The 60,948-nt window shown below is 41.8% G+C and overlaps 2 protein-coding genes across 2 annotated transcripts; one reads left to right on the forward strand and one right to left on the reverse strand.

Moving 5' to 3' along the window:
- The first annotated feature begins 2,313 nt into the window (after positions 1-2,313).
- LOC122785453 (primary amine oxidase, liver isozyme-like) lies at positions 2,314-13,977 on the forward strand. The gene is made up of 5 exons (XM_044051248.1): positions 2,314-4,127; positions 5,482-5,600; positions 10,526-10,692; positions 11,377-11,509; positions 12,782-13,977. Exons 1-5 carry the CDS (start codon positions 2,570-2,572, stop codon positions 13,064-13,066), a joined length of 2,262 nt encoding a protein of 753 aa, XP_043907183.1. The 5' UTR covers positions 2,314-2,569; the 3' UTR covers positions 13,067-13,977.
- Positions 13,978-24,196: 10,219 nt separating this feature from the next.
- On the reverse strand, positions 24,197-60,511 carry LOC122785486 (guanine nucleotide-binding protein subunit alpha-13). Its single transcript, XM_044051307.1, has 5 exons — positions 60,174-60,511; positions 44,427-44,656; positions 32,727-32,777; positions 25,664-25,864; positions 24,197-25,271 (listed from the first exon to the last, which is right to left on the reverse strand). The coding sequence occupies exons 1-5, from the start codon at positions 60,454-60,456 to the stop codon at positions 24,900-24,902; spliced, it is 1,137 nt and encodes a 378-aa protein (XP_043907242.1). The 5' UTR covers positions 60,457-60,511; the 3' UTR covers positions 24,197-24,899.
- Positions 60,512-60,948: the final 437 nt, after the last annotated feature.

The raw sequence follows: 60,948 nt of genomic DNA on the forward strand, positions 1-60,948 counted from the left end.
AATCTAGATGTAACAAAAGCATGAACTAGTTTTTCAGCATCCTGTAAAGACAGAATGTTTTTAATTTTCATAATGTTCCGCAGGTGGAAGAAGGCTGTTCTGGAAATTAGTTTTATGTGTGAATCAAAAGACATTTCCTGGTCAAAAGTAACTCCAAGGTTCCTCACAGTGGAACTGGAAGCCATGGTGATGTCATCTAAAGTGACAATGTGATCAGAAAGTTTTTCTCTGAGGTGTTTAGGGCCGAGTATAAAAGTTTAAAAGTAGAAAGTTACAGGTCATCCAGGACTTAATGTCTCTGAGACATTCCTGGAGTTAAACAACCTGATTTATTTCATCCGGCCTCATCGATAAATATAGCTGTGTGTCATCTGCATAACAATGAAAGTGTATGTTATGCTTTCTAATAATGTTCCCTAGAGGAAGCATATATAAGGTAAAAAGTATAGGCCCAAGCACTGAGCCTTGTGGAACTCCACAATTAACTGTTGTTTGTAGTGAGGCTTTATCATTGATATGAACAAACTGGAATCTATCAGATAAGTATGATTTAAACCAGCAGAGGGCAGCACCTTTGATACCAAGAGTCTCTTGTACATCGCACTTATGACTAGCACTTCATAGTTTGTTCTACTTGAAGCTCTTACTTACTTCTAGCTCTTATTTGTACCCAAATGTTTAAATGCACTTTTGTAAGTCACTTTGGATAAAAGCGTCTGCTAAATGACATGTAATGTAATGTAATGTAATGCTCCAATCTCTGCAGTAGAATATTATGATCAATGGTGTCAAATGCAGCACTAAGATCTAACAGGACAAATAAAGAAACTAGACCATTATCTGACGCCAAGAGAAGATCGTTACTAACTTTAACTAGTGCTGTTTCTGTGCTATGGTTTAATCTAAAACCTGACTGAAAATCTTCAAACAGGCCATTAATGTGCAAATATTCACATAATTGATTAGCAACTGCCTTTTCTAAGATTTTAGAAACAAAGGGAAGATTAGATATAGGTCGGAAATTGGCTAAAATATCTGGGTCAAGGGTCGCTTTTTTGAGAAGAGGTTTAATAACTGCTATTTTAAATGTTTGGGGCACATATCCAGTTAATAAGGATAGATTAATTTGAGTTAATATAGAGCTGTTAATTAAAGGAAACACATCTTTAAACAGTTTGGTGGGGATAGGATCTAACTGACAGGTTGATGGCTTAGATGATGAAACTAATGATGTTAACTCAGGGAGATCTATAGGGGAGAAACTGTCTAACTGTGCACCTGGTGCTTCTAAAGCTCTTGTGCTAGAAGATGAGTCAGTCCCAATATGAGGGAGGAGATGATCCATTTTTTCTCTAATTGATGTTATTTTATTCACAAAGACGTTGATAAAGTCATCACTGCTCAGTGTTAAAGGAATAGATGGTTCAGTGGAGCTGTGGCTCTGTGTCAGCCTGGCTACAGTGCTGAAAAGAAATCTATGATTATTCTTATTTTCTTCAATTAAAGAAGAATAATAGGCAACTCTAGCTTTGTGTAGGGCTTTTTTGTAAGCTACAAAACCATCTTTCCAGGCTATATGAAGTTCCTCTAGGTTACTGGAACGCCATTTTCTTTCTAATCTACGTAACGTCTGTTGAAGAGCACGAGTTTTGGAGTTAAACCATGGTCCTCGTCTCATCTGATTCACCACTTTCTTTTTCAGAGGGGCAACACAGTCTAATGTAGTACGCAGTGAGGCTGCTGTACTATCAACAAGGTTATCTATGAGGGCGGGAGTAAAATCACAAAAGGTACCTTCAGATGTACTGAAACAATTAGAATCTTGTCCTCAGCAAGCTACAGTAACATTTTCATCATAACATGTGTGTCTATGTGCAGCGGCCTCACATGCCCAGGGACCTTCTGCAAAGTGCTGAAAACACGACAAAAAAATCAATAGGTTCACTGCTCTTAACTGTAGTGTTACAGAAACCACCTCAGACAAAGATGGTCACACTACAGCTCTTATTTTGCAAAAATGCTTTAAAACAATTTTTTAATAATATAATAATTTGAAATAGAAATTCACCAAAATTGGATCTGGATCTCTGTGCCACACTGATCATAATCTTGCCATTCCACAGTTTTGGAATGCTGCAGTGTGTGTGTGTGTGTGGTATTTTGGTTTGTCAAATATTTTATGCATCCAAAAAATGACGTGAGTCACTCTTTATCTCTGCTGTGAATAAACAGTTTGTTGTGCAATCAGATTGATATATATTAAATGTTTAGGAGTGCGCACGCAAACGTTTCTTTATTGCAATCTTCATTTATTAAAGATTAGATGGCGTGCGTAAAATAGTCCAATAAAAGAGACTTTGGAGCTGAGCGGAATTTGGGAGGAAAAAACATCACTCCAGGGAAGATGAAGGGGCGGAGGATGCGGAGATCCGTGCACAGGAGGATGAAGGAGGGGTTTGTTGAGGGCGCAACTCTACTTTTCAGAATTGCCTGACTGCTCGCCTTTGCGCAGGACTCAGTCCTCTGCTCTCTGTCTCCAAGCTCGTGTGTGTGAAGGCAGAGCGGAAAAATGAACTCTGGTGTGAAATGGTTGCTTATCCTCTTCGCCCTCGTTTCCATCATTCTTAACATCATCCTGATTGGCATTTACTCCAACAGGGCGCCCAAATGTTCCGCACAGCGCCTGCACCCACTGCGAGGCAAGCACGAAGAGCGCAGCCTCATGTTCGCGGACCTCACTCAGGAGGAGTACGCGCAGGTCCAGCGGTACATGCTCCAGCAGAAGGACCTGGACATCTCCACCAACCGGATCACTGAGCCGAGGGCAAACTTCTTGTTCTTAATCGACCTCTCTCTGCCCAAAAAAGCGGACGCGCTGGCTTATTTGGACGGTAAAGGTGCTCAGCCGGTGAGGGAGGCGACGGTGGTGGTCTTCCACGGCGCACGGGGCTTCATCAAGGAGTACCTGGTGTGGCCTCTTCCCAACCCGAAACACCACCGAGATGTGACCACTGAGAGGTACAAGAGGGAGCTGCCCATCAATGCGCGCACGGTCACCGTCGGAGAATATGTCCTGCTTTTCCAATTTTTTGAGAAAAACTTGTTCTCCAAACTCAAGAAGCTCATGAAAGAGAGTTTCGACGTTGGTCAGGGCAAGACGCTGAACGCACTCGAGCAGATGCCGCGCGGACTCCGATCTGGAGACAGAAAGACGTGGATCAACTTCCTGAAGGACGTGAGCGGCATGTACGTCAACCCGGTGGGTTTGAACGTGCTCATCAACCACGAGAGCGTTAATGCATCGAACTGGAAAGTCGAGCGGTTGTTTTATAACGGCCAATACTTTGACAGTGTGGAAGAGCTGAAGCGGAAATATGACGCTGGGACTATAAAGAAAATTATCTACAAGGACTCTCCAAACCACGCCTCCCTGAAAACCAGGACCAAGCCGCTGCAAATTGGTCCGCAGCTCTTTTACGCAGAGGGGAAGCGCTTCAGCGTCAGCCACAACCACGTCCTCTACCTGGACTGGAGCTTCGCTTTCGGGCTCAGCTCTCTCACGGGCATGAGGGTGTTTGATGTGCGCTTCAGTGGAGAGAGAATAGCGTACGAGCTGAGCGTGCAGGAGGCCATATCTGTCTATGGCTCCGTGACACCAGGGATGATCCTCACCAAGTTTGTAGATTCCAGCATCGGAATAGGACGCTTTGCGCACGAGCTGGTTCGTGGCGTGGATTGCCCCTCGGAAGCCACGTATGTGGACACATATCGCTACATAGATGTCCCAGTCCCGGTCAGATTTAGGAACTCCATCTGCGTCTTTGAGCACAACATGGGTCAGCCCCTGCGGAGACACTTCTCGGATTTTTCGCACCACAGTTTTGGAGGAATGGTTAACAGCGCGCTGGTGATGAGAACCATCACAGCCATAGGAAACTATGACTACATGTGGGACTTTGTCTTCTACCAGAATGGAGCAGTGGAGGTCAAGGTGCATGCGACCGGCTACGTCTCCTCCTCTTATCTGGTGGACGGCAGTCTGAGATACGGACACCAGGTAGCAGAGAATGTCCAGGGGAACATCCACACACATTTCATCAACTTCAAAGTGGACCTGGATATCTCGGGTAAGTGGCAAAACGCAGGGGAGGCACAAGCCTTTTTAGGGCCCAAAGCACACATTCATATAAGGCCCCCACCACCTGCTGAGGCACTGATGCACAAATATATGAACCCACAATATAAGCTTATATTTCTGTTTAACAATACAATAGCAAGATAAACAAAGAGTGTATATTAATTTAAGGTCACATTAGATTTTTTTATTTTTTTTGGCTTGTGTGTTTTTTTTATTATTAAAATTGAAAATGGTGTACAGTCGACGGAAAGTGCAGAAATTAGATAAATGAATACACCATATATAATTATTTCACTATTTAATTATTTCCTGGTCCTTGTTGCAGCGCATCATCCATTTATTGTATCTGTCAAACTCGTCCATCAAAGTCAGTGGGCGGATTTCTATCACCTGATTGGTTACCCTGCATATCAAGTCAAGGGAAATCGATTCCAGATAATGGATTGATGCAGAGTTATTCTTTCTCAATACCCAAGTACTTGCATACTTGAGAAGTACTACTGGAGTACATACTCGCCAAGTACACAAGTACGATCAGCAGCTACTTCCTTTTGCTTGTTTAAAACTGCATTCGGGGACACAGAAAAATATTTATGTCAGGTTCATATTTGTATTCTCGGCTGCTATGTACAAGTGAAATGCATTCTGGGATACATGGCTTTCTCCACGCATGTTACTTCAGACCCTGTGCATTTTAAATAGGTCTCACACATTCATTAAATATATTGAACCGTGAGCCAACTGCCTGCTTCAATCATTGTGGAGCTCGGCTCACCACTCTCTCGTGTGTTTGAACAGGAAATGCGTAAATTCAACGATTTTGACCAAAGAAATGTTGAAATCATACAGAAAACTGATTTATAGAACTGTCAAGTGGACAAACAGATTTTCTTTTATCAATGTTAGTATTTTACTTCCTCGCCTGAGCACACGTCACTGCCCACCACCACCTGTGAGCTGCTAATGAAAGCCTGCTCTTTAAGGAGGTAAACTATGTACAGCAGTGACCCTGAGTGCTAATTTAGTGCTAATCCTTATTCAGAACCTTGTACAGGAGTTGGTTGCTGAATTGATGCATCACATTCATGCACACATCCAAACATGACTGATGTCTGTTTTGTCTTTTTTAATTTTAAAATAACTCTTGTAGATTGAAAAGACTCCTGTGTGAGCAGCCTGGATAAATAGACATGAAATGGCTTATGTTTTATTAGATGAGCCTTTTGTAGCTAAACTGTGTTTTTTACACTCAGTCTCTGGTTCCCAGTGACGTAGAATAAAAACAGGTCGAGTAACAAAAGTAAACTCCATGTGTTTTCATACATGTTGTGTTTCTGTTGCAGGATTAAAGAATGTATTCCAGACCAAAGACATGCAGTTTGTTAACGTGTCTCTGCCGTGGAGTCCAGATCGCTACGCCATGATCCCTGAGCTTGTGGAAAAACAAGTGAAAACCGAGAAGGTCTGCCTTTGTCTTCTTTTCTCTTCCTCTCATATTCCTGTCACTGCCAAACTAAAATGATTCTTTGTTTTATGGAGCAAAGAAACAAAGACAATATTCACATTTAAGAAGCCAAAACAATCAGGAATCTAGTTTTATCTAGTTTTAAAGAGGCCATAGCATGTTATGTGAGATGTACTTACAAACATGAAGTTTCAGACCAAAACCACACCCACAGAACACCGACTGTCTTGTGATTGGCCAGTTACCTGGTAGTGACGTCATTGGCAGGTCAGCTCACGGACCCGCAGTGCCCCCTCTTTCCTGCTCACTGCTTGAATTTTCATTGTGGTGCATGGATGCAAGGTACAGTATTATAAGAACTGGATGTAGCTCCGCCCCCTCTACCTTGAACACAATGTTGTCATGGTGGCCACGGTCACATATATGTTAGTTATGGAGGTCTACTTACATATATTAACTTGTTTTCATGGTCACATATATGTTAGTTATGGAGGTCTACTTACATATATTAACTTGTTTTCATGGTCACATATATGTTAGTTATGGAGGTCTACTTACATATATTAACTTGTTTTCATGGTCACATATATGTTAGTTATGGAGGTCTACTTACATATATTAACTTGTTTTCATGGTCACATATATATGTTAGTTATGGAGGTCTACTTACATATATTAACTTGTTTTCATGGTCACATATATGTTAGTTATGGAGGTCTACTTACATATATTAACTTGTTTTCATGGTCACATATATATGTTAGTTATGAGGTCTACTTACATATATTAACTTGTTTTCATGGTCGTTAGTTATGGAGGTCTACTTACATATATTAACTTGTTTTCATGGTCACATATATGTTAGTTATGGAGGTCTACTTACATATATTAACTTGTTTTCATGGTCACATATATGTTAGTTATGGAGGTCTACTTACATATATTAACTTGTTTTCATGGTCACATATATGTTAGTTATGGAGGTCTACTTACATATATTAACTTGTTTTCATGGTCACATATATGTTAGTTATGGAGGTCTACTTACATATATTAACTTGTTTTCATGGTCACACATATATGTTAGTTATGGAGGTCTACTTACATATATTAACTTGTTTTCATGGTCACACATATATGTTAGTTATGGAGGTCTACTTACATATATTAACTTGTTTTCATGGTTTAACTTGTTTTCATGGTCACACATATATGTTAGTTATGGAGGTCTACTTACATATATTAACTTGTTTTCATGGTCACATATATGTTAGTTATGGAGGTCTACTTACATATATTAACTTGTTTTCAGGTCACACATATATGTTAGTTATGGAGGTCTACTTACATATATTAACTTGTTTTCATGGTCACACATATATGTTAGTTATGGAGGTCTACTTACATATATTAACTGTTTTCATGGTCACATATATATGTTAGTTATGGAGGTCTACTACATATATTAACTTTTTTCATGGTCACATATATGTTAGTTATGGAGGTCTACTTACATATATTAACTTGTTTTCATGGTCACATATATATGTTAGTTATGGAGGTCTACTTACATATATTAACTTGTTTTCATGGTCACATATATGTTAGTTATGGAGGTCTACTTACATATATTAACTTGTTTTCATGGTCACATATATGTTAGTTATGGAGGTCTACTTACATATATTAACTTGTTTTCATGGTCACATATATGTTAGTTATGGAGGTCTACTTACATATATTAACTTGTTTTCACGTCACATATGAGGTCTACTTACATATATTAACTTGTTTTCATGGTCACATATATGTTAGTTATGGAGGTCTACTTACATATATTAACTTGTTTTCAGTCACATATGTTAGTTATGGAGGTCTACTTACATATATTAACTTGTTTTCATGGTCACATATATGTTAGTTATGGAGGTCTACTTACATATATTAACTTGTTTTCATGGTCGGTAACTTGTTTTCATGGTATATATGTTAGTTATGGAGGTCTACTTACATATATTAACTTTCATGGTCACATATATGTTAGTTATGGAGGTCTACTTACATATATTAACTTCATGGTCACGATGGTCACACATATATGTTAGTTATGGAGGTCTACTTACATATATTAACTTGTTTTCATCATATATGTTAGTTATGGAGGTCTACTTACATATATTAACTTGTTTTCATGGTCACATATATGTTAGTTATGGAGGTCTTCTTACATATATTAACTTGTTTTCACGGTCACATATATATGTTAGTTATGGAGGTCTACTTACATATATTAACTTGTTTTCATCTTTACGTATTTGTTAGTTATGGAGGTCTACTTACATATATTAACTTGTTTTCATGGTCACGTATATGTTAGGTATGGAAGTCCACTTACATATATTAACTTGTTTTCTTGGTCACATATATGTTAGTTATGGAGCTCTACTTACATATATTAACTTGTTTTCATGGTCACATATATGTGAGTTATGGAGGTCTACTAACATATATTAACTTGTTTTCATGGTCACGCATATGGAGTTATGGAGGTCTACTTACATATATTAACTTGTTTTCATGGTCATATATATGTTAGTTATGGAGGTCTACTTACATATATTAACTTGTTTTCATGGTCACATATATGTGAGTTATGGAGGTCTACTTACATATATTAACTTGTTTTCATGGTCACATATATGTTAGTTATGGAGGTCTACTTACATATATTAACTTGTTTTCATGGTCACATATATATGTTAGTTATGGAGGTCTACTTACATATATTAACTTGTTTTCATGGTCACATATATGTTAGTTATGGAGGTCTACTTACATATATTAACTTGTTTTCATGGTCACATATATGTTAGTTATGGAGGTCTACTTACATATATTAACTTGTTTTCATGGTCACGTATATGTGAGTTATGGAGGTCTACTTACATATATTAACTTGTTTTCATGGTCACGTATATGTTAGTTATGGAGGTTTACTTACATATATTAACTTATACTTTTCACGTTACTGTATTCACTATCGTTGGTTTGACATTCATTTACATCGGTCACATAGATGAAAGGCATTATGGGAGTAATACTACTGCACATGCTCTATGGGCCGCACGACCCAGAAATAAACCAGGAAGTTAGAGTGAACAATGGAGCCAAAGGGGCGGAGCTACATCCAGTTCTTATAATACATCCATGGGTACAATCTCTGTCAACGTAAAGACGCAGATCACTGAGATAGTGCTTTGTAAATTTAGTTACTTTGTCAAATACTGTTACAGAGTTGATTATTAGTTACATTACCTGCATAACATTCCGATTCCGGACTCTAGTGCCCGGACTAGGAGGTGCTGCTTTGTAGAGCTCAGGAAAAAAATAAAACTGCGCTCTCAGCAGTGGCTGAACTGATTGTTCTGGACATTTAGGGCTTCATAGACGAGATCATGGCGCTGATACACACACAAACACAGCATTCATTGGCACTTCCGGGCTATGGCCTCGTTAATCATGAAAAGAGCTTCAAACCGATTATCAAAATAGTTGAAGATTAATTTAGTAATCAAAAAAAAGTTGTTTCAGCTCTAGTTTAGTTTCATCCTGAATCTCCTCATATTTGCATGTTTTTGTATTGTTTATTCTGTACAACTCTTTCCATTGTTTCAGGGTTTTTTATGACCTCTCTCTCTGAACTGTTTAGTGATTAGTCAAAGTCTTATGGAGCCATTCCATTATACACTTCTACTCGGCGACACTCGTTTTTGTTATGGATAGAACCTGGTAGCTGGTGCCTTATTTAGAACTTGCTCCAGGTTTCAAGGGAGCTGGGCTGAAACTAAAATGTGACTTAAGTGCTGGCCACTGATTGGTCAGAGAGTGTCGTCACTAAAGAGTCATGAGCACGACATGCGACACAAGAATCAAGCTGAATAAGTTAAAACGACTTTAAAATCATCTCCAACATTTAGCAAAGGAAATGTGTCAAATGTGGAGTGTGGTGGATTTAGAGACTCACTGCTCTCACCGGTCATCTTGACCTCATTCACTGGGATTCAATTCAGTGATTGTGTCAGACGGAGTCTGGTTTTGATCAACTGATTCTAACGATCAATAGAATGTTCTGCTTTGACCGTCGCTAGTTTGTGTCACTTTCTGGAGCTGTGTTATGATGAAACGACAAACCTGATACCAGACCTGAGTAGAGGAGAGTAGAGCTACAACTCTATAATGGAAAAGTGCTATTAGAGTCTAAGAGAGATATTTACTTTAGAACAGTGATCAGTGACGTCACCACCGAGTTGATAACAACATTGTTATAGTATTTTTCGCACGCAGTGTAGCAACATTTCTACAGTTCTATGTGTATGAGATATTTACTGTGAAACCAATAAAAGCTAAGTGCTATGACCGCTAAAAGTAGCTCATCTTGGAATCCCATGTCAGGCGTGCTGAGGTTTCCAAGTCAAAAATCTTTTGACTACAGATGGAACACAGTAACAGAGGTGCATTCAGTGAACCTCGTAAATTTCAACACTTAAGTAAACACACAAACTTTTCCAAATACCTTCAAGTAACCTTGTGAATATAATCACTTCTATCCACCAAACAAACGCCTGCTCTGAGCCTTCTCAGAGGAATCTTTGTCATGTTTGTGTTCAAATGCACAGCCTCGACACTTACTGTTAGCGAGCTGTACTGGCTAACGGTGCTAAAGTGTCACCTTTGGTAAAGTATGTGTCCTTTTGTGTTAATCATTCTGGAGAATGACATCATCTGGGATCTGCTCACATGTGTTTGGGGAGTTACCATCACCACAAATGAAAGTAGAACAGTACAGCTCTCTAAATGGACGTGCATCATATTCTGCATCACTACCATCTGTGCACATGTGAAACGGCCTTCACTCTCCACAGGAGGCGGCCCTGCGTCACCACACTAAGACTCCGCGCTACCTCCACATCGCCAGCAACAAGACCAACCGCTGGGGTCACCAGCGCTCCTACAGGCTGCAGGTGTACACCTTTGCAGGGGAACACCTGCCGGAGAGCGAGGCTGAGGAGAGGGCCATGTCCTGGGCCAGGTGAGACAGTGGGTAGCATTGTTGCCTCACAGCAGGAAGGTGACAGGTTTGAATCCTACTGCACCTGCACCTACAAGTGTCTTTTGTGTCCTGGTGTTAGAGGCTCCACCCACAAATGCAACACAGGTTATTTGTTGTGGAAATATTGTTGAGAAAAGAAACAAGTCTTTCAGTCAGAGAATCAACAGACGATTGTTTACAAATTATTACCAGAGGACGAACAAAGACTACTAAGTCGACACATCCATCAACAGAGGTGGGTGTGGTCAGTGCAGCTGCTTCTGCGAGGCCTCGTTCTGGATGTGTGTCTTGAAACCAGTTAGCACAGCAAAGCTGCTTTACTCTGCACACAGTATTCAGGATGTGTTTCATCGTTGAGACCCTGGGAATAATCTACTGTTTACATATTTTCATTTGAATCTGCTGAATCTCTATAGACCGTTACTTGCTTACAGCTGTTAGCATCGTACATGAACACAGCAACATTCACAAATCTGACGTCATCAGTGTGTAGATTTTCACCAAACTTTATTGACAACATACTTCAAAGAAGGTTCAGATTGATGACAGGAAGTTGCTAACAGTTGGTCCCGCCCCACATGCAACAGAAAAACAAAGGTAACAATAATAAAAAAACAGAATAAAAATAAAGCCAACTCAAAAATGTCTGTCTGTCTTCTCCAGGTATAAAGTTGCTGTCACTAAGCACAAGGACTCAGAGCAGAGCAGCAGTAGTCTGTACAATCAGAACGACATGTGGAACCCTGCTGTCGACTTCAGCAAGTACATCGAAGACAACGAACGCATTGAAAATGAGGTGTGTGTGTGTGTGTGTGTGTGTGTGTGCAGATGGAATCTCCTGGGAGTTATTCCATCAACGTAGCTAAGAATTGCCAGACTTAGGTGTAAGCTTGAAGCTTGACTAAGCTCCACCTCCCAATCTAGCTCCAAGTCGTTCCATCAAGTGAAATCAGCTGGCTCCACCTGACGCTTAGTCAAGCCTCACCTGTTAAGCCTCAACTTGTGCACGCCCACAGGGAAAATAAAAAGCCCATTCTAGTCGAGCGTGGAAACTGTCAAAAATGCCGAAAAGCAAGGGAAACGAGTGTGCAGAGATGTTCTCCACAGCGGAGCAAACCCTCCTCATGGAGGTATATGATATATGCAGGTTACAGCAAATCAATCATCTATCTCCTGTCAATCGGAGGCCCTAACCCTTGTTACATCAAAATAATGATGATCTCTTTAAATTTCCTTTTATTATATTTTTTTGCTAATTAGTTTAATTTTGTATTTATTTGTGTCTTATATTTTATTTTGGTGATAATGTTCTTTAATGTACTTATAGATAATATATAATTATTAGTATAAATCATTTCTTGAATACATTTTATTATATAGTTTATGTTTTACATTTTCTTTTATCATTCCACAGTTGTGTGTCTCTGTTTCTGTCTATTGGACATTGTTTGATCATAGATGGTGCTAAGCTTCACTTTTAGCCTGCTACAGACCAGGTTTGCCCGGCAGCATAAGTTACCATGGTTACAGGACTGGCATTCACATTAGCCAGAGGCACTCGCAGAACTCAAGACTGTTCACTGTCCTCGCTCCCAAATGGTGGAACGAGCTCCCCATCGACATCCGTACAGCAGAAAGCCTCCACATCTTCCGCCGCCAACTAAAAACACATTTCTTCCGACTCTACCTCGACTAAGACGACAAAAAAAACAAAAAAAACAAACAAACTTGTACATCGCACTTATGACTAGCACTTCACAGTTTGGTTTACTTGAAGCTCTTACTTACTTCTAGCTCTTATTTGTACCCAAATGTTAAAATGCACTAATTGTAAGTCGCTTTGGATAAAAGCATCTGCTAAATGACATGTAATGTAATGTAATGTAATACAATGTAATGTAATGTAATGTAATGTAATGTAATGTAATGTAATGTAGCCACCTTGGTGGAACAGGGTTGAGGCTCAGATTGATGTACAGATGGAATCTCCTGCACGTGTGAACACAACAACAACAACACACATACTGTATGTATATGATGTATATGATGTGTGTGTGTGTGTGTGCAGGACCTGGTGGCCTGGGTGACTGCTGGGTTCCTCCACATCCCACATGCTGAGGACATCCCAAACACTGTAACCGTGGGTAACGGGGGCGGGGTCTTGCTGCGGCCCCACAACTACTTTGACGAGGATCCGTCAATTAATTCTCCCGATGCGGTTTACTTTGGTCCTGGGAGTGAAGAAAGCTGTGAGAACAACAGGATGGCCTGCCTTGCTCAAGACACCTGCAGCCCTGTGTTGGAGCCCTTCACTTACCATGGGTTTGAGGGAGTCATGAAGTTTGAGGATTAGCAATGATTCACTGATCACTGCTGGCTGAGCTCAATGTACACTGGTCGGTAAGGTTATCTTATTTTGGATTGATTGTAAATCGAGAAGATACCATTTTAATGGGGGCACCTCAGTCCAGGAAGTAGCAGATCCAGCTTTGGGGACCCGAAGCAGAAGATGCAGAATAATGACATCCTTTCTGTAGGAGCCTAAACAAAGGTGCTTGGTTAGTTAGATGTCACTCATTCTTTATTTAGATTTTTTTTAGATGTCACTCATTCTTACATAATGGACCTTTAAATGAAACATGGTCTTTTTTTCTTCTCAGGCTTTTTGACATAGAAACATAAAGTTACATCTTTATATTGTTGCTTTTATCAAGTTTTCCACAAACAGCATTTATTGAGTGAACCCTGTAGAACATATGCCAGGCCTATACATGTCAATGTAACACAAATACACACTCACACAAACATCTGTACATCAAAAGAAAAGGTGGCACTGGAGAGAGAATATCAGAGTATATTGTTCACAGAGGTCAGACATGACGTTTTTCTTTGTGTCTGTTTTTAAACACAACACGTGGAAACTGATGTTCTCTCTGCATGCGCAGGTTAGTCCTGGTGTGGTACAGTAGTATTGTCTTATTCTGACGTTCACCATGCTGTAAACTCACATTTTCCTCATTCACACGTCAAAGCTGAATCTGGAGTTTGTGGATCAAACAAACCTGTGTTTCGAAGTTGATAATAAAGTGAACTGAGCTGCCAAAGAGACTGAATACTTATGAATATAAATAACGTGATGTAATCCACGGTTTGTCCTGTCACTGATGATTCATGTGTTCATGTTTCTGCTGTTCTTATTCATGGTGACACACTGGTATTAGAAATGTTCCTGTTGTTCTGATGAAATAAATCCGATTTTAACGATGTTGTTTTTCTTTATACGTTAATCTAAGTTTGGTTCCTGCTTCTTTGACAGTTCCATGTGTACAGACTAATTACAACATTACTCAGGCTCAGGATTAGTCAATCTAATGTTTATGAATAGCACAAACACAACATTCAACTTTCACTTCTTTAACTGTCTGATCTGTATCATGATAATGATCACTATCATCAGATTTTAAAATAAAATGATGGTCATATGATTGAAATATAAATGGAATTTGATCCGTGTTTTCATGGTTTTTGCCTCTGAAATGTGGGTTTTTACGTCCACAGCATCCTTTGAGGACATTGTCACATCTCACTTTGGTGCTAATATAACATTGAAATGTTTCTTTATGATAACTTCCTTTGTTTGTTTGGTTTTACAATGTCTACAGTTCTAAATCTTTTCATTCCTTTGAATTCAAAACAGTGACTTACTGCTGTGGTCCTGAGACACAACAGAATAGTTATCTAGTTTCAAATGCTTGCAGGATTATACTTGATAACCGTGCATGTGTCTGACCGTCTGTCCGTCTGTCCTGTTACATCCAATACAAATGTAGTGATTGAACACTTTTTGCTGTCATCCTCACCTGGAGCTGCATGTAAACTGTCAGAGAATGTGGACACACACACACACACACACACACACACACACAGAGTTAAAGGACTGGCTGTCTCTCGCTGGTTCTAAGTGTGAGTGACTGAAGGTTGACGCTTATCACCTCGCAAACAGTTTGTTATGGGCTGTATTTTCGACTTCTCTGTTGTTAAATACAGTATGTATAAAATCCATGGTTCATCATATTTATGAATATTTTATCAACATATTTATGAACAGTAAACTTGTTCATGTTTACAAATCACACATTGGGTTCTAAAGACGTTTTAGTCTCTGTAAAATAATTGAAAGTAAGATTTGGGGAATCATATAATGATGATAGAGTATTCTAAGGTTACACAACACGTTATGTTTCAAACACACTCAATAATCAAAGCTCACATATGCTAATGTGACAGTTCACATTACATCAATGTTCTGAACTGTAAGGCAGCACACTCAGCTCCAGCCTCTGATCGTGGATCTCATTCAGTCCTGGACTGCAGTCTCTGATCATGTCAGCAAGTCCAATCGCTGGGACGGCATTCAGATTGTGTGAAAACAGAGCACAGTTCAAAAATGACTCCACTTTATTTAGAATCTTGGGAAAGGGGTGCATGAGGGCAGAAGTGGGTGTTCCCCACTCACAGGAGCGGAAAAACAAACAAAGGACAGGAAGCAGCCTGAGAGTCAGTGGACGTCACATTCAACCACAGCAGAAAAAAACACCAGAGTTATATTGTGCAAAAGTAATTATTCTGCAAATAAAGGAGACAGCACCTCATACAAGAGACAAAAACAAAGAAATAAATCAAATCCAGACTCCCCGAGGGCCCCATGAGGCCCCAGGCTTGTGCTCATCGTGGTCTACTTAACACATGATGTTTCATCCTGTTACACAGAAGTTACCTGGACTTTACTCACTGTTCCCATTATTCTGAGCAGTGATCTGCTGATGAGGAGCCGGCCTCGCAGGAAACACACAAGATCTGTGGATTTGCATAAAGCTCCACAAGAGTCCAGAGACTCTGTCCTGAGTTAGTTTGTAGAAACGACTGTAAATAGAAAGCATGCGTGTGTGTGTGTGAGTCTGCCATCTGGAAATCATTGAATAGGAATGGCTTCTATGGCAGGACATGACAGCAGCAGGACATGAATGAACTGCTGGTTCAATCCTGGTGTGGAGCTTTGCTGCCTCTACTGGCAAACCTCAGTTACTGCATATGAAGAGACATAGCTTCAAATATTCAATATTTTTAACTGAGATTACACTTGTTAATGTAAATCTCCTCATCCACATATTTCCATGGTGATATGTGCATCTGTGAGTTCACACAGACCATAATACACCAACTCACCAACCACATGTAACAAATGTTTCAAACAGAGATAATCCACTGAAATGACTGTTACTGGATGGAACGTGTGAAAGCACCCTCAATTTAGTCTGAAAGTACCAGGAACTAAAAATAGTACCTGGTCTGGCGAGGTTCCAAAAGCTTGCTGAGTAGGAACTGTGTGATGATGGGTCAGAGTGTCCTCACAGGAGGAGACGTCCACACACACACACACACACACTCATCAAGCCGTACTGTCGATCAGTTAAAACTACTGAATAATCCTAAAAATGTGGGTTAATCTCTGACAACTACAGGAGTCTGCTGTAAAGTCACTAGTCACTGTGTGTGTGTGTGTGTGTGTGTGTGTGTGTGTGTGTATGCATGTGCGGGTATTACTAATGTTGTGGGGACCTAAAACTGTTTACACAGTCACATTATCGGGACTTGTCTTCCTTGTGGGGACAAAAATCAAGTCCCCACAACATAAATGACTACATTTTAAGGTGAAAATATGTTTTAAGGTTAGATTGAGGTCAGAGTTAGGATTCGGATTATGCCAGTAGTGATTGTGGTTAAGGTTAGAGTAAGTCTCCAGGAAATGAATGTAAGTCAATGCAATGTCCACTCAAGTCACAAATGTCCAACATGTGTGTGTTTGTGTGCATGCGTGTGTGTATGAGGGGCATTTTATGGATACATCATCACTGTGTCACTACGTCTGGCCTGAAATGAGACTGTGGTTGCAGTGTACACTGATGTGCTACAATGTGTTCGAAAGCACAAAAGTGAATTGTTAATAAATGTGTTATTTGAGTATTTGTTTAGTTCTGTACTTTGTGGGCCATAGACTAGTTATTCCTAAGAAAGAAGAATATTTAGATTTAATTCATTGCATTGAATAAATTCTAATTAATGCATAGATAAATGTAGTTGATTATTGCTCAATTATATTTCATTGATATGTTTTTATTAGTACAATTTACACATTAGGGAGTTTTTTTTTCAAATCAACTCAATATTTTTGTTTAGGTTTTAATTAATTCTGTACTGTTTTCTATTTGGATCTACTCATATTAAATGGGTAACTATTACGGGTCTCATTTAATTAAAATTTACTCAATACCAAACATTATGAAATTTAATTAATAATATTGCTTGTAATCTGTTGCCTCATTTTTATTGAGTAGATATGGTGTATCTTTTCTTACAGTGTACATGACCACAGAATCATTTCTTACAGTGTACACAGATCAACTGAACCTGAGCATAGTCTCAGGTTCATATGGGATTGATAGAAGAAAGCAGAACTTATAGATGAATCCCAAATCCCATCAAGTAGCTGAAATTCTTTTAGTTATCCCTTTCACCCTTGCCTTTTTTACGTTTCGAACAACAGACCGTTTTTTCCGTTTTTTTGTTTTCTGAATCAGAATCGTAATCCACATAGCGTAAATGAGTACACCCTCTTTGAGAAGTACCATTTTAAACAATATCTCAATGAACACAAAAACTATTTTCAAAATGTTGAATATATATACGTTTATATAACATCTGTTAAACTTATAACATGAACGTATGGTCAATAACATAACTTAGATTACACATTTTTCAATTTTACTGAAATAAGGGCCATGCAAAAATGAGTACACCCCACAACAAAAACTACTAAATCTAGTACTTTGTATGGCCTCCATGATTTTTAATGACAGCACCAAGTCTTCTAGGCATGGAATGAACAAGTTGGAAACATTTTGCTACATCAATCTTTTTCCATTCAAGAATTAGCTCTTTCAGAGACTGGATGCTGGATTTATGTGCCTGGGCTTTAGGAGAGGCTTCCGTTGGGACAGCACCCATGCATGCCATTCCTCTGCAGTGTATGCCATATTGTGTCACGGGAAATAGTCACACCAGTTTGGCTTTCTACTTCTTTGGATAACTGCAGTGAACTTGAATGCCGATTTTCTTTGACCCGTCTCATCAGGAGACGCTCCTGTCCAGGTGTTAACTTCCGTGGACGACCTTGGACGTCTCTGTGAGATGGTTGCAGTTCCATCTTTTTTAAATTTTTGTACCACTTTTGCTACAGTATTCTGACTGATAAGTAAAGCTTTGCTGATCTTCTTGTAGCCTTCACCTTTGCAGCGTAAAGAAATTATTTTCTTTCTCAGGTCTTGAGACATTTCTCTTCCATGTGGTGCCATTGCTAACAACATGAAATGGAAAGGGGTTTATAGTCAACTTTATAGTCTGCTGGACACCTGTGTGATGAATAATGAGACTCACCTGTGGTTGATTATTGTTAAATTGGACATTTGTAGTCTAAGATTTAGCCTCGCTCCAGAGACTTTCAGTGGGGTGTACTCATTTTTGCATCCCCCCAATTTGAGTAAAACTATAAATTTTGTTCTCTAAGTTATATTATTAACCTTACTTTCATGTTATAAGTTAAACAGATGTTAAAAAAAACTTAGTCTTCTCAACATTTTGGAAATTGTTTTTGTTTTCATTGAGATTTTGTTTAAAATGGTACTTTTCGAAGGGGGTGTACTCATTTACGCTGAGCACTGTATATATACATTGATATATATGATATTAGTGCTAGCTGTGCCTCAAACAGCTGTGAGCATTATGACCCTGGTTATATTCAAACCTCTTTTCACCCCGTTCCCACACACACACACACACACAGTGTGATAAGATTCAGAATGTGTAAGAATGTGGGACAGTTGCCAACACATTGTACTAGTAAAGATGTGATGGACTGTGACCGAGTGATGTAATATGATTTATAATGTCTTCATCCTTGTTTGTACTAGGGCCACTCCTATGCTCTGCCTTCATCACATGATGATCTGAGGGCCAGACTCAGGGAAGCCCTGGTTAGGGTGCAGAGTCTGGAAAGAGAGAGGAGGAATGCGAAGGACAGAGAGAGGAGGGCAAAGAACACTGTGAGTGGTCTTCTGCAGGATCTCAGGGTGAAGAAACTAATAAATGAAGAGTTGCTGGATATATACTCGGGTAAGATTCAAATACAAATATGGAGAAAATGTGATCTTTAGTGTGTAATACTTTCTCTTCTTTGTTTAGACTTCCGAGTGATTTCAATGGTACTTACTAATTTGCCTGCGCTATTGAATTTCAGATCTTAACAAAACAGAGCCATGAATACACCAAAGACCAGAGGGAGTTTTCCATCACTCTCCACTTACATGGTCTGAAGGCATACAGCGATCTGAAGGAGACTCTTAATGTCAAATGGAAAATGTCTGGATTTGTGGATATGGGGGATGAGACAGAATGAGACAGATGTTGCCACTGAGGCTCTTGTTTTTATGGGAGGCCCCAATTGCCTACTATCTGACCAAGTGCCTGTCGCCAGAGACTCAGGAGGTTCTGCTTGTCCATGCGTTGGAGGAACTGCATAAGTGTGGCATAAGAGTGGTATGTGTCACAATGGATGAGCATGCCTCCAATGTCCGCATGTGCAACCTACTTGGGTGCCAGCTAAAGGGAAATCCTGTTCTTTCCACATCCAGTGACTGGTGAGAGGGCATTTGTGATGATGGATGCTTGCCAGATGTTGAAGTTGGCACGGAATATGCTGCAGGCTTACAGTCCATTAACCGGCACCAGTGGCCAGATCAACTAGAGATACATCGTTCATCTGAATGATGCTGCCAACAGGGTAACAGACAAGCATGTGAATTTTGATTCACAGAAGATGAAGGTGTCCCTTCATCTTCGGCTGGTCCAGATCCTGGTTCTGGAGGTGCTGCTGGTCGTGGTGATGCCATTAGAAGTTGATCGCCATCACCCCCTGGCTGACGTTCAGCATCGCCACGCCTTCGCTCTTCTTCCAGTTAGTCTTGGACATTGTTCAGCTGCACATGCACACTACACCACTATGTCACTCTTAGGGTTCCATTATAGTACCCAGTGTATCCAACTCTGTGACCATACAGACGCTTTGACGGGGTAGTACGTTGCAGTTTTCAGTATGGTATTGCAATTCACCATCAGAGCGCTAGTGGCTGCGGGAATGAGTCGTTAACTGACCAATGACAGCACCGCGGTCTCCATTGGTCTCTGTTGCCTCGATGGATGATAACATTTTTTGGAGGCACACGTCACGCTCATGGGTGTATTATAAGAACTGGATAGAGCACCGCCCCCTCTGCCTTGAAGACAATTTTGTCGTGGTGGCCACTCCCAGTACTGCAACAAAAAATACTCATGTGGCCCAAAGAGCAATTTTATTATTTTATTAACGAGCTGCTGTGTGGATTCATACTGACATGGTGAACAGGGGCAGATGACGGTGTGGACTGTGGTGCTGTGACCGTGTGATGCACTGAGACCTGCGCTCACATCACCACTGATGTCTTATCGTCACTATCTGTTCATAAAGTTACTGATAAATGTGATGAACACATGAGTTAGAGTGAAACAATCTGGAGTTATAAAATTAAGTTTAACACGTTGTTATTGTTCCTAATAATATGATCATCAGCATGTTTTCTGGCCTGACTTTATTTTAATATTTTATTTTATTATATTTACCATAATTGTAATAACAAAAAAGTTGCTTGAACAGACGTGTGTTGTGGTTGTTTGTAGCAGTTAGCTTACCCATACATGTTGTTCAAACGTGCTACTAAACTCGGCTTGGAAACGCCGCCGTGGCTACAGCTGCTATGTGTCGCACGCTCCGGGCTAAACGCTCGAGACCCTCGCTTTTCACAATAATGGTACCGATAACAATAATAAGAATTATAATGATACCGATAACAACAATAAAAATAATCATAATAATAATAATGATACCGATAACAACAACAACAATAATAATAATAATAGTAATAATAATAATTTGCAACAATGTATTCCATTTTAAGGATGTAAGCTGGAAATGTTCATGTGTGAATTTCAGTTCATTCTGTATGACAACTACGCCATCTGGTGTCAACACTAGGCAGCGTCCTCTGTGCACAATCTGTTTAGACTGATGATTAACATGAATGATTACACTTTGAGGTGAAGACATGTTATGTTTATGGTTAGATTAAGTCCCCAGAAATAAATGTATGTGTGTAACAAATAGGTTATTACAATTTATAATAAAAGAAAATGTAATGAGATTGAGGATGTGTATAATAATAAAATATTACACATTTCTGCAGATGTTTCATTTGTCTGATTTGTTAACTTTTCACTGCAGCTCTTATTTTTGCAAAGGTCACCTGTGCCCCCACTTATATTAATAAAGTCATTTCTTATTGATTAAAGCATTTAGCATCATAAGTGATCTGTTTTTCTTGTGAACTATTCATTATTCCATGTCTAAATAAAGACTTTTATTTTGAAATTCAATGAAATATGGCCACAAATTGTACGAGTGAGCAGTCTGGACACTCCGTGGCTCCAGGTCAGCTGTGCTTTTCAAAAAGACAGAGATTTTAAAAAACAGCTGGATTTATTTCAGAGAGCAGAAGGTCAGACAGTATAAGTTAGACTGGACATCTGAGTGAGTTACGTGTGTGTGTGTGTGTGTGGCACAAGTATACATTTATATAACAACACAGTATTAAACCTTTTGTTAACATTGACAGCAGAGGCACTAAGAACATCCAAAATCAGAATTCTACCAAACTCTGGCATCAGGCTGTGATGTCACGGGAGGAGCAGGACGCTGTGGAGAACGGGAGCGTTGCAGAAGTAAAGGTTCAAAGGTCACATGACTGCGCCACCTCAGGCTAGATCCACATTAATACTTTTATTATTTGGACTTTGTCTCAGTGTGTGTTCACACTAAAAAACAGCATGAAGTTTTCTAACTAAGAGAGAGACAGCAGCTGCTGTGGACACAGTGGACGTCACAGTGGACGGCAGTGACGTGGTTACGACTCCTGAGCACAAACATTTAAGACACACTGGTGTGTGTGTCAGATACAGAGGTCAGTGAAGGCAGCACAGTTGACTTTAAAGCTCACTTTGTGACACTCCAAGGTTTAGGGTTCAAAGCCGTGGTTCCACCATGTGGAACACTTCAGTTTGGTACGGTACAGTATGGTTTGTTTTGCCTTTCCATGAGAATAGTACCAAACCGCTCCATTCTGTGGCACCCTGGCCTCGGGCTACTGAGTATAATGGTACGGTCCAACAGTCCAACAGTCAGCAGACTGGAGAGAACGTCAGGTGTAAATATACCATCAGGCCACAGTCCATTCTCATCTGTTGACGCAGAGCTGCTGGACGTCCTCCGCTGCCGTGTCACGCTATGCGACTGTCAGTCAAAGGACACACCCACACTAACCCCGCCTACCACATAAAACTGATCTCAGTGGAAATGCGAGCCTGAACCAGGACGAAGTAACGAGATGCATTCAAAGGCCATGTTAAATTTCAACACTTCTAATGCAGTAGCAGGTGTTTGACCAGAGGGGCAGTAGATGGACCCATGTACTAACATTAACTAGATACACAGATACACAGGTTTATCCCTGAAAACCAGTGGTTTAGGTGCTTTTGACCTCCGGTCAGACCACTGGTCCTGGAGCTTCGTGGCAGAACCTAAGAAATGTTTCCACAATCAAACCTTTATTTTTTCCGTAAAAGAAAGCATTTGTTCAGAAGACAAGCAGAAAGAGAACTTGGCTTGTAAATGGAGGGTTGCTGGTTCGAGTCCCCACCAGGTGAAGAGCTTGGGTAGCCCTGAGCAAGGTACCAAATCCCCATTGCTCATTATTGAGACTTTAAGTGTGGAGGGAGCCACATCCAGTGTAAACCTAGTGCTGGTCCCTGGAGGGAGGGTTCAGATCATATGCTATGATCATCTGGCACAAATTAAGCAAAAAAATCTAATGTTAAAAGATTGAAATAAAAACTGTGTTTCAATCTGTCAAGAGGAGAAGTTTGTTAATGAATGAGAAAGTGTTTTAAATGAGTGCAGTGTCATGAAGGCATTTTTAAATATTATTTAAACATTGGAACGACAGCGCTTGTCATCCTTCTTCTGAGTGAAGGCTAAAGGCAGCTGTTGGTTAAAGGGCGGGACCTGGTGTGACAAAGAGAAGAACACATGAGCTGCAGTCACAGCGGACGCGGTGTGGTTTTCTGACGATGAGATTCACCAACTGACGTCACGTCTGTGATGTTACGCTCACGTCACCTACAGCTCTAAATTAGATTTAAGACAAATGACACCAAGCTTGGACTTCAGTCAGGCACAAAGGTGATGTGTTTGGTGTGAGTGCAACTGAGATACCTGTGTGAGATCCACGAGGCTTCGGCATCTGACCACATCTGACATCATCTATACTGTGCATGAATGGAAGCAGTGACCCTGTAATCTGTGAAAATCTCTATTCATAAGATAAGACGAAGACAATATGCAGATGTCCTGATTCTGATACTGTAACGTCTTCTAAAAAGGTTACAGATGAACTAATGACTGTTACTGACATCAAAGAAAACCAACAAAAAGCTACAAAATGTTCTTTTTTTCCGTGAAAAACAAGAATGCATATTGTTAATGTTTATGTCTTGTCCCTGCTGCCAACAAAAAATGAGAATATGTGCTTTTATTGCAATTAATGAACAAAATAATCATAAATGATAAATAATTGTCAATAGTTGTAAAAAAAATGCAGTCTAGGGGGGAGCCGGCATCTTTCCAGTCAGTCTGGGATTTACAGTCATCTTATTCTTGTTTTTCACTATCATAACAAAATCTATACTTTGTTTTAGAGCCATTATATGAGGGTATTTATTGAATTACTGCAACAATATAGCAATTATTTTAATCATTTGTATATTTATGTATATATGTATATGTGTATATATACATATGTATGTATGTGTATTTACATATATGTATATATATACACACACATATGTGTATATGTACATATATGTATGTATGTGTATATATATATATATATATATATACATATATATATACACATATACGTATATATGTATATGTATTTGTATATATATATATATATATATATATATATACATATATCATAAAACTCATATGAGATTTTGGTATGTTTGCCTTAAAAATGTTTTTATAATATAGACAGAAACAAAGGTGTGTGTGGTCAGACGTCATCAGCCAGGTACAAATCACAAGGTCAGAGGTCACACGCCCCTGAAAACATGCTCAACACACACGTGACAGGAGGAAGAGAAGAGGTTCACAGTGTGTGTGTGTGTGTGTGTGTGTGTAAACCCATGTAAGTGTAACAGAGTCATCAGCAGTCACACATCCACAGAGTGTAAACCCCTTTAAAATATAAGTTAAAGGAAAATGCATAGATACAAACAGTATATTCATAGACAAGAGAAGGACAATAAGGGATTAGAAAACTACAATCAAGGTCACAACAGGACTTCCTATGTATGTATGTATGTGTGTGTATGTGTGTGTGTGTGTGTGTGTGTGTGTGTGTGTGTGTGTGCTTCGTTCTTTCCTGTTCCACTGCTCTCAGAGGAAATCCACACCCCAGCCCTGTGATGTCATCAACAAGCGCCGGTGGAAACGGCAATGTCAAAACAGAAGGAGTTCCTGTGGAGGCAGGCGGAGCCTGGCAACACTCGCCAGGCCCCTCCCCCCCCTCTCGGTGAGAGCAGCAAAGAAACAAGGACAGTGAGGACATACTGTAGGGTGAGGGACACAGGGGTCATTTAGAGGTCATATACAGTGTTTTTTTTTAGGGGGGGCGGGGTCTCTGAGCCAAAGGCAGCTGTTTTAAGTCACAGTGAACAAGTTCAGTAAGGCAGAGTAAGCATTGGGGGGCAGGGCATAGTAGTGGTGGCTTTAATACACAGTCAAAGTTCACAAGTGACACCGCCTGCTGTTTACAGGCTGATGGTGGCAGGGAGCCAACAAGGGGGAGGCACCTCAACACCCGCACCCCCCTCTGCCCCCACTCCATCCATCCATCCATCCACCTACTGGTCAGTCCCGCTCATTGCAGCATGAGCTGCTTGAGGTTGTCGTGGAGGATGGTGTCCTTGACGTCGCGGAACACCAGCCGTATGTTCTCCGTGTTGATGGCGGTGGTGAAGTGGTGGTAAAGCGGCTTCTGCTGCTGCTCGCGACGCTTCTTACGGAAACATTCCACCAGGAAGCGCTGGACGTCGGCCAGGCTCGTGGGGTCGCCCGAGAACTCGGGGAAGTAGTCTTTAACGGACACCTGCTTCACCTTCTCCTCCAGCAGGTCCGTCTTGTTCAGGAACAGGATGATGGAGACGTTGCTGAAAACCCGGTTGTTGACGATGGTCTCGAAAATGTTGAGGGACTCGCTGAGCCGGTTGGTCTGTCGGTCCTCCATCAGCACCTGCAGCACAGTTGAGATGGTGACAGCATGATCCTGGTATGCTCAACCAACGACACATTCTCAAGGGTTTTTCTGTGAGTTTGTCCTTGTGTTAGAAACCTTTTAATCAATCTGAATGATCACAAATATGTTCCTTTTTATTTTGTATGAAATCATTAAAACAAATCAGACCAGGTTTAAACCTGTAACATGGTTCAGATGTGTTTATCTGAGCAACATCTGTGTTTCTGTAAGAGGTTACAGTTAGAAGCAGATCCACAACATCATCACAGTAATGATAAAGACAGGATTAACAAGCATTATTGTTATTATCTAACACTACTTTACTGGAACAACTAAATGCAACGGACATTTGTCTGAAGGACATGGATAAGATAAAAACACTCACTCACCTGGTCATATTCTGAGGAGGAGACGAGGAAGAGGATGGAAGTGACCGAGTCAAAGCACTCGAACCAGCGACGCCTCTCTGAACGCTGACCCCCCACGTCCACCATCTTGAAAGGCACGTTCTTGATCTCAAAGTCGTACTCATGGATGCCTTTAGTGGGTTTTCTGGCCAGGAGGATGTCCTGCTGGCTGGGGAGGTAGTCCTGCCAACACAACAGCATGTCCACTTATTTACACTCTTTAAACACATGGATACTGTTTCAGCACCACAACAACAACAACGACAACATCAAAAATGTTGATATGTGTTACGATGGCGCCGCGGATGGTTGCCTCGGTGTGTTGGTGCGCGTTGTTTTGTCTTGTTTTGTGTTTTAACTCAGTTTTTTGCGATTATACCCGGAGCTCTTTCACCAGAGAAGAGCTCATGAACATCGGGGTAACAACACCAGCGGACTTATTTCCTACTTTTCTTCTCCCCACACTGGAAATTTTGGACATTATGGTCAAAGGTGTGCTCACCTTTGTCCACGCAGTGAAACGCCGGAGGAGAGGGAAACGGGCCGGTGTGCTCGTGCGTCTTCGCCAGCACGAATTACGCACATCGCTACCGGGAATATTTCTCTCTAATGTGCATTCACTGGCAAATAAACTGGATGAATTACAACTGCGGCTGTTTTGTGCTTCACGGAGACGTGGCCGTGTGGATTAATACCGGACTCTGCGCTGCAGCTGGCAGGCTTCCAACTCTACAGAGCGGACAGAGACACGGAACTTTCCGGCAAAACCAAAGGTGGAGGAATCTGTTTTTACATCAACAGTGGCTGGTGCAACGACGTGACAGTGATTCAGCAGCACTGTTCTCCTGACCTGGAATCTTTCATCATAAACTGCAAGCCTTTTTATTCACCCCGTGAGTTTGCTTCATTCATTCTGGTCGGTGTTTACATCCCACCGCACGCCAGCGTGCAGGACGCACAGCGCATGCTCGCCGATCAGATACTGTGTGTGGAGTGGATCAACCCGGACTCTTTAGTTATTGTCCTAGGCGACTTTAACAAAGGAAACCTCACTCGCGAACTCCCCAAGTACAGACAGTTCATTAAATGCCCGACCAGAGAGGAGAACATTCTGGATCACTGTTACACCACAGTCAGGGATGCTTATCACGCCGTCCCCCGTGCTGCACTGGGACTCTCTGACCACGTCATGGTCCACCTGATTCCTGCTTACAGGCAGAAACTAAAGCTCTGCAAACTCGAGTGAGGACATCAAAGAAGTGGACCAGTGAGGCTGTGGAGGATCTACAGGCGTGTTTGGACTCTACTGACTGGGATGTATTCAGGACTGCTACCAACAGTCTGGATGAGTACACAGAGGCTGTGACGTCATACATCAGCTTCTGTGAGGACTGCTGTGTTCCATCATGCACCAGGGTGAGTTACAACAATGACAAACCCTGGTTCTCAGCCAAGCTCAGAAGGTTAAGGTTGGATAAGGAAGAGGCCTTCAGGAGTGGAGACAAAGACAGATTTAAAGAGGCAAAGTACAAGTTTAGCAAGGCGGTGAAAGAAGCTAAACGACTGTACTCTGAGAAGCTCCAACACCAATTCTCAGCCAACGACTCTGCGTCTGTCTGGAAAGGGCTTAGGCATATCACCAACTACAAGCCTAAAGCCCCCCACTCCTTTAACAACCAACGCCTAGCCAACGACCTGAACGAGTTCTACTGCCGCTTTGAAAGACAGAGGGACAGTCCTGAAACCATCCCCCACAACACCTCCCAACACCCCCAGCTCCAGTGTTTCACCTACACCTCCCCCACCTCAGCAGGGGCCTGGGCATCTCCACCAATGCCCACCTTAAAGGTCCCCCCCTCCACCTCCCCACCCACCTCAGTGTTGACTCTTTCCATCCACGAGAGGGACGTCAACAAACTCTTCAGGAAACAGAATCCCAGGAAAGCAGCTGGTCCGGATTCTGTCTCCCCATCCAGCTTGAAGCACTGCGCTGATCAGCTGTCTCCAGTGTTCACAGACATTTTCAACACCTCATTGGAGACATGTCACGTGCCAGCCTGCTTCAAGACCTCGACAATAATCCCTGTTCCCAAAAAGCCAAGGACCACAGGACTCAATGACTACAGACCCGTCGCCCTGACCTCTGTGGTTATGAAGTCCTTTGAGCGTCTTGTGCTTTCACAACTGAAAGCCATCACCAACCCCCTCCTGGACCCACTGCAGTTTGCCTACAGAGCCAACAGGTCTGTAGACGATGCAATTAATCTGGCCCTCCACCACATCCTCCAGCACCTGGACTCTGCAGGAACCTATGCCAGGATCCTGTTTGTGGATTTCAGCTCTGCCTTCAACACCATCATCCCGGCTCTGCTCCAGGAGAAGCTCTCCCAGCTGAGCGTGCCTGACTCCATCTGCAGGTGGATCACTGACTTCCTGTCTGACAGGAAGCAGCATGTGAAGCTGGGAAAACATGTCTCCGACTCACAGGTCATCAGCACCGGATCCCTCCAGGGCTGCGTTCTTTCTCCTCTGCTCTTCTCCCTGTACACAAACAGCTGCACCTCCAGTCACCAGTCCGTCAAGCTCCTGAAGTTCGCGGACGACACCACCCTCATCGGACTCATCTCTGATGGTGACGAGTCCGCCTACAGGTGGGAGGTTGACCAGCTGGTCACTTGGTGCAACCGAAACAACCTAGAGCTCAACGCTCTAAAGACAGTGGAGATGGTCGTGGACTTCAGGAAGAACTCAGCCTCACCTGCACCCATTAACCTCTGTGACTCCACAGTTGACACTGTGGATTCCTTTCGCTTCCTGGGAACTATCATCACCCAGGACCTCAAGTGGGAGCTGAACATCAGCTCTCTCATCAAAAAAGCCCAGCAGAGGATGTACTTCCTGCGGCAGCTGAAGAAATTCAACCTGCCAAAGACAATGATGGTGCACTTCTACTCCTCCATCATTGAGTCCATCCTCACCTCCTCCATCACCATTTGGTACGCTGCTGCCACGGCCAAGGACAAGGGCAGACTGCAGCGTGTCATTCGGTCTGCAGAGAAGGTGATCGGCTGGAATCTTCCATCTCTCCAGGACCTGTTCGCCTCCAGAACTCTGAGGCGTGCAGGAAAGATTATGGCTGATCCCTCCCACCCCGGACAGAAACTCTTTGAGTCACTCCCCTCTGGCAGGAGGCTGCTGTCCATCAGGACCAGAACCTCACGCCACAAGAACAGTTTTTTCCCGTCTGCTACTAGCCTTATCAACAAGGCCCGGAGACCCCCCCTGACACTCTGACTCCTCACACTCCTCCTCTGCCTCTACATGTCACATTATCATTACATCCTTTTTATGCGTTATATTAACGTCATTACTGTGAACTTTGCACCTGGTGAATATTTCACTGTTACTCACTTCTGCCCAGTTGTACTGCTCTTTACTGCTCTTTCTGTAGTGCTCTTTTTCATCTTTAAAAAAAAAAAAACATTTATATACTGTGTATATATACGTTTACTGTTCACTTAACCTTTTAAAATTTTGTATGCTTGTTATGCGCCAATGACACCAGAACAAATTCCTTGTATGTGCAAATCGTACTTGGCAATAAAGCTCTTCTGATTCTGAAAAACAACAGCAGCAACAACAATGACAACAACAGTGGGGGTCACGTGATGGTGGTGAGCTGAGCAGGCGCTTTTGGCTGAGCTCCGCGCCACTCAGTGCAAATTTTCCTATTATCCTGACAACATCCTGGCGTTACATGACATTTTTGTTGTGAACATAACAGGCTATGTCCTTAGAAACATTTGTGGGAAGACAACAAAATGGGAAGAACCAGAGGAAATAAAGACAAAAAAGATGCCTCTCCTGAGCCCGGCGACGACATACAAGATGGCGGCCAGACCGAATTGGATACCGCAGATGGGCTCGACCCTGCCCTTGCTAAAGCTCTGAACGTAATGACTTCCAACATTATTAAAGTTATCGATGACAAACTTAGCGCTCTGGCCGAGACTATCCGCAAGCATGCTACGGAGCTCCTGGCCGAAGCTGACGAAGCTGAGACTAGGCTACTGGTAGTTGAAAACTCCGCCAAAGTGCAAGAGCCAAGGTTGGTGGAGCTGGAGAAGAAGGTTCGCGCCCTAACGGAGAGTTTGGACATGGCTGAGAACTATAACAGGCGCCTAAACATTCGTGTCGTCAGCCTGGCGGAGGATACGGAGAAAGGGCAGCCGTTGGAGTTTTTCGAGTCATGGCTACCCCGCGTCCTTACGTAAACCACAAAGGCTGGCCGCATAAAGCTAGAGAGAGCCCACCACACCCTCGCGGCGAGCCAGGATGGTGGCATAATCTACAATGGATCCAGGATCTCCTTTTACAGCGATTTCTCCTCGACGGTGGTGAAGAAACGCAAGGCATACGATGCGATGAAACAGTGGCTGCGAGAGCGAGGAATGCCGTATGCAATGCTGTTTCCGGCCACTCTACAGGTAATGCACGGAGGCTCCAAGAAGAGGTTTTCCACTCCGGAGGAGGTTTGCGTTTTCATTCTCTCTGCCTGAGTGAGGACTTTGAGGACAGCCGTAGTTCTCCCGTTCAGGCTGGTAGGTCATGCTCCGTTGTCTAGGCGTTGCCTACTCCTGTTAATGCTGATCATTTTGTGCATATTAAACATTTATTAGCCTAGTGGCGTGGCTGCTCTTAACGTGAATATTTCTACCCTATTTCGTTCACTCCCACAGGGAGGTCTTTTTTGGTTTTTTTGGCACACTAATCATATGCTGTCTGTTCTCTCTTGGTGAGTCTGAAAGGTGCCTGTATGGTGATCAGTCCCCGTTTATTTGGGGAAAGACCCTCATTTTGTTTTTCTTTGTTGTGCATTTGTTTTACTTGTTCAGTGTAGTTCATGTGTTAAGCTCAGGACATGACATGTGTTTCAGATGTGTGTGGGGTAACAGTGTGTCATTTTCTATTCCTGCGAAATGTAACTGTCCTATGTGTTTGATAATGTGGGTCATAGGATGTTTGGGATGACTGTTGGTGTAACCGGCTCTGACTTCTTTATTCTGCCCTTGTGGCAAATAGTGTCTTATGGCCACGTCTGGTTTAAATAATATTAAAATATGTTCTTGGAACATCCGCGGCCTCCAAAAGCCTGCCAAGAGGACGGCAGTATTGTCATTTTTGAAAAAGGAAAATGTCTTCTCCAGGAGACTCATCTGGAGGATAATGTTAAATTACAAAGGGGCTGGGCTACTTCATATTCTTCTTTCAGTAGGGGCGTGGCCATTCTGATTGGTAAAAAGCTGGCATTCAGGTCTCTTGCTTGTGTTAAAGATAGCCAGGGCCAGTATATAGTTGTTAAAGGAATACTTGGAGGAAAAGAGGTAACTTTTATGAATCTATATTGTCCCCCAGCCTATTCCCCAGATTTTCTATCCAAGGCTTTTGCAGCTTTTATGGAGCGGGCTTCTGGGGACTCTTTTGTGGGAGGAGATTTCAATTGTCACCTTAATCCCGCTCTTGATAAACGTCCATCTGTCATTTCTCCCCCCTCTAAGCAGGCGAGGGTGCTTGCTAATATTTGTCATGATATTGAATATTCTGATGTGTGGAGGCAGCTTCACCCTTCTGATTTGGAGTTCACCTTTTTCTCCGCCCCACATAAAACTTTTACCAGGATTGATTATATTTTTATCCCCTCCTCAAAGGTGTCTCTTCATTGTCATGTTCTATAGGCAACATTGTGTTATCAGACTACGCTCCCCTTTATTTGGTATATTCTCTTGTTGGGGACAGGGCATTGTCACGGCGCAGGAGATTTCAACCATATCTTCTCAAAGACAACAAGTTTATCTCCTACTTTATTTCAGAATTTAAGATTTTTTATTCTATCAATTTGCCATCCACGGATAGTCCCTCTGTCCTCTGGTAGACATGTAAAGTATACTCTCGTGGACTGATTATGTCTTTTGTTGCATCCAAGAGACGTGGGAAAAATGAACAGCGTAAACCTCTTGAATCTCGACGAGCTGAATTGGCGAAAAATCACATATCTAGCCCAGGTCCTGATTTGCTTGAAGAACTGTCACACGCTCGTGCTGCATTGAATACTTTTCTGATTCAGGACTCTGAACAGTCCCTTCGATTTGCCAGGCAGAAACTATATGAGTTTGGGGACAAGCCTGGGAGATATCTTGCGAGTCTTGTCAAGAAAAGAGCAGATTCTCAAAATATAGTCTCTATTACTGACTCTAGTGGTGTTAGATCGTTCGATAATAGAACCATTAATGGATTGCATCATTTTATTCCAATTTATATAGTACTGAAAAGCCTGATGATGCCTTGGCCCTTATGCGTTAATTTTTTGCAGACTTGAGACTCCCCAAAGCTACAGATGATCAAAAATTACAACTAAATGCCCCAATTACTGGGACATTTAGTGCTGTTGTTTGCTACTGCTGTCTGCTGCTGGTCTTACTACGCTTGCTGTCTGCTGCTGTTCGCTTCTGCTGCTTCTCTGCTGCTGTCTGCTGCTCTCTGCTGCTGCTCTGCTCGTTGCTTCGTCTGCTGCTGTTGCTGCTGGTTGCTGCTGGTCTGCTGCCTGTCTGCTGTCTGCTTCTGTCTGCTGCTGCCTGGTTGCTGCTGCTGCCCGCTGCTGGTTCGCTTCTGTCTGCTGCTGTCTGCTGCTGTCTGCTGCTGTCTGCTTGCTGCTGCCGTCTGCCGCTGGCTGCTGCTGCTTTGCTGCTTCTGCTGTTCGCTGCTGTCTGTCGCTGCTGTCTGCTTCTGTCTCTGCTGCTGCTGTCTGCTTCTGTGCTGCTGCTGTCTGCTGCTGGTTGCTGCTGGTTACTGCTGTCTGCTCGCTTCTGCTTCTGCTGTCTGCTGCTGCTGTCTTCGCTTCTGGCTGCTTCTGTCGCTGTTCGCTACTGTCTTGCTGCTGTGTGCTGCTGTCTGTTGTCTGCTGTCTGCTGCTGTCTGCTTCTGTCTGCTGCCGTCTGCTGCTGTTGTTTGTGATTTGTGGAGCCTCTGCAGTGAGGGCAGGACTTACCGACTGTGCAAGTCTCTCCAAATCGTCCAGGAAATACTTGACTGACTCCCCCTGAGAAAAAAAGAGAGATAGACATTTAATATCTAATATAAGTAGGGCTGGGTACAGAACTTCGGTTCTTTTATGGCATCGACAGAAATGCTTCGATACTATCGGGTATCGAAACATGCCTTGTTTTTCAGTCCTAAGTTTCGGTACCTGGAGCGGAGCACAGTTAATCACATGATCAAGATCTGATAATGCTGCCATGATTGGCTGTAACGTTACACGTGGTTGCAGCGTGCAGGAAGAAAACAATACTGTTACGTCCACAGACTGGGTTCACGTGTATCTGTGTCGCGACGAACGGGCTAAAAAAGTGTAGCTCCATTTCAACTAAAGTAATACTAATATAGTGCACGACGCAATGTGTTAAAGGGGACATATTATGCAAAATCAACTTTTTAACCATTTTAATACTGATATTTGGGACTCTGGGGGCCCTACCAGTCGCCAAAGTGTGGAAAAACAGTACTCAGTCATGTTTTCGTGGTTCCCCTTGGTGTAAGTATAGGCGATAAAACGCTCGATGTTGAATTCCCTGCGCTTATGACGTCAGCATGCGCATTTCACCGCGAATGTTACCGCCCCACCAGTACGTTTACTTCGCAAGCTCCACCTTAGCTCCACCTTGTCCCTGCGAGAGTGCAGGCGAGGGAGGAAGAGCGCTATTATGTCAACAAGGCGGGACAAGTGTGCTGTTGGTGGCTGCACAGTGGAGCACAGTGTTTTACAGAGGATTTTATATATGAAGCTAATGTGCTAATCGTGTGTTCGTGTGTTCGCACCACTTCACATCAGACTGCGACCAGCGGTTGCCGTATTTAGTCAGGGGACGTATTTCACCGACGTACAAACACACAAATTGTTAAGAAAAGATCACATAGAGCTCATAACTGATCAGCTGATCGCTCATAACCGATCAGCTGATCGCCACCGCTGATCGCCAGCTCGCCGGAGCACCGGAGGTGGTGCGGTGGTGAGGTCTCCGGAGCACAGTCTCCGATCTGATAAATCAACATACAGTTTATTCAGCGGTTTAGGCTGTTAAGGCTATCGGTGACACAGAGAGTGTAGCACCGCTGCACAGAAAGTGCAGCACTGCTGATCGTCAGCAGCGAGCTGCATAAACAGCTGCTTTATGTGATTGTATCAGACTGAGTCTGTGCTCCGGTCATGGAGGACGTACTGAACAAATATGTTTAATTAGGACGTGTCAGAATGGTCAGTTATGAGCTCTATGTGATCTTTTCTTAACAATTTGTGTGTTTGTACGTCGGTGAAATACGTCCCCTGACTAAATACGGCGACCGCTGGTCGCAGTCTGATGTGAAGTGGTGCGAACACACGAACACACGATCTGATACAGCAACATACAGTTTATTCAGCTTACACGGTGATCGCCACCGCTGATCGCCAGCTCGCCAGAGCACCGGAGCTGGTCAGCGGTGGTGAGGTCTCCGGAGCACAGTCTCCGGTCTGATACAGCAACATACAGTTTATTCAGCGCGCCGCGGGCGATCCGCGGTGGCGATCAGCGGTGCTGCACTCTCTGTGTCACCGCTGATCTTCTGTTCCTAAGTGTTTTTAACTGATTTACAGTTGGACAGTGTTCAGCTCGATCCTTATGTAGGACGTCTCGTCCTGTGACGGCACTCTCGCTGACATGTTGATATTGTCAGAGAGCTAGTGGAGGGAGGGGGAGACGAATAGAGCTGTAAAGCGCTGTAAAGAGGACAAATCAGAAACCCCCTGGAAGAAGTGGGTGTGTGTTTGCCTGTGTCTCATTTGCATATAAAGGGACCATGCACGAAAACCGAGCGTTCTGAAAGGGGCGGGTTTAGCAGGGTTATTGAACTACTATGATTCTTCATCCTTATGGTATTTTGACCAAAGCATGTCACTGACATGTTCATTAGGACACCAGGGAACTATTTTAATGGGGGAAATAGGGTATAATATGTCCACTTTAAATAGATATCACCACTAAGGTCGGCAGCAGGAAAAATTTAAAGCCCACATAGACTGGAAGCTCCAATTAACGCTTTGTTTGTGTGTGTATCTGCGTCATTACCTCGTTTATGAAACCCTTAAGTTTCAGAACAAACAGTTCAGCCACTGCTGAAAAAATAGCGTTGTATTGTTTTCCTGGGCTCTGCGAAGCGGATCGGCACTTCCTTAATTGGATCAAAAATCCTCACCACTCCTCCTGGTTCGGCACTAGTCCGGGCACATCCGGTTGCGTACATTCAACCGCAGAAGAAGAAAAACTACTCTCATTGTAGCTGCTGAGATGCAGAGCATCTACCGTGCCAGAGGGGGAGCTGTGTATCTGAGAGCTGGCCTATCTATTACGTCACTTCCAGGTATCTGGCCACTCACAGGACAGTGGGAAAGCTCTTGTTGGCTGGCCAATCACAACACAGTCCACATTCTGGGGGTGTGGTTTTGGTCTGAAACAGCGCGGCTGACAAGAGCGTCAGTGAGGAGATATTTTTGATCGGCTCGTTTGCAGCGATTAGGAGGTTTTTAATCATGAAAACAAGTTCATATATGTAAGTAGACCTCCATAACTAACATATATGTGACCATGAAAACAAGTTAATATATGTAAGTACACCTCCATAACTAACATATATGTGTGATACAAGCATTCTATGTCACCTTTAACAAAGCACCCGAACGCGCATGGCATCAACTTTAGAGCAGGAAGCTGCTCAGTATTTGAATGTAAGAAGAGCGGAGCACAGACATCCACCTGCTCTCAACCACAGCTCTACAGATTCAAGATTCAAAGATTCCAAGTGTTTATTGTCATATGCACGGCAAAGAAACACATTTCCGTGTACAATGAAGTTCTTACTTTGCTGTCCACTCAAAAATACCAGCACAAAGTAAACAAGGAAATAGTATTAAAAATTGCATATAGATATACATAAAGACAAATAATATATATTAGAAAATATATACATAAAAATATATGTATATGTATGCATATACAGGAGAAATATATGTATTATATACAAGAGAACACACAGATCAGGGAACCCTAATTTATGCAAGGTGCTGTGCTCAAGTAACAGATGTAAAGCGAGAGATGTGGAACACATGACTTTAGTGTAGTCTGCTCAGCTATTGAGGATTCTGATGGCAGTGGAGTAGAAAGAGTTCTTAAAACGGGTCGTCCTGCCCCCGTCCTGGGGGCAGGAGTGTGAACAGTCCATGTTGTGGGTGGGTGTTGTCCTTCATGATGGTGGCAGCTCTCCTGTGGACTCTGTGGTGGTAGATGCCGTGCAGAGTGGGCAGTGTAGACCTGGTGATCCTCTCAGCTGTCTTTACCACTTTCTGCAGATGTTTGCGGTCCATGGTCGTAGTGCTGCCGTACCACACAGTGATGCAGTTGGTCAGGCTGCTCTCCACAATGCAGCTGCAGAAGTTGCTGAGGATCTTTGTAGACATGCTAAACTTCCTCAGCCTCCTCAGGAAATACAGTTGTTGAGCTTTCTTGACCAGCTGTATTGTGTTGGTGATCCACGTGAAGTCCTCAGTGATGTGGACCCTGAGGTACTCAGGGCAACCACCGTCCTGTAGGCTGCTTCGTCCCCCGCAGTGATGCGTCCTATCACTGCAGTGTCGTCAGCAAACTTCAGGATGGTGTTGTCCTTGTGGGAGGCGATGCAGTCATGTGTGAACAGGGTGTAGAGGATGGGGTTGAGGACACATGCATGTGGAGTTCCAGTGTTTGTAATGATGCTGGCTGCCAATCCTGACTGGGGTCTGCCAGTCAGGATTGGCAATCAAGGAGCCAGTTGCAGAGGGTGGGGTGGACAGTGTGGACAGTTTGTGGGTGAGTTTGTAGGGAATGACCGTGTTGAAGGCGGAGCTGTAGTCTACAAAGAGCATCCTGATGTAGGAGTCTTTATTTTCCAGGTAGGACAGGGAGTAGTGAAGGATGGCCTGTGATGGCATCTGTGGTGGACCTTTTGGGCCGGTAGACATACTGCAGGGGGTCCAGTGTATCTTGGATGCTGCTCTGGATGTGCGCCAGCACCACTCTCTCAAAGCACTTCATAATGATTGGAGTGAGCGCTACTGGTCTGTAGTCAATCAGGCAGGTGGGTGGGCTCTTCTTGGGGAGGGGGACAATGGTTGTGGTTTTGAAGCTGGAGGGGACTGTGCTCTGGTTTAGGGAGAGGTTGAAGATGGAGGTGAAGATGTCAGCCAGCTCGTTGACACATGCTCTGAGAGCATGGCCAGGGATGTTGGTCTGGTCCTGCTGCTTTATGGGGGTTGATTCTCTTAAGGACTTTGTGTACCTGACCTGAAGAGACTGTTGGTGGCGGTGAGGGGGGTCCTGTGGTCCAGGTGTGTGTGAGTCTCTGTGCTGTTGGCTGTAGCCTCAAAGCGGGTATAAAATGTGTTGAGGTCGTCTGGCAGGATGTCTGTAGGACTTGTGGTGCTGGTGGTGGTCCTGTAGACTGTGATGTGCTGCAAGCCCCTCCACATCAGCCCGGAGTCAGCAGTGGAATAAAAGATGTCCAGCTTCTCTTTGTACTGCCTCTTTCCTGTTGTGATGGCTTGTCTCAGTACTTGGCAGCTTTTACTCCTGATTTAAAAGCAACAGAGAGAGCACGTAGCATGTTTCGAACCTGAGTGCGTTTATATTTATGTCACGATTCTACGATTATATTTATGTCAATGTATCTCTATCGCTTATGCTCAATTTATTCTACGCTATTTATGTCACGATTCTACATTTATTTATGTTACTATTCTACGTTTATTTATGTCATGATTCTACATTTATCTTTATTTAAGTCATGATTCTACGTTTATTTTTATTTGTCATGATTCTACGTTTATGTCATGATTTTACGTTTATGTGTCAAGATTCTACGTTTATGTCACAATTCTACGTTTATTTATGTCACGATTCTACGTTTATTTATGTCACAATTCTACGTTTGTTATGATTTTACATTTATGTCATGATTCTACGTTTATGTTATGATTTTACATTTATGTCATGATTCTTGTCGTTTACTTCACGTTTATTTTTATTTATGTCACAATTCCACGTTTATGTCATGATTCTACGTTTATGTCACAATTCGACATTTATTTGTGTCACGATTCTACGTTTATGTCACAATTCGACGTTTATTTATGTCACGATTCTATGTTTATTTATGTCATGATTCTACGTTTATTTATGTCATAATTCTATGTTTATGTCACAATTCTACATTTATGTCACAATTCTACATTTATGTCATGATTCTACTTTTATTTATGTTTCGATTCTACGTTCATATTTATGTCACGATTCTACGTTTATTTGTCAGGATTCTACGTTTATTTATGTCACAATTCTATGTTTATGTCACAATTCTACATTTATGTCATGATTTTACTTTTATTTGTTGATTCTCGTTCATATTTATGTCCGCGATTCTCACGTTTATGTCCCGCGATTCTCACGTTTATGTCCGCGATTCTCGTTTATTTATGTCACAATTCTATCTTTATTTATGTCATGATTCTACGTTTATTATGTAGCGATTCTCACGTTTATTTCTGTTCGCGATTCTACATTTATTTATGTCGCGATTCTACATTTATTTATGTCATGATTCTACATTTATCTTTATTTAAGTCATGATTCTCACGTTTATTTTATTTGTCATGATTCTACGTTTATGTCATGATTTTATGTTTATGTCACAATTCTACTTTATGTGTCGCGATTCTCACGTTTATGTGTCCGATTCTACATTGTCAAGATTCTCACGTTTATGTCACAATTCTGCGTTTATTTATCCGCGATTCTCGTTTATTTATGTCGCGATTCTTCGTTTATTTATGTCACGATTCTACGTTTATGTTATGATTTTACATTTATGTCATGATTCTATGTTTATGTCACGATTCTACATTTATTTTTATTTATGTCACAATTCCACGTTTGTCATGATTCTACGTTTTGTCACAATTCCACGTTTATGTCATGATTCTACGTTTATTTATGTCACGATTCTACATTTATTTGTCAGGATTCTATGTTTATTTATGTCACAATTCTATTTATGTCACAATTCTACATTTATGTCATGAGTCTACTTTTATTTCTGTTGCGATTCTACATTTATTTATGTCACGATTCTACATTTATTTATGTCATGATTCTACATTTATCTTTATTTAAGTCATGATTCTACGTTTATTTTTATTTGTCATGATTCTACGTTTATGTCATGATTTTATGTTTATGTCACAATTCTACTTTTATGTGTCACGATTCTACGTTTATGTGTCACGATTCTACATTTGTCAAGATTCTACGTTTATACAATTCTGCACGCTTTTATTTATGTCAATGCATTCTATCGCTATTTATGTCACGATTCTCCGTTTATTTATGTCACGATTCTACGTTTATGTTATGATTTTACATTTATGTCATGATTCTATGTTTATGTCACGATTCTACATTTATTTTTATTTATGTCACAATTCCACGTTTGTCATGATTCTACGTTTTGTCACAATTCCACGTTTATGTCATGATTCTACGTTTATTTATGTCACGATTCTACATTTATTTGTCACGATTCTACGTTTATTTATGTCACAATTCTGTTTATGTCACAATTCTACATTTATGTCATGAGTCTACTTTTATTTATGTTTCGATTCTACGTTCATATTTATGTCACGATTCTATGTTTATGTCACTTCATTTCCCACCGCTTCTATGCGTCAATGATTCCACGCTTATCTATGTCACAATTCTATGTTTATTTATGTCAATGATTCCACGTTTATTTATGTCACTTATCTCATCGCTTATTTTATGTCAATGATTCTACATTTGTCATGATTCCCACGCTTATGTCATGATTCTATCGCCATTTATGTCATGATTCCCACGCTTTTATTTATGTCACGATTCTACACATTTATTTGTCAGGATTCTATGTTTATTTATGTCACAATTCTATGCTTATGTCACAATTCTATGTTTATGTCACAATTCTACATTCATGTCATGATTCTACGTTTATATTTATGTAACGATTCTACGTTTATTTATGTCACAATTCTACATCTATTTATGTCACGATTCTGTTTATTTATGTCATGATTCTACGTTTATGTCACGATTCTACGTTTATTTATGTCGCGATTCTACGTTTATGTCATGATTCTACATTCATCTTTATTTGTCATGATTCTACATTTATTTTTGTGTCACGATTCTACGTTTATTTATGTCACGATTCTACGTATATGTCACAATTCTATGTTTATTTATACTTATGTCACAATTCCACGTTTATGTCATGATTCTACATTTATGTCATGATTCTACATTTATTCATGTCACGATTCTATGTTAATGTTGCAATTCCACGTTTATTTGTTGCGATTCTATGTTTATGTCACAATTCTACATTTATGTCATGATTCTACTTTTATTTATGTCACGATTCTACATTTATTCATGTCACGATTCTATGTTAATGTCGCAATTCTACGTTTATTTGTCGCGATTCTACGTTTATGTCACGATTCTACGTTTATGTCATGGTTCTACGTTTATTTATGTCACAATTCTACATTTATTGATTGTAATGATACTATGTTTGTCATGATTCTACATTCATTTATCTCACGATTCTATGTTTATTTATGTCACGACTTTACGTTTATGTCACGACTTTACATTTATTTAGGGTTCGAGCAACAAGGTTGCAAGAACCCTATTGAAACCGTAAGGATTCTTCTTGTTCTTCTTCTTCCTCTTGTTCTTGTTCTTCTTCCTAAAAGTAAATCAGGTTTTTGAGGCCCTGAACATACCCCAAATGGGCCCTTGCTGAAGATATCTATGCAAAAACTGCCACATTTGTAAACATCGTCTCCTGGTGGTGGCAGAAAATAATAGAAAAAAAGTTAATTTAAACACCTTCAAACTTGGTGAGGTCACTCTGAACAAGTTGAGCAGCTTAAGTCATCAAACGTTTTTTAAAATGTTGTATGGCGTGTTAGATGGGGGCGCACAAGTTGGTGATAATTCAGATTTTTCACAAAAGATAGCGAAACTCTTAGAACTTTGCGATGGAAGGTCTGATCCCAACCAAACTTCTTATGATTGATGATGGGTAGTTGCTGAAGATGACTATTTTGCTGAAAACAGCGCCTCCTGGTGGTGGCAGAAAATACTAAAAAAACAAACTGTTACAACTTTGCCAATCCTTGTCCAATCTGAACCAAACCTGCTACGATTGATGATAGTCCGGCCCTGAAGACATCTATATGACAATATTCAAAAATTTCAATATCAGCGCTCCCTGGTAGTGGCAGACAGCATTACACTTACAGTTTGTGACGCTGCTCTAACAGGGATTGTTGTATCCACTTGAATCTTGATATGTGGGACCTCAGACCCGTCCTGAACATGTCTGTAAAAGATGACCTTCCTACAGGAAGTAGAACGCCCAAAACAGGGAGTATAGTCTGACATTGTCCGATCTGCACGAAACTTGATATGTGAGTCAATGAAACTTCTCTGAACACGTTTACGGACACGCCTCCCACCCAACAGGAAGTCGACCATTTTAAACAGGAAGTGCCCTTTAACCTGGCTGTATATTGCCCGATCTTCACTAAACTTGATATGTGAGACAAGTGAGCTTCCCCGAACACGTTTATGGACACGCATTTCACCCAACAGGAAGTCGTCCATTTCAAACAGGAAGTGCCCTCTAACTTTGCGCAGGGACACCACTGAAAATCACTAGGGCTGAAAATAACTAGTACTACAAGCGGTGAATGAACGGGAGATGAGCTAGAGGACTCGCGTGGCAACGTGGGCACACAGAGACTCGCGAGCCCTCGAGCTCGAACCCGTTCAGAACCCGCTTATTTGCAGTATGTCACGATTCAAGTTTATTTATGTCACGATTCTACGTTTATGTTGCGATTATATGTTTAATTATGGTATTATTCTACGTTTATTTATGTCACGATTCTACGCTTATGTCATGATTCTACGTTTATTTATGTCACGACTCTACGCTTATGTCACGATTCTACGTTTATGTCACGATTCTACATTTTCCCTGCAGGACACTCACAGATCTGTGAGCAACACTGTTAGACCACAACTTCAACTTCAATGGGAAATCATGAGGGACACAGTGAGGAAGGAAGGGCGTGGGGACGCAGAGGGACAGAGACCAGAGAGAGAAAGAAGCAGCTCTTCATTAGCTGTTCTGTGTCTGTCTGTCTGTCTGTCCATCCGTGTGCGTGCGTGCGTTCAGCAGCTGCAGCTCTGTGAGGAAGAGCCTTTATCTCCTACTGTCAATGCTCGTCTGTACACTCTCAGCTCTGTAAGCTGTGTGACACACAGTCAGTGCATTTACATGCATATTAAAAGTCAGGCTTTAATTATTTGGTTTTCTTAATGTCAGGTAAAAATGTCTTAGTCGGACTAACATACCTTGATAATGTGATTCATAGTCGGACTGGAGTCAGACTAACCCAAACCCAAAATGTCGTTCACGCTCATGTGACTGTTAATATTAAAACATTCAGGCCGTGTATATTTAATGCTGGACATACAATATTCTTAAATAGACACACACATGCATACACATGTACACACGCTCACACACACCCACACACACGTTTATGTCACAATTCTATGTTTATTTATGTCACAATTCTACGTTTATGTCACGATTCTACGTTTGTTCATGTCGCGATTCTACGTTTATTTATGTTGCGATTCTACGTTTATTTATGTCGTGATTCTACGTTTATTTATATCACGATTCTACGTTTGTGTCGCAATTCTACGTTTATTTATGTCGCGATTCTGCTATTATTTATGTCGCTATTATATGTTTATTTATGCCGCTATTTTACGTTTATTTATGTCGCGATTCTATGTTTATTTAAGTCACCATTCTACATTTATGTCATGATTCAACATTTAAGTTGCGATTCTACGTTTATTTGTGTCACCATTCTACGTTCATTTATGTCACGATTTTACCTTTATTTGTGTCGCGATTCTACGTTTATGTATCAATTCTACATTTATGTCGCGATTCTACGTTTATTTGTCACAATTCTACATTTGTTTATGTCACGATTCTGTTTATTCGTCACAATTCTACATTTGTTTATGTCACGATTCTGTTTATTCGTCACAATTCTACCTTTATTTATGTCACGATTCTACGTTTATGTATCAATTCTACATTTATGTCGCGATTCGACGTTTATTTGTCACAATTCTACGTTTGTTTATGCCACAATTCTATGTTTATTTTTGACACGATTCCACGTACATTTATATCACGATTCTATGTTTATTTATGTCACAATTCTACGTTTATTTATGTCACAATTCTACGTTTATTTATGTCACAATTCTACGTTTATGTCGCAATTCTATGTTTATTTATGTCACCATTCTACAATGATTCATGTCATGATGTCTGTCTATGTTTTTGTATGTTTATGATAAAGCACCACCTACGGAGGTGGAGTCAGACATACACAGCCAATAAAGAGATGTGGGACTGTGGCCTTAGCTTGATTAAAGCATGGATGTGTGGAGACCACAGCTGAGTGGACAGGGCCTGATGCTGCCTCTGCTCGCTTCTATGTAAGTCATGCCAACTTTCAAAGCTCTTCATTACCATTTTCTTCATTAAAAAGAAGCACAAACACTTTTCTCTCACTGCAAAATAAGACTTTTCATAGAAAAGCTTGGGCTTATAAAACTCAGACCTGAGCAGCCGAACACTGAGAGAGCACGGTCATCACTTCATTGATGATCATCGCTGCTTATTAAAGTGTAAAGTGTATAAACTTTACGTTGCCTGGGTTTTTCTCAGGGCAGATTGTTGATTGTTGAAGAACATACACAGCTGTCTGTTGGCTCTAAGGTTAACTGTGGTGCGTACGTTCATACCCCTGCACCAAACTGCTGCAGCTAACGACAACAACAACCCTCTGGTATACTTCATTTCCCAGAATGCCGCACTTATTTACCACCAAGGCTTCTAAAGCAGACATGCTTCATGTTTACCGTCTGAAAATACATGTTTCTCTGTACAGCTGTGTTCATGTAAAACATGTAGAACACTAAAGGAACTTAAGATTTATCTGGTGGACTTTATTAAATCTTGACTTAATTCTACACAAACCACGGCCAAGTGGAAATTACATTACATTACATATCATTTAGCAGACACTTTTATCCAAAGCGACTTACAATAAGTGCATTTAAACAATGGAAATGGAACGGAACTTGTTTTGCAGGTCCAGGGCGAGGGTGCCTTTGAACAAGGTACCCAAACCCCATTGTTCCCTGGTGCTGCTCAGTGGCTAGTTCTATGAAGGTTCCTAGTAGAGGATGAGTGAAATGCATAGAGGCGTTTCCCTGTGGGGATTAATGAAGTCCAAAACAAAGAAAACACAAGCCCGAATCTATAAGAACGAGAAGTGGTCAGGATCACTGGAAACAAAATTGATCAAATTCAAACAACGCACAGCCCTATGAATAATTAAAGTGCAATGGAGCTTGAAATTTTATTTGTAACATGTACTGTGCTGAAAGATGAGAGAAGTGTTGGTCACACTCACCAGCTGAAACTCCCTGCGGCGGTCGTAGGCGTTCTGAATGCCCTGGTCAGCCCACAGGGCACGTATGGACGGCAGGTAATGGTGGAAAACTTTGGGCTCCACCATGCCGTGACCGCGAGCCATCGCCGACCGGGTGTCAAACGCCATCATGGTGTCGCCGTGCCGCTGGTTGGACGGTTTGCCCCATCGGATGTGCAGCTTTTCTCGTGCATCAACCAACACTCGGATCCCTGAACAGAGACCAAAAAAAGATCATTCCAGACTTTTATTTAGCTTCATTAGGACATTTTACAGCCACCTTTACACTGGCTGTGACATGACTTTTAATGGTGGGCAATTGACATTGTACTGCATTGAGGTTGAATACATGAAAACACAAAGGCTCTTGATTAGCAAACACAGAAAAAACTGAGGTCATTATACTCGGCCCTAAACACCTCAGAGAAAAACTTTCTGATCACATTGTCACTTTAGATGACATCACCATGGCTTCCAGTTCCACTGTGAGGAACCTTGGAGTTACTTTGACCAGGAAATGTCATTTGATTCACACATAAAACTAATTTCCAGAACAGCCTTCTTCCACCTGCGGAACATTATGAAAATTAAAACCATTCTGTCTTTACAGGATGCTGAAAAACTAGTTCATGCTTTTGTTACATCTAGATTAGATTACTGTAACTCCTTATTATCAGGATGTTCCAACAAGTCTGTTAGAACCCTTCAGTTCATTCAAAATGCTGCAGCACGAGTTCTGACAGGAACTAGAAAGAGAGACCATATAACTCCAGTTAGCTCAATTTAAAATCCTCCTCCTCACATACAAAGCACTTAATGGTCAGGCCCCTTCATACCTGAAAGACCTAGTCTTACCTTATCACCCTAACAGACCACTTAGGTCACAAAATACAGGTTTACTTGTTGTTCCCAGAGTCTGTAAGAGCAGAATGGGAGGCAGAGCCTTCAGTTACCAGGCTCCTCCTCCTCTTCCAATGACAGTTTAGGAGGCGGAGCCTCTCTCTGTATTTAAAGTTAAACTAAAAACTTTCCTTTTTGATAAAGCTTATAGTTAGAGCTGGTTCAGGGAAACCTGGACCATCTCTTAGTTATGCTGCTATAGACCTAGACTGCTGGGGGATTTTCCTGTGGTGCACGCACATTCACTCTCTAACTCAGGGCATGAATATGACTTTTTATGTGTCATTAACCTTGTCTCTTTCGCTCCCTAGTTTGTGTCTTTCCTTCCTCTTAAACTTGTTCTCTTGTCCAAGGGCTATCAAGTTATCTCAGATTCACATCATTAATAATAATTAAACCCAGCCATTAAATAAAGGCCATTAATAGAGTTTTCATTACTGTGGTGTCTAGTCTGATCAGCAGTGAAGTAACAAAAACTAACTGTTCAATATGAGCTTACAATTATATCACAGTATTATGTCATTCCAATTCAATCCCACATCGCTAACATTACCCGTCTGCATATTTCCCTGTTCACAATATGAATCGACTCCGCCCCCTCCCTCCCTGACCCCCCATACAACTTCAGTTCTTGTCCACAGCCTCGTCACCTTGATGACTGGAACTCTCTCCTCTCTGCTGCTGCACCATCACCATCACCAGAACCCCCTCATTCAACAACAACTCCACTGGCTCCTGGTTAATTTCAGAATTCAATTCAAAATCCTCCTGTATGCTTTCAGGTCCATCCACAACCTCGCCTTCCACATGTCTCTGACCCTCTCCACATCACCACCTCCTCTCGCTCCCTCAGATCCTCCTCCATCCTCAGCCCGCCTCAGCACCATCTCTGGAACTCACTTTCACCAGACATCTGCAACTCTGACTCTCTTCAAATCCAGACTCTAAACCCGCCTGTTTAAAACAGCCTACTCTCTGTGAGTCCTCTCCATTTTGTTTTTATTGTTGTTGGGTTTTTTTATTATAATAATAAAAAGCGTGTGAGACCTCTGAGTTTGACAATCTGACTGATGAAATAAATGAAGCTCAGTCCCAGGTTTTCAAAAGTAAGAATGTCAAACATTAAAGCCAGTGGCTACGACAAAGGCCAGCAGATGGTTCTATGGTGTCGTGATGTACCTGAAATACTCAGAGCAAATAAAGAAACAATTAACATTCATGTGGGTGAAAAACCTGTTTAAACCCATGATTAAACTGGGGTTTTAACAGTGAAATGGGGATAATTAAATGGACATAAAATGTAAAACCACTAATGCTGAACATAAACAAAGACAAAACGTGAATTCAATAAAAAGCTGAAGCTGCTTATCATAGATTTACATGGACATTATATTTAAGTTTCTAAACCAGCTCACGCCACATGAGACATTTTAAACTTTAATACTACCTGTTATTCAAAAGTCAGTGCATTTATTAACACATCTATATAACAACTTGACTGGCCATATTTTTTACAAATTGGATTAAACTAAACAGTATCATGTTGAGGTCATGTGACAGTATGATTTCAGTGTAAGCATTTATTCTCTGTTCCATATTTCCATTGCTGTTCAAATAGAGTTGCTAAGGACGGCTGCCATTGTTTGTCTTCTTACTGGTTTATCAGCTTCAATCTGATATTTGTAGAGAAACACAAATAACGGTGTTATCCTCTTAAATAACACTGTTAATGTTACAGTGTGGACTAATATCTCTAACGTACTGCTTCACTGTACAGCTGTGTGCTGTGCTCTTTGCTCCACTCACCCCACACTGACCTGTTTGTCACAAACACACTGACTGTCAGCAGCACCAGGACAAATCTGTCCAAACATCACAACTCCACGTTACACCTGTGCTCTCTCATTAAAAACATGGACCTGACATTTCAAATGTGACCCATTACAATCATCATCCCACTTCAGCAGTAACAGCAGTGTTCAGTGCAGTGTTCACAGTGAAGGAAACACGCTCAGATGCTATCATGTCCCTGGAATGCAGAGATAGAGCCTTGCTACAGTGGCTTCCCTCAGGAGGAGACAAACATTAATGCAAACTAACAAAAACCACTCAGAGAGCACAAGCTACTGCTAATGCTGCTAAAAATCCTGGTGTCAATACACAGGGACATTAGTCATTTCTTTCAAAGGCAATAATAACACTGGTCTCAGACAGTTACTGTGGCTGAATAACCTGCTACCTCCCTGACGTCAATGCTCATGAAAACCATTTACTCTCACATTAACAACTACAGTCAATTTAAAGTGACCAATTATCCAAGGTTTTTGGACTGTGGTGAAACTGGAAAACCAAGAGAAAACCCCACACACGCACACCCCGGGAGAACAGAAAGGCCCTCAGCCAACCTAGGATCAAAACCGATGACCTCCTTGCTGTGAGGCATCAATGCAAGCCGCCGGATCACCGTGTGGCCCCACTGGTATAACAGTAACCAACTGTCTCAGATCCAATAGTTGATCTGCTTCATTTGTTAACCAGTGGTCATTCAGTGGTTCATGCTTCTGAATAAGTGAATTCACATGAGAAACACATGAGCACCAACGTTTATGCACATGGTCATAAACTCAGGCTAAGAATGTATATTTATCACATTTCAAGCAGTCTTTGTAATACACATTATTGTTTGCTCAATGTGGTTCAGGCACTAAAAGCACCTGGTTAGGGGTCAGAAGGGTTTATTTAGTTTGGTCTAAACCAAGTCTTGAACTAGTCTGCTGCTTGTTGTCGGGCTCTCTTGGTTACATGTCACAACTGAGCCAAAAAAAAGGCAAAAAAATCATCTGGGGAAAAAAAGATCTCCCTAAAAGAAAAGTGGCTCCAGAATGCAGTTGAGTTGTTTGGTTATATTTGTAAGAGTTGGCAGCGACAGTTAACGGCAGTTAAACATGAGAAGCTGCTGTAATGAAGGGTTTGTACACTGATATCAGTCCAATACAGTTATCTTAGACCTTTTAACTCAACTCAACTCAACATTATTTAAACTGTAAAGCTGTTAACAGCACATTTGTGCTGTAGCCATTTCAAAAATGTAAAAATTCTTCTCCCATAAAGAAGAAAATAACAGCCCACAACCTGACTCAGCTAAAATGCTGCTGCTGATTGTAAATGTACAATTCTACAGTAATAGTGCACAGTGATGCATGCGATACATAGGATTTTTGGATAATCATGTCAAGATTTTCGCACTCGACAATGCCCAATGCATTTTTTCGGCATTTCAACTGCTGCTGCTAAAGTGTTTTTCTCTGTATGAGACAAACATAACGCTAAATCTGAGCACTTCAGTAACATCAGTAACATCCACAAGAACCTTTGTCAAGAGGTTTGGACAATCATCATCTGACCACCAGGAGAAGAGATATTCCCACTGAAATCCATTCAGCACTCAATGTATCATCGCTCATAACTATCATTAATTAAGTCAAGTTAGGGCTGAGCAATAATTCAATAAACAGAATATCCTGCAGGAACACAGGTAAATAACAAACGTTATGGTATTATACTTTTCTTCAATCATATTTTAATTGTCCAATAATCTGTCAGGGTCCTGGTCAGGGTCTTATTGTAGCGTGATGGTTGTGGGTGCCGGCACCATGTGAATGGGTATGAGTGATTGAAAAATATTTTTAGTTTGGACATAAACTCCCCTTCTTCTTCATTGGTTCATAAAGCAACAGGTGTGAAATCATATGTATGTGTTGTAAAATCTCATTGAGAGTTAAAGAAAACCACAACATATCATTCCATTCATTCATCTCCCTGCAGGTATTTTTCTTCTGTGAGCATCTCAGGTTGTAAGTTGGCTTTCTAACATCGCTCTCTATTGGTAAACTCAGACACAGTATCACATGTTTATCATGTGACCAAGCACCACGTCCGGTGTGGCCACAGATTTAACGGTGTCTCCCTTTATTCACCATGTAACCACTGCCACAGCAGTCAATTCCCCTGTTGATCTAACAGTGAAGCAATGTCATTATTTAATGTGCATGTGTGTCTTTGTGTGTGTGTGTGAGTTTCTCATGAAGACAAACATTTACCAACGCCTTATTTTTATTTTCAATCACACCCACATTTTTGTGCTAAGTATTAAAAAGGTTAATGTGGAGACTGTTTGAGACAAATCAAAGTTGCTTTGGATGTTAAACCTAGTTGTTTTTGTACTTTTATGAGTTAGTGACAACAGGAAGGAGGAGGGTGTAGGGGATCAATTAAATGTCCCTGTGTCTTTCACCTCTAACGGTCTTAACTGCATCTCTTAGTGGAACAGCACATGTTGATTCATGGATATTGTCCACAGTAAACTCCATTCAATATGAATGGCATTAATATGAAAGCATTTCACTGGAGCACATCGATCTGCAGAATCACTGTATCTTTAGATTGAAAACGTCTTTTCAATCTTCTCATTGATAACAGTCAGGTCAGGGTCAAGTGTATGAAATGAGAGAGTTCATACTGCAGGTGACACAGTGAATGCAGTGAAATCAGCAGTCGTTCAGGTTGTCACATCAGTTTTCTTTGTTTACCAACATCAGATGACATTAATGATGCAACTAATGATTATTTTCATTCTCAATTCATCAGAATTGAGAATTTTCATTCTCAATTCATCATTGTTTCATTAAATGATTGGATGTTTGGTCCATAAAATGCTGATTGTTTGCAAATCCTTCTAATGATGAAGACATGCCCCTGGTTGCCCACACCACAAACAAATAAAAAGAATAATAACTACAGTATCACAGACTCCTGTCCAGTCTGACACCACAACGCATGCAGTCAACCATGTTACATGTCCTGGGTCTTGTTTCATATTCACATTAGAAGCTGACAACCCACCAGAGCTATTCCTATTCATGACAAGAGCACATTCTTTGCATTAATTTGTATTAGTAAATGACTTGTTCCTGTCAAAAGAATTGAGATCCATAGGAAGGAGATCGGAGTCAGCTCAGTGTCCAAACAAGGGTTTAATCTTGTACAAGAGGAGCATTCACAAAGCAACACACACAGGCCTGTTACAAAGTGAAGACTCCCTGTCTTGTAGTAATCGCAAGGTATTTATCTGTCTCAATGGGTCAGCTATCACCCTGCCATAAGGTGCAGACCCCCGCCTCTGTGGGTTTGTTATCACCTTGCCCTCAGTCGCAGACCCATTGTCTCTATTCACAAGTTACTTCAAACAGTTCCTAAAACAATACATATGGTCACTGGCCAAAATCGCATCCAACAGTTACATTAACAATACAAAGAGTGAGTGGTCTCAGGTCACATCAAACGGTTGCATTGAGCATTTGTCTTCATGTATTACATGAGGTGCATAATTCCCATAACAGTTCCCATCAGATATTTGCTACATTTCATGTTAGTTTGCACCTAAACATATGAAGCTCGACTACAAAGAAGAAAATTCTGCAAATGTGGTCTTTTGCTGAGTCTTTGGAAATCACTGATCTAGACGAAAATACACAGAACAGCAAAATAAAAGGCTCATTTATATTATATACATCATTATAAAGCCATGCTGTGCAGCCATCAGCTGTTTTCATAAAGCTACCCAATATTAATTACTGTGTTATATGAATGGATATACTAAAAAGAATGAGACAGCAAGAGTACAGAGCCGCTCTTTGTAGTCATCGTCATGTTCTTATGTCAGAAGACAAGTCCACACACACACACACACACAGTTTGTTTGCATTGATTCATCATGAGAAAATAAAATTAACAAACACCTAAGAATAGTTTCCCCCACACTAGAGTTGCACAGTACCCATGGTACCCACGGTACCCCACGGTGCCAAATCGTAATGGTTCCTACTATACTAGAAATTCTACACAACAGTACTCCCATGGATTACTATACTACCAGTTTCCGCTACATGCTACTCCCTTGTAAACAAACCCACATTGCAACTACTGCAACCGAACGACACAGCTGCTGAATGATTGGCTGTTTGCCTGTTACTGATGACATGATAGGCTGTTTCCGCACGCTGGGTCCGCCCGTCTGTTAGCTGATTGGCCGTTTGTGTGTTTCTGTAGGCAAGAACGAACTCCATGAAGACAGCTCCGCTTCGATAGTAGTGATGGGAAGTTCGACTCTTTTTACTGACTCGAATCTTTTACTCTCGGACAGTAAATTGAACTAATCTTTAAGTCATTTCGTTCATTTTTGCAGCGGGTGGCGCTGTAGCCCTCTTGTGGGCGTTGTAAAAAAGGTTCTCAAACACTTAAAGGGGACAAATTATACCCTATTTTTTAAAATAGTTCCCTGGTGTCCTAATGAACATGTCAGTGACATGCTTTGGTCGAAATACCATAAGGATGAAACATCATAGCAGTTCAATAACCCTGCTAAACCCGCCCCTTTCAGAACGCTCGGTTTTCGTGCATGGTCCCTTTATATGCAAATGAGACACGGGCAAACACACACCCACTTCTTCCAGGGGGTTTCCGATTTGTCCTCTTTACAGCGCTCACTCGCTCAGATCCTGTTCCCTCCATTCCTCTCCCCCTCCCTCCACTAGTTCTCTGACAATATCAACATGGGGTGGAGTGGCTCAGTGGTTAAGACCGTATCCTGTGTGCGAAAGACATCATAGTCGCAATGGTCGCAAGTTCGATTCCACCCCTAGCTGATTGTACTCAATTAAATTGTAAGTCGCTTTGGATAAAAGCATCTGCTAAATGACATGTAATGTAATGTAATGGCAGCGTGAGCAGAAAACAGCGAGAGTGTCGTCACAGGAAGAGACGTCCTACATAAGGATCGAGCCGAACACTGTCCAACTGTAAATCAGTTAAAAACACTTAGGGACAGCACCACTGATTCACTGCTGATCGCCAGCGGCGAGTTGCATAAACAGCTGCTGTATGTGACTGTATCAGACTGAGTCTGTGCTCCGGTCATATTTTTAATTAGGACGTGTCAGAATGGTCAGTTATGAGCTCTATGTGACCTTTTCTTAACAATGTGTGTGTTTGTACAGTACGTCGCTGACTAAATACGGCGACCGCTGTAAAGTCAGCAAACGTGTGTTCGTGTGTTTGCACCACTTCACATCAGACTGCAGCCAGCGGTCACTGTATTTAGTCAGGGGACGTATTTCACCGACGTACAAACACACAAATTGTTAAGAAAAGATCACACAGAGCTAAAAAATATTTGTTCAGTACGTCCTCCATGACCGGAGCACAGACTCAGTCTGATACAATCACATAAAGCAGCTGTGCAGCGGTGCTGCACTCTCTGTGTCATCGCTGATCGCCAGCGGCGAGGTCTCCGGAGCACAGTCACCAGTCTGATACAGTAACATACAGCGGCAGTTTATGCAGCTCGCCGCTGGCGATCGCGATCAGCGGTGGCGAGGTCTCCGGAGCACAGTGGCGATCAGTGGTGGTGAGGTCTCCGGAGCACAGTCTCTGGTCTGATACTGCCGTGTGCCGCTGGCGATCAGCAGTGGCTATCAGCGGTGCTGTTCCTAAGTGTTTTTAACTGATTTACAGTTCGGCACTGTTCGGCTCGATCCTTATGTAGGACGTCTCTTCCCGTGACGGCACTCTCGCTGTTTTCTGCGCACGCTGCCATGTTGATATTGTCAGAGAACTAATGGAGGGAGGGGGGAGACGAATAGAGCTGTAAAGCACTGTAAAGAGGACAAATCAGAAACGCCCTGGAAGAAGTGGGTGTGTGTTTGCCTGTGTCTCATTTGCATATAAAGGGACCATGCATGAAAACTGAGCGTTCTGAAAGGGACGGGTTTAGCAGGGTTATTGAACTGCTATGATTCTTCATCCTTATGGTATTTTGACCAAAGCATGTCACTGACATGTTCATTAGGACACCAGGGAACTATTTTAATGGGGGAAATAGAGTATAATATGTCCCCTTTAATATGTCCCCTTTAACACTGAAGGCAACATCGTTTGCTTCAGCTGACAAAGTATAATAAACAAAATACCACAAGCAAATAATAAATAAATGATAATAATTGGAGAGGGAACGTCTCCAATTAAACTTAAAAAGCTTTCTTAAAAGGGTGGGTTTTTAGGCCTTTTTTAAAAGTGTCTAGGGTCAGTGGTGCTCTCAGGTCGTCAGGGAGAGCGTTCCAAAGACTGGGAGCAGCGTGGCAGAGGGCTCAGCCTCCCATCGTTCGGAGCTTGGTCCTTGGGATTCGCAGGACGTTTGCCTGGCCGGAGGGGAGGTGTCGTGGAGTGGGTTGAGGGGTGATTAGCTCCTTCAAGTAGGTTGGAGCATTACCATAGAGGCACTGGTGGGTTAGTAGTGAGATTTTGTATTCAATCCTGTGTGATACTGGGAGCCAATGAAGGGATTTGAGAATTGGTGTGATATGGTCAAATTTTCGAGTCTTTGTGAGGATCCCGGCAGCACAGTGTTGAAGCTTCTGAATGTTTTTGTTTGTGATCCCGACAAGAAGACCATTACAGTAGTCCAGCCTGGTGGAGATAAAGGCGTGGATAAGTTTCTCTGCATCTGGAAGTGAGAGAGAGAGGGGCGGAGTATTGCAATATTTTTTAGGTGGTAAAAAGAGTTTTTGCAAAGCTGTTTGATGTGAAGTCCAAAGGTCAAGTGAGGGTCCATTACTACACCAAGGTTGGTGACTGATGAAGAGAGGTGGATGTCGTGGCCGGCGAAGGTGATATTGGTGGGTGCAGGTCATGAGTGTGGAGGGTGGCAGGAATTCAGAGGATGCTGGGTTGATTTTGAGGTAGAGTTGAGTGTATAGCTGCAATGGAAAGATATTCCATGCCGACTGATGACACGGCCAAGGGGAAGCATGTACACAGTGAAATGAATTGAATTGAATTGAATTGAATGGGTGAATGTAACTGTTCTGGTTTTGACAGGGGCATGGAGGTCCAGGAGGCTTCTCAGTGATGCATTATAGAAATTTACAGAGTCAGTGACGGTTTGAAAATTAACAGAAGAGAGATTTTTGCATCTCCTTGACTGCCTCAACCTGACACAAAATGTTGCTGTCCCAACACACGCCAGGGGGCACACTCTTGACCTAGTCATCACCAGCTCCACTCTCATCAGCAACCTTTTGGGTTTTTAAGGTTATTTTTTAAATTCCTGAAGCTGATCTGGCGTTTGAGTTTTTCAGGGGGATACAGGTTTGGCAGCTCCATTGAAATGGCCTTGTGGTCAGACACGCCCAGGTCAAACACCAAAAGGTTGCTGATGAGAGTGGAGCTGGTGATGACTAGGTCAAGAGTGTGCCCCCTGGTGTGTGTTGGGACAGCAACATTTTGTGTCAGGTTGAGGCAGTCAAGGAGATGCAAAAATTCAGCAGCAAGGTGGCAGGAGGGAGTGTCAACATGGATGTTAAAATTGCCAAGTATTATAATATTAGCTGAGGTTGTGCAGAGTGTGGTGAGGAGGTCATGTATCTCTGGCATGATGGCTGAGTTAGATTTGGGGGGCCTGTAGACCAAGAGTATCGTAAATGAGTAAGGGGGTTTGCATTTAAATGCAAGGCATTCAAATGACAAAGATGCAGGCAGAGGTAGGGGAGATACATTAAAATTGCTTCTGTATACCACAGCTACGCCACTACCACGGCCAGAGCAGCGGGCTTTTTCCAGTTAGCTATAGCCAGGAGGCCAGGCTTCATTCAAGGCAGAATAGACCTCAGCAATAGACCTCAGCAAACAAAAGTTTGTCAGCAATGTGGTCCTGAATGAAGGAGGATTTGTTGTTCAGGGATTGAGTGTTTAAAAGTTCAATTTTGACATTTGTTGAAGTGGTGTGGCGCTGAAGAGGGCGGAGTAGGCTGGAATCAGCTCCCCGTTTTTTGTCCTGCTTGGTTTGTGACAGTCTCGCGGTGTTTCCAGCGAGACTACGGCACGGACTACAGCCGGAGACGGCAGCGCTCTGATGACGTTGTAGATGTGCGTCAGACGTCCAGATGGAAGGAATGCACCGATCATGCCGCCGGTGGTAAACCAACTTTTTCCGACAGCTTCTGTGGATAAAGCGGGGCCGAGTCGGGCGGTGTGTGAGTGTCATGCTGTCCAAAGGAAGATGTTGTCTAGCCTCACTAGCCTTGGTCACAGCAACGCCAGCACTAGCCACCTGCCTGCTAGAATCGATTTGAAGGTGGACTCGGACTCTGGACAAGAGGCTATCCGCCTGTGATGGTGCTATAAGTGGTTCCCGGGCGTGGAGCTCACCCAGGAAGAGGTCGTCAGCAACAGGTAGCCGGTAGCAGGCAGGTTTCCTGCTGAGCTTATGCATCTGCCTGCCATCATGTGGTGAAGGAAGGTACTGGATGAAAATGAACGAATCACTCACTGAGATGACTCATTACTCCCGAGTCATACAAAAGATTAGTTCATACTGAACGAATCGTTCACGATCGACACATCACTATTCGATAGAAATTCTTTTCAAAACAAACATCAAGCTAAAGTTCTGTCTCGCCCAGACCCGCGCACGTCTTACAGTCACAAACACGAGACAACACACTCACCATGGCAGAAGCACCGGGCCCAAGCGGCGAGTCTGCCGCAGCGTTGTCGTCAGTGGCACCGCTAACTTTGCTAAAAAAAAAAGACAAACTCCAAAAGTCACATCACATCCAACCTCATAAAACACCTGCAGTGTCGTCACCCACATTTATATGTCGAATACCAGGTTAGTATTGGCTAATATTAGGCTATATGCTCCGTGTACAGGCTGAGGAATGAAGAGTTAAAGGATGTCAAAGTATAAAGCACATAGAAAAATGCATAAAAATATAGTTTTCACAGGGAATCAGTTCCTGTTTATTGTATTTTGTTCTCTATGGTTTATTATGTTGGAAAATAAGCATTATTGTCAAATAAATTTTTTATATATATATTTATATACTTTGTCTGGTATAGTATCGCGGTTACTCATTTTGGTATCGTGACAACTCTGTCACACACACACTTTAACTTGACACATGGAACAGAGAATCATGATCAGTCCCTGCACAATAAAACCAGATGTTTCCATTGAATGAACAGCATTTATTCCGTGGATACGTAGAGTGTCACAGACAGACAGATCATCAGTCCTGAGACGACACAAAGACACCTCCAGTTTCCTTTTTGCTTCAGCATCAGTAACTTCCTCCTGAGCCTTTCCAGTACCACACATCACACGACATGACAGGGCGTTAACACCATCCCTGACAGGTCGAGACAACCAGTGGTAAAATCCTCACACACATTACAAACTAGAGCTGCAACTATCGATTGTTTTCATAATCGATGAATCTGTCGATTATTTTCTCCATTAATGGTTTGGTCCATAAAATATCAGAAAACATTAAAAAATGTTGATTGGTGTTTGTCAAACCTGGAAATGATGATGTTCTCAAATGTCTTGTTTTGTTCACAAACCAAAATAATTCACTTATAGTGATTTCTTTGTTACACAGTTCAAAGAAATTTAAAAAGCTTAAACGATCAGAAACCTTGATTTAATCATGAAAAAAGTTTCAAACTGATTAATCGATTATCAAAATAGCTTAATAATATATTAATAATCAATTCATCGATTTCAGCTCTATAACAGACTATATCATTTTCTATAAAACTACATCTAACAAGGAGCTCAGTGATTCCAAATTCTTCCAAAGACTGGGTTGGGCCCCATAGATGGGTCGCAGGAGATCTTTTTTGGGTCCCTTCACAAATTCAACCTTTTAGGTTGATGGATTTCTGTGCACATACAGGGCGATTGTGATTGGTCTTTGTGAACATGAACCAAGCTGAAAAGTTAAACAATGTATCAAATATGTGTTCTATTACTGAAGTGGACGACCAGGTGTGAATGCATCCTAAGACAAAAGAGCTTCACAGCTGATTGACAGACATAGACAGCAGATAGTGTTTCTGGTGTCAACATCGAGATCTGATTTCTATCCGATCACGGCCAACCCTGCTTACATCACTTCTTCTGGAAAGATTTCCAGCAGCACACGACAGAGTCACATCCCATGTGTCGCCATGACACCACAACGTTAGCCGCACATGAAGTCGCGCTGTTGTACGGACTTGTCCCTGCTTTTCAAAGCAGGGGAAAGGGAGATCTTGCAGTTTTGTTGCTGCTTTCACGTTAGCTGTGGTCAGAGCCACCAGAGATGCCTCTGCACCTGTTGCTCCACTGGCTTCTCATTCAGTAATGAACAGATCAAACACAGTTTACACTTACTGTAATAACCCGTTTACTGTAAACACTTCCTCTAACATTCAGCAGCTGCCATTCTACAACAGACTCAGAGGTCAATCATTCCTCTTTCTTTTTTATTTCATTTTATCAACTCATTTTACAACTAGGCAGATGTAACAGAGCGTAAATTAGCACAAGACAAATAACTGCACACAACTGTGTACTAGTGAGAAAACAAAACTGCTCAGTGAGTAACTGAGGTGCTAATTACACACAGTGTTTCCCATTCAATGACCAGTGTCACTGGCAGCTCACACACACACACTCACACTGACTGACAGCTGATCCAACGCTGTGTGTGTTTGTGGAGCAGAGTATACACCTGTGTTCAAAATGAAGGTGGACTCAATCACGTATTCTGTATGTTCACAGTAACATTCACCATCGGCAGAGTGAAGCAGCACTGACCGTCACATGCTTAAAGAATAAATCAATTCAGAATCTATGATCTCATCAAACATATCATGCTCCTGGTCTGGTGCAGACTCTTCTTTGCATCAAACACAGCTTGGATCGTTTCTCTACACGCTGCTTTATTCCCACATCTGCGAGGATCGAGTACAGTCGCCATAAAGTGAGGGGATCTGAGTAGATCTTAGTATAAGGTGTTGACAGACACGTGTTTGCTTTACCCTTCCTTGTTTTCACTCCGTGCTGCGTCTCAACCTCTTTGTGTAGAAGACGCTTTAGTGCTGATGTCTTTAGTTCACTGCTCAAACAGAGAGAATGTTTTCTGGTGTGAAGTGAATGTCTGCGCTCTCTGCAGCTCAAAGAGACTTTCCAGCATTTAACAGGTGCTAAAAAATAAATGTTTCAGTGAATTTCTAATTTTCGGTTTCTGCCAACAATTGTCATTTCGGTGCATATAATAATATATAATAATATACAACTTTTTCCCTGCATCCAACTGCAGAGGGCATTCAGTCTCTTATGTAGTGAAGTTGACATATTTTACACACTGGTGTCACAGCAGATGCAGATATATTTCTTAGTGCAGTCAAGAGATTAAAAAAAATAATTACAGATTATGATCTGCAATTAATTGATGTAATTAAACTCTTTTTTAATCACACCGAAAAATTACTGAGAAAAGCCCTTAACTTGAGGTATTTCCATTTAAATTCATTATTACATTATTGAGGCAGATCAATAGATTGATATATAACAAAAAGAGGTTTTATAAATTAATTTGTTTGAACAGATGCAGCCATTTACATTCCGCTGTGTTCTTTTGTCAAACTCCAAATAATTAGAAAATACAAATAAAATAATAATATCAGGTCCATATAAAGTAGCCTGTCAGTCACAGACTTGTTCTCCTCCAGTTTAGTTTGGTGAAGAGCTTTGCTATGGCTCGCTAAATTGCTAACATCTCTGCTGCTAACATTAGCTGTGGCTGCACTCGTGACTGGGTGCTTTGCATTGACGTGGTAGGCTAAACTTGAGCTGCTTCAGTGGTAAGCTAACTCCTTCTATCACTTTACCTTTATTAACGGTGGCATGGGGGCGTTTTTGAAATGTCCCGTTATAAAAACTGTTATTAATTAATCGCAATTAACATGATCATTTGACACCCCTAATATTTCCTCTATTGAGCAAAATAAACATAAAACATAATGGTGGTAAAGGGCGCCAAGGAGGTTGAACCCTGAAGTCATATTAGCATCACCTGGGTGTGTTTGCAAATATCCGATAATAAATTTTAAAGCCAATATCTGCTGATACCGATATTGTGATGATAATATTGTACATGCCTAATAAAACCTGTGTGCATTAAAGAGTCATTTGACTAGGGAGAGCATGTTGATGCTGGTCAAACTGTGGTATGGGACACCATCTCTGAGCATGTGCTGCTACAACCTGCTACTATGTTCTTTCTTCTGTACTAAGTTGCCTTGTAGCATACAGTTGAGGACGCATACATACATCAAACCTGATGTCATACCCCAATTATTGCATCATGTCACGCTGTGTGGTTTGTACTCCACTTAAAAACTGCTGAGATGACAGTCTGTAAGAATCTGACAGTTAAAACCACTGACCAACATGTTCACCTCTACTCCACTGTTCTACCACTCCACTGTTCCACTGATAAAAGCGTCTGCTAAATGACATGTAATGTAATGTAATGAGACAGGACAGGACAGGACAGGACAGGAGAGGAGAGGAGGAGATGAGGACAGTAGAGTAGGAGAGGGCTGGCATGCTTTCATTGAGTTGGTGGTAAGTTTACAGTAAACTGAATTACGTGCATGAGCACAACAAACCACAGTAGGTGAAGAGGAAAGTGATGATATGTGTGAAGCTGTGAATAAACAAAGCGCGCGCACACGCACACACACACACACACACACCATGGGCGTTTCTGAAGCAGCTAATCGGACTTAGCTTTGTGGAGCACAGAAAAGTGCTGTAGCAGCTAGCATAGCTACCAGCTTCCCAGTGTGTTACACCATGAAGTGAAGTGAAGCTCACAGAGTTCAAAAACAAGCATGTGTGAACACGTTAAACGAGCGTCCTGCTCAGTGTCACCTTACCTTTAATAACATTACTAAAAATCGTGGCTCTGAATTCCTCTTTGGCCTTCTGATCGAAGTCCTTCCCATGGATAATGCGCATCTGCTTGAGGAAAGTGGACTTGCCGCTCTCGCCTGCTCCGAGTAACAGTATCTTCACTAGTCGCTTAACATACGTCTTATCTCGATTAATACACTTATCTATCTCTTTGGACTTCCGCAGCTGCTCGGCCTCGCCACTCGTGAGGAGACAGTTCGGGAAACATACAGATAAAAGAGAGCGGGACGGCAGGAAGTCCGCCATCTTTGAAACAACTTCATCGATACAAACAGCGAGGACTAGAGAGACCAGAGGCTGCGCTGTCCCTGCCCGTTGCTGCCTTCACGGGCCCTCGGAATCCACGCCGTCGGAGCGGTCGACGTCTTAGTCCGTTTCAGTGTAGACATTAATGTGTAAAAATATAAATTTGTATGTTACACTGGTAAATTTGACGTAAGGCAATGTGGAAAACGGACTTTCACAAAATATATGAATTAAATGCAATAAGAAATCAATCAAAATTCACCGAGTAAATAAGTGGGCCCTCCATTGTGAATATTATTTGAAACAATATAGCTTGCCTTTGATTCAATTTTCTGGAATTTGTGATTTAGTTCAATATTTATTTAAGTGTATCACAAAACAATGTGTGTTAAGCCTAATAGTTTATGTGCGCCAAAGCCAAAGAGTGTTATTTTCTCCTAGCACACGTGAAGCCAGCACTTGTCAGAACAGTACAGTGGCTCCAGAGGCGCG

Source organism: Solea senegalensis, linkage group LG19 (assembly GCF_019176455.1).
Source record: "Solea senegalensis isolate Sse05_10M linkage group LG19, IFAPA_SoseM_1, whole genome shotgun sequence".
Taxonomy (NCBI): Eukaryota; Metazoa; Chordata; class Actinopteri; order Pleuronectiformes; family Soleidae; genus Solea; species Solea senegalensis.

What these genes read in the sequence shown, in the direction of transcription:
- LOC122785453 (XM_044051248.1), top strand. Translation starts at nt 2,570, where the DNA reads ATGAACTCTGGTGTGAAATGGTTGCTTATCCTCTTCGCCCTCGTTTCC. An exon ending in AACAAGTGAAAACCGAGAAG is followed by an intron (nt 5,601 to 10,525) that starts GTCTGCCTTTGT and finishes CACTCTCCACAG; the next exon opens with GAGGCGGCCCTGCGTCACCA. An exon ending in ACGAACGCATTGAAAATGAG is followed by an intron (nt 11,510 to 12,781) that starts GTGTGTGTGTGT and finishes GTGTGTGTGCAG; the next exon opens with GACCTGGTGGCCTGGGTGAC.
- LOC122785486 (XM_044051307.1), bottom strand. Translation starts at nt 60,456, where the DNA reads ATGGCGGACTTCCTGCCGTCCCGCTCTCTTTTATCTGTATGTTTCCCG. An exon ending in GCCGCAGGGAGTTTCAGCTG is followed by an intron (nt 32,778 to 44,426) that starts GTGAGTGTGACC and finishes TTTTTTTCTCAG; the next exon opens with GGGGAGTCAGTCAAGTATTT. An exon ending in TGGAGAGACTTGCACAGTCG is followed by an intron (nt 25,865 to 32,726) that starts GTAAGTCCTGCC and finishes TTGTGTTGGCAG; the next exon opens with GACTACCTCCCCAGCCAGCA.